The 72089-nt window shown below is 36.5% G+C and overlaps 2 protein-coding genes and 1 non-coding gene across 3 annotated transcripts; 1 reads left to right on the top strand and 2 right to left on the bottom strand.

Moving 5' to 3' along the window:
* Nucleotides 1–31253: 31253 nt before the first annotated feature.
* TRNAT-UGU (transfer RNA threonine (anticodon UGU)) lies at nucleotides 31254–31326 on the bottom strand. Its single transcript has one exon. It is a non-coding gene; the product is annotated as a tRNA-Thr (tRNA).
* A 957-nt stretch (nucleotides 31327–32283) lies between these two features.
* On the top strand, nucleotides 32284–35283 carry LOC143631260 (phosphoinositide phospholipase C 6-like). Its single transcript, XM_077100077.1, has 8 exons — nucleotides 32284–32351; nucleotides 32431–32569; nucleotides 32657–32812; nucleotides 33524–33765; nucleotides 33947–34064; nucleotides 34146–34280; nucleotides 34359–34445; nucleotides 34939–35283. Exons 1-8 carry the CDS (start codon nucleotides 32284–32286, stop codon nucleotides 35248–35250), a joined length of 1257 nt encoding a protein of 418 aa, XP_076956192.1. The 3' UTR covers nucleotides 35251–35283.
* A 374-nt stretch (nucleotides 35284–35657) lies between these two features.
* Nucleotides 35658–40543, bottom strand: LOC143631285 (omega-3 fatty acid desaturase, endoplasmic reticulum-like). Its single transcript, XM_077100094.1, has 8 exons — nucleotides 40263–40543; nucleotides 39938–40027; nucleotides 39811–39877; nucleotides 37010–37102; nucleotides 36738–36923; nucleotides 36257–36337; nucleotides 36043–36180; nucleotides 35658–35973 (listed from the first exon to the last, which is right to left on the bottom strand). The coding sequence occupies exons 1-8, from the start codon at nucleotides 40541–40543 to the stop codon at nucleotides 35860–35862; spliced, it is 1050 nt and encodes a 349-aa protein (XP_076956209.1). The 3' UTR covers nucleotides 35658–35859.
* Nucleotides 40544–72089: the final 31546 nt, after the last annotated feature.

A 72089-nucleotide genomic window follows, 5' to 3' on the forward strand; every position in this document is an offset into this window, starting at 1 on the left:
TCAAGCGGTTTAAATACGTAGTTTGTAAAACAGTGATATGAAAATAACCAAACTCCAGGGTTCGGGTTTCGAAGCACGTTAGAAAGTTGATACATTTCTTTGGACGATTTCTTGTTAAAATATGTAAACAAAAGTCTTAACGATTGGCTATGTTGAACGTCAGAACTGAATCCGAACAATTGACACAACTTAATGAAAATCAGATTATCGGCTTTAAGTTTTGAAACACAATATCAATAATATGGTTAATGATAAACGGGTCAATGACGAAAGAACTTAATCCTAATTGTTGATGACCACAAATTGATTAACTGACAAAAGATTAAGCAATCACTTACTATAGAACCATTTAAGCACACAAACAAGCATGAATAATTGATCAACCAAATGATTAACCAAGTCCAAATCCAAAGTTAAAGTATAAAGTATCAAAAACCTAACATACAACTCAACATTACGCCCGAAGATGGTTATGAAGCCTTTATCCTTGCATCTCGATCTTCATTCTTTTGATTATGATGTTAGAGAAGCATTACATGAATGAATCTTATGATTAGAAGGTGTTATGGTGATGAAAAGTAGCCTCCAAGATGCCCCAAACCTGATGGATCCTGAATGCATTCGACCTTAGGGTTTTTTTCTTAAATATGGAAGAAAATCAACAAATATTGCATTTCCATTAGACCTGGCCATAAGATACGGCCAGGCCGCCGTAGCCTACGGCCAAACGGTCGTAGCCTACGGCTCCTTCTGTCTGCCTTTCGCCATACATCAGGTCGTAGGCTACGACTTGGGCGGTGTAGCCTACGGCTTACCCTGCTCCAGATTTCCGTTTTCTCATTTATTTTGATTCTTGATCGTTGATGTATATAAAATTATACATCTTTTAAGCATCAAATAATCTCTAAAAACTGCAACTTGTATCAAATAATATAGCACGGAAGGCTACTTATCTTAATAAACCCAAGCCTCAAACGAAGAAACAAGCGAAAATACGAAGAAAAACGGAAGAAAACATAATAAAAACAACAAACACGCCCCCATGCCTCAAGAAACACGCCCCCATGCTTCTAGAAACAAGAAAAGACAAAAATCTACAAGAATTTAAGCACATGTCAATAAAAACACGAGCGGTGCCTCTTTGGCCACGGGGCCGTGGTCACCTCCAGATAAAGATAAAAAGAATTGAAGCACACGTCAAAAAAAGCACGGGGGCGTGCCTCTGAAAGAACTCCCCCGTGGTGAGTCATCATGTATGATCTAACAACATGCAACTGGGATACGTGGACACGGGGCCGTGCTTAATAAAGCACGGGGCCGTGCTTCTACCTCCAGACAGCCTATAAATAGAGGCTCTTGTGGCATTTGAGAAGTGTGCTTGAAGTAGAGTTCTATACGGTTTTCACTTATGAAAACACCCACATTACGCTCATATTGAAGATCTGGTGAGAAGTTTGAAGGCTTGGAGGTTATCATCATCATCAACACCATCATAACCCATCATTAAGAAGGAAGGTCATCCACATTTGGTTAGATTGTTCTAGTTTAATCATGTGTTTGTTATCATCATCTCTTATTATGTTCATAATAATGCTCATTATGAGCTAAACTCCATTTACCATATATAATCTATGGAGAAGCTTTGTTTTACTTGATGATTATATGAAACATGTGGTTTAGTTTGATGTACTACATGGTTATATTGCAATTATCCATTGATGAAGAAACGTTTTATCACTTTAATTCAATACATAAAGGTTGATGATTTATAATCATTCATGGTAATTCATGTTCTTGGAAACTAGAAATGATAAAAAGAATACTTTGATACTTTATTCAAGATAAAACATGGATCCTTTTGTTGTACTTAGAAATGATGAGATATAAGCTATGATCTATTTCTCTAGTTTTGATAATTCTGAAATAACATTGTTAACACGATTGCTTAGGTTATCATACTAGTTAAAGAAATCACATGTTAATGAATGTGTACTTATAATCTAATTAAATCAACCAAGGGGAGGTTGTGTGAGTTAACTACAACCACTCGAAGTTGTTAGGAATGGTATTTGAGAAATCGAAGTCAATCTTAATCGTTCTACTATACCAAACTGCTTGTCTACTTAAATTGACATTCTCGTGGTAGCAAGACATTAGGAAAGGATGGACTTTAAATGCGCATGTTACTTTCTTTTATGCCATAGAATATGTTCACTTAGAAATGAGGAACTATTCTATCATATATTATTATGACAAGTCTATCATGTTAATTTTATAATCATCAAGGAATAATGGAGTGGATCCTTGATATTAGATGGTAAACCTTCATATAATTGAATTACTCACTTAGAAACTCTCTTCTTGTCACCTATATATTATATATAAGTATTTATATTTTATAAAAAGTTTACAAACCAACCCCAAAATGATTAAAACCTCTGATTAAAGTAAAAAACAAAGATTCATTATTAGAAACATTTGTGTCCACGAATCGATACTTGGTTCTTACCAATACTATTCTACATATACGATAGGTACACTTGCCTATTTTGTGTGTGTTTAGTCTTAGTATAAATCACTTTTATAAATTTAAAACACGATCTTGTGCAAAAGCTAAAACTCCATTCTCTTATATTTTAACTGCAACGCACACATCACATCAAGATTATGGCGTCGTTGCCGGGGACACGGTACGTTTCTAAGAACGTTCCAAGTTCATTGTTTATAATTGTATAAATTTTTAACTTTTCTTTTATTTTATTTACTTTTTACTAACTATTAAACTATATAATTTTATGGCTAGCCTAATTTTAACCTTTATTTACCTAACCTTTACCTTTACTTAATTAACTTATACCTTAGAATAGCTTAGACTAACTTTTAGTTTAACTTTAGCCTAACCTTTAGTTTAATCTAAATAGTTTAAATTTTGATTTAACCCCATGTATGTCCTCTACATTTGGACCTGAGCTTGTTTCTCCAATTTCTGAACCGGAAGGACTCTTTCGTTGACGAACACGTAAACGGACTGCAGAAACCGCCAAAACAATAAAAGACGAGTTAGTAGACGCCACGACATTAGGAGAAAATCAAACCGAAGAAATTGTGGCAGCCCAAAACAATGAACCAAACATGAGCCAGTATGCCAAGCCAACTCTCGAAGGCGACGACAATGGAGTGGCTCCACCCGATATCACCTAACATTTCGAAATAAAATCAAGAACCATTCATGTGGTGGAAAATTCAGTTCAATTTCATGGTCTCCTCGACGAAGACCCTCTTTCTCATATATCTCGACTCTTATGAATCTGCAGAACCTTTAAAATCCAAAACTGTTCAGAAGATCAGATCAAATTCAAACTCTTCCCTTTCTCCCTAAGGGGACAAGCCCTGGAATGGATGGAATCTCTTTCCTCTGGTTCCATCACCACTTGGGACCAGATGGTTCAACAATTTCTACTCAAATATTTTCCGCCTGATAAAACTGCCAAATACCGAGCCAGCATTACCGGATTCCGGACCAATGATGATGAGTCATTACAAACAGCATGGGAGAGATACAAAAGTATTTTGAGAAGATTCCCACATCACAGACTGAGCGTATGGTTACAAGTACAAACTTTCTTTGACGCACAGCCCAGTCAAAACAAACAGGCCATCGACCAAATCGTCGGTGGAGACCTGGGATCCAAATCACCTAATGAAGCATTTGAAGTCTTGGAGAAGGCAGAAAGAAAAGTTTCGCTTACAACCCACCAAGATCTACACCAACCCATAAAGGAATACACCACGTCGATTCCAACACTCTTGTCTCCGCGCTGCTTGAAGCCCTTTCTAAGAAATTCGAACAACTTCAAGCCGAATAATTTAAAACCAAGATCACCTATGACACCTGTGGAGGAACTCATAAGACAAGTGACTGAAAACAAGTCATTATGGCCATGGAAGAAGTTGACTTCATCGCTCGGCAAAACAACGCTTTCAGCAACAACTACAATCTAGGATGGAGAAACCACCTGAATTTCAGTAGGAAGGACGGAGGTAACACTCAACCCCTACCCAGATTCGAAAAAAGACCGATGAATCAAACCTTTCAGCCTAAACCACAATTTCAAGATCAAAGTTCCAGTAGCCATCAAAATCCAAGCTACTCAAAAATTGAAGAAATGTTAATCCAAATAATGACCAAAACAAATGAAGCAGCAAAGAAGGCCGACTCAAGAGCTGTTGATATCAGTGGAGTATTGTTGAAACATAAAGCTAACCTAAAAAGTCAACAAGCATCACTACAGAATCTAGAAACTCAGATCGGACAAATTGCCCGACAATTATCCGAAAGACCACCCGAAACTCTTCCAAGCAACACAATCACCAACCCGAATGCGACAGCTAACGCTGTTACACTCAGAAGCGGTACAACCACTGTTGCCTCACCAACCTCATAACCAGTTATCTAGAAGGAATCCCCTTACAAAACACAAGAAAGACTGATCCCAATAGGCACCGTACAACCTAAGGAACCAGTCCGAACTTATGTTCCACCTATTCCATACCTTGGACGGCTGAAGCAGGAAAGATTAGAAGCTCAGTACGGGAAGTTTTTAGAACTCTTCAAAAACTCCACATCAGCATCCCTTTTATCGAAGCCGTTGCTCAAATGCCAAAATATGCTAATTTTCTCAAAGAAGTGCTGACAAACAAGAGGAAGCTGGAGGAGCTATCACATGTCACTCTGAGGGAAGAATGTTCAGCTGTCCTCCAAAACAAGCTGCCATAAAAAATGATCGATCCAGGGAGCTTTACTATCCCTTGTCTCATAGAAAATTTGTCTGTTAGCAATGCACTGGCCGACCTAAGAGCTAGTATTAATTTAATTCCTTATGTGGTTTTTTGAAAAACTAGGGATAGGAGAACCAAGGCCCACCCGCATGACCGATCCGTTAAGTATCCTCGGGGCATTGTTGAAAACATGCTTGTCAAAATTGACAAATTTTTTCCCAATAGATTTTGTAATTCGAGACATGGAGGAAGGCAAAAGTGTACCCCTGATTTTAGGAAGACCCTTCTTAGCCACTTCAAAGGTTATCATTGATGTTTGCACCGGCAAACTCACTCTCAGGGTCAATGACGAGGCTATCACTTTTGACATAGGAAAATCTATGCAACATCCGCAACATCACGATGACACATTGTATTGTGTCGACATCATCGATTCTATCGTGAGTTGCTATGTGCGAAAATCTTCTATCAACACACCATTAGAAACATAAATCTTAACTGATACAGACACTAAACTCATTTTAGAAAACGAAAATCTTAATGCTAATGACAACAATCAAGAAGCATCAGAAGTAGTATGTGAGATCACCGAATGTAATGAAAAATCGAAACCATCAATTGAAGAACCACCAGCCTTTGAGTTAAAAGAACTCCCGAACCATCTCGAATATGCCTTTCTAGAAAAAGACTCTCAACTTCCAGTAGTTATTTCATCTCACCTATCTAAAGAATAGAAAGATGAACTTCTTAAGGTTCTTAAAAATCATAAGAAAGCTACCGCATGGAAGATCATGGATATCAAGGACATCAGTCCCTCCTTTTGTATTCACAAAATCCTCATGGAAGAAAAATACAAGCCTGTGGTCCAACATTAAAGACGTCTCAATCCCAACATGCAAGATGTGGTGAAGAAGGAATTCATCAAACTACTTGATGCCGGATTAATCTACTCAATCTCATATCCACCTTGGGTTAGTCCAGTTCAAGTAGTATCCAAGAAGGGAGGAATGACAGTTGTAATGAACGAGAAGGATGAGCTAATACCGATGAGAACCATCACAGGCTGACGAGTTTGCATTGACTACCGAAAGCTTAATGACGCAACAAGAAAAGATCATTTTCCACTTCCTTTTATCTATCAAATGCTTGAACGTTTATCTGGAAAAATGTTCTACTGTTTTGTTGATGGATTCTCCGGATACTTTCAAATTCCCGTAGCTCCTGAAGATCAGGAGAAAACCACTTTTACATGCTCGTATGGAACATTCGCCTACCGAAGAATGCCATTTGGACTATGTAATGCTCCAACCACCTTCCAACATTGCATGGTGGCCATCTTTCATGAAATGATCAAAAATTCTATGGAAGTATTCATGGACGACTTCGCAGTCTTTGGAGACTCCTTCAATCCTTGTTTAAAAAACCTAGACAAAATGTTGACTATGTGTGAAGAAGTGAATTTAATACTTAACTGGGAAAAATGCCACTTTATGGTTAAAGAGGGCATTGTTCTCTGTCACAAGATATCTCAAGAAGGATTAGAAGTTGATAAGGCAAAAATAGAAACCATCTCTAAACATCCGCCACCAACTTCAGTCAAATCCATTAGAAGTTTTCTAGGTCACGCAGGAGTCTATCGCCGTTTCATAAAAGACTTCTCCAAAATTCCTAGACCTATGACCAAACTTCTAGAAAAAGACAAACCATTCGTTTTCTCTAATGAATGTGCTGAATCATTCAATATATTAAAAGACAAGCTTGTTAACGCACCAATCATGATTACACCAAATTGGACCCTTTCATTCGAAATCATGTGCGATGCAAGTGACTTTGCAGTTGGAGCCGTACTCGGACAACGCAAAGAGAAACATTTTCACCCAATTTACTATGCTAGTAAAACTCTAGAATGATGCACAAGAAAATTAAACCACAACGGAAAAAGAGTTATTAGCAGTAGTGTTCGCCTTTGAAAAGTTTAGATCGTACCTAGTTCTTTCCAAAACCAAAGTTTACACCGACCATGCAACCATTCGATACCTCTTCAACAAGCAGGATGCCAAACCTAGACTTATTCGATGGATTCTCTTACTCCTAGAATTCGACATAGAAGTCAAGGACAAGAAAGGAGCAGAAAATATAGCCGCAGACCATCTCTCTCGCTTAGAATGCCCAGCTTCAGAAGAACATCATGAGGAAATTATCAATGATAATTTTCCACATGAAGTTAACATGCATATCCAAGCAGTCATACAAGAGGAAGATGAGAGTCCTTGGTTTGCCGATTTCGCAAACTATTTTGATTGTAAAAATCTTAAGAAAAGGGCTAACTCATTAGCAGCGGAAGAAATTCTTTTCGGACTTTAAGTTCTACTTCTGGGAAGATCCATACTTGCTTAGAATAGGATCCGATCAGGTTGTTCGTATGTGTGTTTCAGGAAAAGAAGCCCTGAATATCCTCAAACATTGCCATGAAGGACCAACTGGCGGACACCGCAGTACCTCCACTATGGTCAGAAAAGTGTTTGATGCAGGATTCTTCTGGCCCACTATATGTAAAGAAACACATACTTTGATCCAAGCATGCGATGCTTGTCAAAGAGCCGGGAACATCTCAGCCAAAAATGAGATGGCTCAAAAAGGCATTCAAATTTGTGAAGTCTTTGATGTATGGGGAATAGATTTCATGGGCTCATTTCCTAACTCAATCGGAAACAAATACATCCTTGTAGCAGTCGACTACGTGTCCAAATGGGTAGAAGCACAAGATCTTCCCACTAATGATGCTCGAGTAGTTGTACGATTTCTAAAAAAGTTATTTTCACGATTCGGTACCCCAAAATCCTTAATCAGCGACAGAGGAACTCACTTCTGTAACGCTTTAATGGACAAGGTCTTAGCACGATATGGAGTTCACCACCGACTAGCAACACCATATCACCCTCAGACCAGTGGGCATGTAGAAGTCTCGAATCAAGGAATTAAAGGATTTTAGAAAGAACCGTAGGGATGAATCACAAAAATTGGGCAGAAAAATTAGATGATGCTTTGTGGGCCCTTAGGACAGCCTACAAAACCCCCATAGGAACAACACCTTTCAAACTCGTTTATGAAAAAAACATGTCATCTACCTGTAGAACTTAAGCACAAAGCCTACTAGGCTCTAAGAGCGGTAAACTTTGATCAAATGTCCGCCGGCAAAAACCGGGAAGATCAAATTCACAAACTCGAAGAGCTAAGAACATTAGCATATGAAAACTCTTGGTCTTACAAAGAGAAGACTAAACGTCTACACGACGCCCATTTAAAAGGAAAAAAAAAGTTTCAAGTAGGCGATCAATACTGTTATGCAACACACGTTTACGTCTTTTCCCAGGAAAACTGAAATCTCGCTGGACAGGTCCATACATAATTGAATCAGTTTTTGATTATGGAACGGTAGATATTTCAAATTCTAATGGCCACAAGTTCAAAGTTAATGGGCATCGATTAAAACCATATATCGATAGGCCATTTGGAAATGTCTCAGAGGTAATAGTCCTCCAACCAACTAAAAAAACATACCAGGAACAAGGTATGGCCAAGACCTTCTAAAACTAGGCCTTGCAAATAGTTTAAAAAAAAAATTTACTAAAACACGGGGGCTTTCTTTTAAAAGCACGGACCCGTGCCACAAAGTGCAAGCCAGAATCTTCGCTGCAAAAATCTCAGTCATACTGGTTTGTAACAGAATTGTCAGACCAAAAACACGAGGGTGTGCTTCCAAAAGCATGGGGTCGTGCTTGGCAACTGGTTGGCTATAAAAGGCATCCTTTGCTTATGCATTTCTTGCACCAACCCAATCCAAAAGCACTCTCTTCTGAGATTAAAACATGCCTAATAAGATGAGTGAAGCAATCCCAGTTCCTCGACAACCGAGAAACGAAACCAGACACGTATCCAAAACCGAGCTTCTTTTGAAACTTCAAAAATTCGTCAAAGAACTCACCTAAATGAATCTCCTCGCAGAATTGCGTCTCGTTCAACTCACCGAATCGGTGGAGAACATGAAAATGTAACTTCAAGATATTAACGAACAACTCCAGTTTCAAGTTCTCGGTTTCACGTACTTTCCACCACCAGGACCATTCGGCGGAGGAGAACACTTCGGAGAAATTTAGGAATTTTAAGTTTTCTACTTTCATGTGTAAAACAAGTGCACCAAGCACATCGTTATAGGATCTTCAGGCTTAACCCGAGTAATTTTACATTTCTAGGAAAACCGGGCTTATCCCATATTTGTTTTAGGACTTTTAATTTTAATGAAAAATAATTTTTAGGATGATCAAACTCTTGAAATAACATACTAAACATCATTTTAAAATTTCCGGCTCTCGTGTTTGGCTGAAAAATCAAACAAAATTTCAGTGACAAAGAGCACGGGGTCGTGCTTCTTGAAGCACAAGGTCGTGGTCACCTAAGAATCTTCCATATGATACGCACTGACTCCGTACAATTCTCTGAAGCAGAAACATTTATTCCCCTAGCAGCACGGGGCCGTGCTCGACTTTCCAGTCTCTATATAATGCATGCAAAAACTCACTATTTCATTCACACCAAACACAAGTTTACTGAAATGGAAAGTAAGAAAGTTGAATGGAGACCAGTGAGGAAGGGCAAGCAATGTGATTCTTCCTCAAACCTTGAGGAAGAAATCATGAGGCTCCAATACATTATGAGAGAACAAGTTGAAAGTAACATCCAAACTGAGGCTCGCTTAATCGAGCTGATCAACAAAGTCGAACTACTGCGGTTTGAGAATTTCCATGTTGTGGATAGCCACAACAAGGATGTGGCTTTCAAGCTCAACTATCTTAACCGGGAGACCGCAAAGCTCGATAAAATCTTTCTGAGCTCTTGGAAGCTAAACAAGCCCCACCACACATTCAAGACCTGTTCGGGAATGGTGGTTGTTGAAGCGTTGACTTTGTCGTGTTAAGAAGTTACTCTTGCTAGTGTTATGTTTCGTGATTCGGGATTGTTGTTGTACTTTTCTTTTTACTATGTTTAACAATGTTTTATGTTTTAATAAAATTAGGACTCTTAATTTCTATCTTAACTTTAATCCTCAAAGAAAACCAGTTAAAAAAACGAATCAGCCCGACAAATAAACAACAAAACAAAAGAATATGTCTGCCTCATGCAGAACGGGACCGTGCTTCCATAGTACGGGTCCATGCTTTTGTGTCCAGTACAGTTACGAGTTTTATATTAATAAAAATAACTTTTTCCATTTGCCCACTTCATTCTAACACCGAAAACCGCCAACAATACACCCATTCTGCAAGTCTCTTTCTAAAATCAACCAATTCCAACCAAAGGTATGTTAAATTAACAAATCTATTGTTCGATTTCATCTTTCTAGGTCTAAATTAACCCCCAAATCTCACCAATTGATTGAATTAGGTTTAAACCCGAAAATTAGATGAGTTATTCGGTTAGATCTAAGATAATGATTTGTTAGATAGGTTTTATGCTAAGATTGGTTGGAAGAAATCATTCGGGTTCGGATCTTGGGTAAAGTATTTAACAAATCAAAACCCAATGGATATATAACCGGGTAGAAACACAAGTTCGAGTATTGATTGGTTTAAAATTAGGATTAAAAACACGGACTGTGCTTTAATTAACACGAGTCATGGTCAAACAAAAGTCAACGAAAGACAAAATTGGTAAAACTGACAAACATCAGCAGCACGGCGCCGTGCCTTTGAAAGCACAACACCGTGGTTTTGTCTATGTTCTAGCATTTTAAGAATTTTCGTAAGATTTTAACCAATTTGGATACAAATTGAAGATGGCCGAGTATGGGGATGACGTACATGCATTCCTAGTCTTTCCATGACGCGATGCAAGGGACCGAAGATCTCAAGCTAGAATGACCTACCTTAACCGACGCCTGCCAGAACCAACCTTTTATGCTTGCAGGGATACGTTAAGGCAAGTTAATCAGTGGAATAGGTACAAGTCCATTGTGAAAGGACCATGGAAACGAGTTTTTAATCAGAGAGGGGAAGATATCACAGAATTAACAAAGGAATTCCTAGCCTCTTTCTCTTTTAAGGCAAAGAATTTAGACGTGTGGGATGAAAAAGCAGTCGAGTTTAGATGTGGGGGTGAGTGGTATACAACATCGATCACCCAAATGGAGATGATGATCCTGAGGACCCGGCACAGATGATGATCCAGGACGTGCCCAACAGGGGAGGAGGATCACCGCCCAGACAGACCCGCCGCCGCACCTACCATCAGCAGGGAGGCCCATCTTCATCAGGGTCGGCCCTAGCTCGTCACATGATAGCCGATATTCATTTGAGGGCCTATACGACCTCACTGACCAATTCTCAGCAAACACTACCGCCTCATTTAACAGGATCACAGGACAGATTGCTGCCTCCGACGCACAGCGGGCAGCTGAATATGCAGAAACGAGGCGAAAGATTGACCATCTAGGATATCGCATGGACAGGCAGTGGGGACCGTTTGACCCGGACACGGGCAACTGACGAGCAGCGGCAATGGTAGTTCGGGTATGGGCATGGATGGGCTGGTAGTATTTTCATGACATTATTATTATGCTTGTTTAAAACAATTTACATTATGGCCGTGGGTGCCAAGACATTCTAGCAGGTACTTAATTAGCCAGTGTGGGCAGGGTATGGATGATTCCATACCCAATTTTCAGCAAAATTATGCTTGGTTGTTTGTGGTTGTTTGCCGTTTAACATTATACAGGTACAAAACAGGAAAATGGAAGAAAAACAGGGGACGCTCTGTCGAAATTTCGTTAAACCATAGGGAGGTACCTCTCCATTTTAACCCACCATACTTAATTAGAATTATAATCTTTTTACGAATCTTTTAACATTGAGGATAATGTGAGATTCACGTGTGGGGAGAGGAATTACTTGACCAATTGTTGCGCAACTAATTATAAAATTCTCTAAATAACAAATTTTTTGTAACACCACGTCTTTAACCCTATAAAATTTTAGCTATATTTGTTAACTTATAAAATATAGGGACCAAATTTGAGTATTCTGAAAACTTCACCCATCGCGATACGCGACGGGGCAAACATAAGCCCATCGCGTAGCGATGGCCTTGCACACAGACCCAGAAATGGGCAGCGTAGCGATCCGCTACGGCCCAACCACTACGGTCATCGCGTATCGAGATGACCATGCTGAGTCATTGGATAAGTGTCCAACCACGTGTCAACATGTGGCACGATATGACAAGCCACGTTTCACGACTAGATAAGGCAGTGTCAAAATGCGGCATCGCGATACGCGACGGGTGTGAGAAAACCCATCGCGTATCGCGATGGGTTCCAAAAATCGCCTATAAATGGGGGTAACGGGTTTAGAGCTCTTCTCATCCCAAAGTACCTCCACATTCATATTGCTGTGTCAAGCCGACGTGTCATTTTCTCGAAGTTCGTGAAAGCTTTGAAGTCATAATTAAGTAGCAATCACATAAGCGAGTAGATCAAGATCTTGCCTTTTCGTATTATCATTCTAAGTATCCGTACCAATGTATGAGTTATGTTTAAGTTATTTGAATTATAGGTTAGACAATCAATCAAGGCTATGGTCTTTAATCTTGAAAGTATTTTGTAAACGTTCACTTTCATAAACGAGTTTTCATTAACGTTATTTCATAGCAAAGTAATGTTAACCAAATATATATTTTGACGGGCACGTAATAAACTGTAAGGGTGATATTACTAGTAGTAAGTTTCTTGCCTAAGTAAAAGTAATTCGTACAAATCCCAATCAACCGAGGGACCCGTTTACTTACATGGAGGAACTTACCAACATGTTATAACCTATTAAGTCAAAGCATGCTACATCAAACGTCACATAAAAGCTAAGTGTTTTCATTCACAATCAAGAGAGAAACGATTTCAAGGTTAAGCTTAGCAATCATAGCTTAATCAAAACACCATTCAGGTATTTTTACGAACCTATTATGTATAGGTTAAATATCATTCTCAATCAATCAGTCAAGGTTTCCAACACCGACGGTACAGGTGAATATGTTAACCTTTTCAATCAATCAAAACATATTTATACTCGATAAGATGAACGGGTGTTTGTCTTAACGAGTCAGACAACGTTACGTCAGATTATGTGATCTCTAAAACATTATAATACAAAGTAGAGAAAAAAATCAACTCAGACCGAATACACATGTGTCTGGATCCAAACATAATTGTTCAGCCTAATCAGTCAAAGGCTACGTGGCCGCGGGCTAACGGTCATAACTAGTTTCCCAATAAGGGCTACGTGGCTCGGAAATAATTGTGTGTGTAGGGCAATGGTACATAGACCGGAAGTAGAAATGCTTCCGCTGAGCTTGTTGAGAAAACTATATTTGTATTGTAATGTCATTCAAATGTTTTATTGAGTCATACGTGTTCACCAGCAAATAGCTGACGTATTTTTCCAACCCATTGCAGGTAATTAAGCATAAGTAGCATTAGCAAGGATTGGAGTCTTAATGAAGATAGAAGCGCGTACGAGATGGCTCCGTTTTTGCTAAATAAAATCCTTGTAATATGAAACATATATTTTGTAAATTAATACTTGGGTACTTAATTCCTGAGTAAATTTTCAATGTAAATTAATATTATATTCAAACCTAAAGTCTTCCACTAAAATTAACCCATAACTCTGATATATTTACAAAACAGGTACCAACTTGTGGTCACACGCCTAGGCTCTAAGTCGGGGTGTGACAGATTGGTATCAGAGCCATCGGTTTCAGCGAATTAGGCATTGAACATTAGTGCCTAAGTTTTAACTTTAAAGTTATTATCATTATTATTATCGTAGGGATAAGATAGGATTGGTAAATTTCTTATCCCTAAATATTAACTAAGTGCTGATGTCTTACGTTAACTATCTTGGTCATAGACGCCGAGTAGCTATCCAAACAAAACCGACAATCATTCACGAACCATCTGATATGGAAAGTACCAATAGTTATTATACTAGCTTTTTCAATCACAACCGATCATTCCGACCATACCCTATGGGAGCCAACCCGTGTATCTCCTGGGGAGTCAACAATGCCCTATCGAAATCTCCGACAACACTTCCGGCAACATTCCCCGGTACTATCCATCTGAAATTCCAACTTACCATCCTTCTGAGGAGCATGAAGTGCAGAGTAAGATCAAACAAGAAACTGATTCGTCAAGCTGGATGGATTGTCATTCTGACCAAAGCAAATGGCATTTTGGATCGCCACCACCAGACTACACATATCAAGTTTCACAAGCTATTACCGAACCAAGTCGTAAACCAAGGATGAGGGTTATCTTTCCCTACACAATAAGATTAGTTCAGTCACCAATCAAGAATCCTTATGAATCAGAGGTAGAACCCGAGGAAGAGGAGAATCTCGAGGAAGAAAATGAGGAGAGAATGAGAATCCTTATTTTTCTCCGAATGTTGGACCAAGGCCATCAATATCAAAACAAGCTAATGAGATCCGCGAGAAAGAAAATCTCATCGAGGAATTCTAAACTACTAATATTCCCGATGAAGAAATGCATGCATACCTTGCAAACCCACATCTCTATCCAAGGGAGAACGCTTATCTCTTCCTAGCTGCATCCGAACCAACGGGATATCCTAACCCACCAAATTCAGTGATGGATGAGCTGAGGAACGAGAAAGTGGACAAAAAGAGAATAGGAAAGAATATAGTAAAGAAATGTGACAAGATGAAAAATCTTGTTAAAAAGTGGATTAAGGATTAGGAATCGTTGTTATGTACAGACTGTTATGTACTCTTTCTTATAAATAAATAATGTATTATAAAGAAAGTTTGCCTTTCCCTGAATCTTGTCTTATTCATGTAATAGCATTTCAGGACAAGATAAAGTTAACAGTAACCTCGATGTACAAGTAAACAACAATAAAGAAAAGACTGTGGCAGAGAACATTCAAGCGATACCGAAGGATTACGTCTCGGTATTCGAGATCTAATAAAAGAAGTTGTAGCTCCACTCTATGATTTAATGAAAAATGATCCAAGTCGAACCGCCTCTCATTCTAATAAAAGGGCGAGTCAAAGCAAAAGTGAAACCGCCAATTCAAAGAAAGAATCTAAAAGAGAAACATAAAAGAAAGAGAGTACGAAAAAGGAAAGTGAGAAAAAGAAAGAAGCAAGTGATGAAAGTTCGACTGCTGAAAATGACCTACTTGATAAAACCAAGAAATTAAAAATACACGAGGGTTGTGATTTTAAAGTATTCAAGGTTTATAATCCCAAAGAGTTCCATGGAGATAAGGGAGCGATAGTTACCCTTCGATGGTTGGAGGAAATGGATTTGATCGTGCTGATTAGTAAGTGCATGGAGAAAGAGAAGGTTCAATACACCTCTCAAATGTTTAAAGGAGAGGCACTCGAATGGTGGAATACCCTAATCAGAATCAAGGGTAGAGAGAACCTGTATAATCTAGATTGGGCAACGTTTAAAGACATGATATTAAAGAAGTTTTGCCCGATTAATGAAATGGATCAAATACAAACAAAGCTTTGGAATCACAAAGTTGTGGGAACATACCTCAAGGAATACAACACCAAGTTCCTTGAATACTACAGAATTGTCCCTCACTTTGTCATTCCTGAAATCAATAAAGTAACACGATATATTTACGGATTACCAATCGAAATCTGTAACTTAGTTCGTTCACATATGCCGTCCACAACGGAATTTGCTATGGAGTTGTTTGGGTATTTGTTGGATGGGATGATTAGAAATCGGGGTGAGAAAAGGAGAGATGATGGAAAGACGCCAATTGGGGGGAAATGAAGAAAGTTGAGAATAAGAGGGAAGGGGCGTTTGTGTATAGTCGCCCTGTTTGCAAATCTTGCGGAAAGAGACATTTCGGTAGATGTCTTCGACCTGCTAATACTATCACATGTAATTTATGCAAGAGACCAGGCCATATTGAAGCCGAATGCTAGAGGAAAGCAGTGATATGTTTTGAATGTAGTGAGAAGGGGCATCTTAGCAACGAATGTCCAAAGAAGAAGCCGACAACTGTGACGGCTTGTGCAAGTGGCAGCGGTGCCAAGACCGATGCCAAGAAAGAAAATGCAAGGGTCTTCATGCTGGATACACAGAAGGCAGCTGATATACAGGATGTGATCACCGGTACGTTTCCTATTAATAATGTTTATGTTAGAGTTTTATTTGACTCAGGTGCGAACCAAAGTTTTATAGATTATAAATTATGTAGTCTATTAAATGAACTCTTAGTTAAATTAGATAAACATAATGAAGTCGAAACTGCTGATGGAAATGTGAGTAGAATAACTGAAGCTTTAAATAATGCCACAATTTTGTTAGCCGATCACATCATACCTGTGCGACTGTTACCTATGACGTTAGCATGTTTTGATGTAGTTCTAGGTATGGACTGGTTATCCTCTAATCAAGCCCGTATCTTATGTAATGATAGAGCCATTGACATTCGAACGTCTAACAATAAAATCATTCATATCACCGGAGATAAAGAAGCAGGAAAAGTAGGAATAATTTCTAAGATCAGAGTAAGTAGTTGCTTGGGTAAAGGATGCCTTGCATTCATGGCCTATGTAACTAAAGAACCCGAACCCAAGAAAATGGAAGAAGTGCAAATCGTATCCAAATTCCAAGATGTATTTCCTGATGAGTTATCAGGAGCCCCGCCAGATAGAGAGGTAGAATTTAGAATCGATCTTGTACCAGTAACTTCACCAATAGCTAAGTCTCCCAATAGACTAGCACCCACAGAGATGAAAGAATTAAAGAAGCAGTTAGATGAGCTTTTAGAAAAAGGATTTATAAGACCGAGTTCGTCACCATGGGGAGTTCCAATTTTGTTCGTAAAGAAGAAGGACAGATCGATGAGAATGTGTATAGATTATAGAGAACTTAATAAGGTTACGATCAAGAACAAGTATCCACTTCCAAGAATCGATGATTTGTTCGACCGGCTTCAAGGAGCAAGTTGTTTTTCAAAGATTGATCTTAGATTGGGTTACCATCAGTTGAAAGTACAAAAAGAAGATATACCAAATACAGCCTTCAGAACCTGATACGGACATTATGAGTTCACCGTTATGACTTTTGGACTTACTAATGCTCCGACAGCTTTCAAGGACATGATGAATCGAATTTGCAAGCCATATCTTGACAAGTTTGTTATCGTCTTCATAGATGACATTCTTTTTTACTCAAAATCCAAAGACGATCATCAAGTTCATCTCAAGATCATACTCGAAACCCTAAGGAACGAGAAATTGTACGCCAAATTCTCTAAATGTGAATTTTGGTTATCCGAAGTTCAATTTCTTGGTCATGTTATAAACGAAAAAGGTATTCAAGTAGACCCAGCAAAGATAGAAGCTATAACCAAATGGGAGAAACCGAAAACACCGACTCAAGTCCGAAGTTTTCTCGGCTTAGCCGAATATTACCGAAGGTTTATTCAAGACTTCTCCAGAATAGCTGTTCCATTAACTTCACTCACAAGAAATACAATTAAGTTGGAATGGGGACCGAAGCAAGAAGAAGCATTCGAAACACTCAAACAAAAGTTAACCAATGCACCTATCCTGGCTTTGCCAAAAGGACTAGAAAACTTTATCATTTACTGTGATGCTTTGCACACGGGAATGGGATGTGTTTTGATGCAAGGAAAGAAAGTAATTGCTTATGCTTCAAGACAATTAAAGATTCATGAAAAGAATTACACCACACACGATCTTGAATTAGGCGCTATAATTTTCGCGTTGAAGTTATGACGACATTACTTGTATGGTGTAAAACTCATAGTATACACCGATCACAAAAGTTTGAAGCATATATTTGATCAAAAATAATTGAACATGAGGCAAAGGCGTTGGATGGAAACGCTTAATGACTATGACTGTGAGATCATATACCATGAAGGAAAGGCGAATGTTGTGGCTGACGCCTTAAGTAGGAAGGAACATGAGAAACCAAAGAGAGTCCGAGCTCTTAGATTGGAACTTAAAATTGATTTGGCAAGTCAAATCAAGAAAGCTCAGAAGTTAGCACTGGAAGAAGGAAACATTAATTCCGAGAAGGAGAACGACACCATTGATCAACTAGTCAAATGAAGTGATGAATTACTTAGACTCGGTACAAGGATTTGGGTACCGATGGTCAGAAATTTGAGAGACGAAATTTTAGAAGAAGCATACAAGTCAAAATATATGATGCATCCTGGTAGTGACAAGATGTATCACAATCTAAAGAATGACTAATGGTGGATTGGTATGAAGAAAGATATTGCTTGGTATGTAGCCAAATGCCTAACTTGTTCTAAAGTAAAAGCCGAACACCAAAAGCCGTTAGGATTGTTACAACAACCAGAAATCCCAATATGGAAATGGGATATGATAACTATGGATTTCATCATGAAGTTACCCAAAACTTCTCGCCAAAATGATGCGATCTGGGTTATTGTTGATAGACTTAATAAGTCTGCCCATTTCATTCCAATTCAAGAAACGTTTAGTATGGATAAGTTAGCACACTTATACGTCGAAAACATAGTATCCTTACACGGTGTGCCGCTATCCATTATTTTTGATAGAGATAGACGTTTCACTTCAAATTTTTGGTCAAGCTTTCAAAAAGCTAGGGGACTCGATTAAACTTAAGCACTGCTTATCATCCCCAAACTGATGGCCAATGTGAACGTACAATTCAAACCTTAGAAGACATGATCCGTGCCTGTGTTATCGATCTAGGAGGAAGCTGGGATACCCATCTTGCTCTAATGGAATTCTCGTACAACAACAGTTATCATACGAGCATACAAATGGCACTGTTTGAAGCATTGTATGGACGTAAGTGTAGGACACCTGTATGTTGGTCTAAAATAGGTTACAGTCAATCGTCAGGACCCAAAATTGTCCAAAAGACAACCGATCAAGTTATACAAATCCGTGAACGATTGAAAGCGGCAAGAGATAGACAAAAGAGCTATGCGGATATTCGCCGCAAACCGTTGGAGTTCAAAGAAGGAGATAAAGTATTACTGAAAGTGTCACCTTGGAAAGGTGTAGTAAGGTTTGGGAAGAAAGGAAAACTGAGTCCACGATTTGTTGGACCATTTAAGATACTTGATAGAATCGGACTAGTTGCTTATCGGCTAGAATTACCCGAAGAAATGAAAGGAACTCACAACGTATTTCACATATCTAATCTACGCAAATGTTTAGCCGACGAAACTCTTGCCATGCCATAAAAGATGTTAAGAAAAACGAGAAACTTAAGTTTGTAGAACAACCAATTCAAATAGAAGATAGCATGATCAAGTTCCTCAAGCATAAGCGTCTCAAACTCGTAAAAGTCAAATGGGATTCAAGACGAGGACCCGAGTATACGTGGGAGCTCGAGTCAGAAATGAAGAAGAAGTATCCCTATCTATTCCAATAAATATCGAGGACGAGATCATTCAAAAGGTGGGGAGGATGTAACACCGTGTCTTTAACCCTATAAAATTTTAGCTAGATTTGTTAACTTATAATATATAAGGACCAAATTTGAATATTCTGAAAACTTCACCCATCGCGATACGCGACGGGGCAAACATAAGCCCATCGCGTAGCGCGGTGTCCTTACACACAGACCCAGAAATGGGCGGCGTAGCGATACTCTACGGCCCAACCACAACGGTCATCGCATATCGCGATGACCATGCTGAGTCACTGGACACGTGGCACGATATGACAGGCCACGTGTCACGACCAGATAAGGCGGCATCAAAATGCGGCGTCGCGATACGCGACGGGTGTAAGAAAACCGATCGCGTATCGCTATGGGTTCCAAAAATCGCCTATAAAAGGGGGTGACGGGTTTAGAGCTCTTCTCATCCCAAAACACCTCCACATTCACATACTTAACCTAGAAAGGCGTGCCCTATTTCCGTGTCAAGCCGACGTGTCATTTTCTCGAAGTTCGTGAAAGCTTTGAAGTCATAATTAAGTAGCAATCACATAAGCGAGTAGATCAAGATCTTGCCTTTTCGTATTATCATTCTAAGTATCCGTACCAAGGTATGAGTTATGTTTAAGTTATTTGAATTATAGGTTAGACAATCAATCAAGGCTATGGTCTTTAATCTTGAAAGTATTTTGTAAACGTTCACATTCATAAACGAGTTTTCATTAACGTTATTTCATAGCAAAGTAATGTTAACCAAATATATATTTTGACGGGCACGTAATAAACTGTAAGGGTGATATTACTAGTAGTAAGTTTCTTGCCTAAGTAAAAGTAATTCGTACAAATCCCAATCAACCGAGGGACCCGTTTACTTACATGGAGGAACTTACCAACATGTTATAACCTATTAAGTCAAAGCATGCTACATCAAACGTCACATAAAAGCTAAGTGTTTTCATTCACAATCAAGAGAGAAACGATTTCAAGGTTAAGCTTAGCAATCATAGCTTAATCAAAACACCATTTAGGTATTTTTACGAACCTATTATGTATAAGTTAAATATCATTCTCAATCAATCAGTCAAGGTTTCCAACACCGACGGTACAGGTGAATATGTTAACCTTTTCAATCAATCAAAACATATTTATACTCGATAAGATGAACGGGTGTTTGTCTTAACGAGTCAGACAACGTTACGTCAGATTATGTGATCTCTAAAACATTATAATACAAAGTAGAGAATAAAATCAACTCAGACCGAATACACATGTGTCTGGATCCAAACATAATTGTTCAGCCTAATCAGTCAAAGGCTACGTGGCCGCGGGCTAACGGTCATAACTAGTTTCCCAATAAGGGCTACGTGGCTCGGAAATAATTGTGTGTGTAAGGCAATGGTACATAGACCGGAAGTAGAAATGCTTCCGCTGAGCTTGTCGAGAAAACTATATTTGTATTGTAATGTCATTCAAATGTTTTATAGAGTCATACGTGTTCACCAGCAAATAGCTGACGTATTTTTCCAACCCATTGCAGGTAATTAAGCATAAGTAGCACTAGCAAGGATTGGAGTCTTAATGAAGATAGAAGTGCGTACAAGATGGCTCCGTTTTTTATAACTAAAATCCTTGTATTATGAAACATATATTTGGCAAACTAATACTTGGGTATTTAATTCCCGTGTAAATTTTCAATGTAAATTAATATTATATTCAAACCTAAAGTCATCCGCTAAAATTAACCCATAACTCTGATATATTTACAAAACAGGTACCAACTTGTGGTCACACGCCTAGGCCCTAAGTCGGGGTGTGACATTTTTGTAGCAAATAAAGACTATTTTTATAACCAAACCAAAATAAAATCCAAGAATTTTTTTGTAAATAACCAACTACAAATCTATTATAACCAAAAAATGAAAAGTAAAAAGAAGTTTTGTAATACTGAGAACAAATATATGCAAAATATGGCGTTTATACCCAATTCCTCTGTTACTGTGAGATAAACCTCATGCCATATAAATATTTTTTCGAAAGCTTTGAGTGAGTCGTATGTTTCTTGTGATTTATAACTTGTCGCAATTATTCATTTCAAGATCGCACGAAGCGTTGTATAAGGAAGAAGGTAATATCACTACAAACCTCTTAAACCATTCTCCAAATCACAAAACCCAACAAAACCTTACCACTTTACCCCTCACAAACCGGTAAATACAACACTGTTCTTTTACCGGCAGACCCGAAAGAACTGGAAATGCATTCTTTCGATTTCAATTTCCTTTGCTGCATACATTTCGCAAAACCTTGGTTGCCTCCAGAACTTAGGGAGAAAATCTTTCTCTTTAGCAATGAGGTGAGGAAAAAGTGGCGCCAAGACGAACAAAGGCCACCATTTTGTGGAGTTTCCAAAAGCGCAATGAAAAGAAGAGAAAAAAGATACGAACAATGCTTAGATTGCGGAAACTGGTCTCACGAAGGAAGATGTAGAAAAAGTCAAACTCAGTCTCAGCATGAATATACCGAACTAATGAGGGTGGGGGCTATTAGGCTCAAAGCCGAACGATCCATTAGAGTTGGGAGTTATGTTCAGAACTGGATAGAGGAAGAACTTATCCACATCCTTGACAAAACTGGTTTTGACGATCTGACCTTAAAAGATTCACTAGGTTTGTTTTAAAATATATATATATATATACACACACACACACACATATATAACCGGGAAACAATGAGCTAAACATCGAAGACATCTTAAGATTCTCGAAAATCAGCAGAATTTGTATTTACCATCCTATCTTCATTAACCAAAACCCTTGAACCATCACAAAATACCAAATCCCTACAAAACCAACCCATATTACCTTCAAATCTATGCAACCCTTCACAAAGGTGGAGGTTTGAAATTGTTACAAGCTTATTTTTCACAGGTTGCATTTTGACTAAGAGTGTTCACATACATACATCACAGGTATGATCAGATATAAAACCGAGTGTGAGTGAACATTGTGAGAACGTGACGTTTTTCATAAACGGAAGCTCATGAAAACAAATCATCCTTTTTATATCACTACAAATATTCCTATGATTTAAAATTGGTTATTTTGTTCCCATTTTCTTGGAACTCTTTTGGGGATGATTAAGCTATGGTCCTAACTTGCTATTTTTAGAGAATATTTATAAGTAGCTTGCTTGAGGACAAGCAAGGTTCAAGTGTGAGGATGTTTGATGTATATAAAATTATTCATCTTTTAAGCATCAAATAATCTCTAAATATTGCAACATCTATCAAATAATATAGCACGGAAGGCTACTTATCTTAATAAAATGTAATTTCGGGTAAACCCAAGCCTCAAACGAAGAATAAGCGAAAAGACGACGAAAAACGGAAGAAAACACAATAAAAACAAGAAACACGTCTTCCTCAAGAAACACGCCCCCATGCTTCTGGAAACAAGAAAAGACAAAAATCTACAAGAATTTAAGCACGTGTCAATAAAAGCACGGGCCGTGCCTCTTTGGCCACGGGGCTGTAGTCACCTCCAGATAAAGACAAAAAGAATTGAAGCACATGTCAATAAAAGCACGGGGGCGTGCCTCTGAAAGCACACCCTCGTGGTGAGTCATCATGTACGATCTGACAACATGCAACTGGGACACGTGGACATGGCCCTGTGCTTAATAAAGCACGAGGCCGTGCTTCTACCTCCAAACAGCCTATAAATAGAGGCTCTTGTGGCATTTGAGAAGTGTGCTTGAAGTAGAGTTCTAGACGGTTTTCACTTTTAAAACACACCCACATTACACTCATATTGAAGATCTAGTGAGAAGTTTGAAGGCTTGGAGGTTATCATCATCATCCATCATCATCAACACCATCATAACCCATCATTAAGAAGAGAGGTTCATCCACATTTGGTTAGATTGTTCTAGTTTAATCATGTGTTTGTTATCATCATCTCTTTTTATGTTCATAATAATTCTCATTATGAGCTAAACTCCATTGACCATCTATAATATATGGAGAAGCTTTGTTTTACTTGATGATTATATGAAACATGTGGTTTAGTTTGGTATAGTACATGGTTATATTGCAATTATCCATTGATGAAGAAATGTTTTATCACTTTAATTCAATACATCAAGATTGATGATTTATAATCATTCATGGTAATTCATGTTCTTGGAAACTAGAAATGGTAAAAAGAATACTTTGATACTTTATTCAAGGTAAAACATGGATCCTTTTGTTGTACTTAGAAATGATGAGATATAAGCTATGATCTATTTCTCTAGTTTTGATAATTCTGAAATAACATTGTTAACACGATTATTTAGGTTATCATACTAGTTAAAGAAATCATATCTTAATGGAATGTGTACTTATAATCTAATTAAATCAACCAAGGGGAGGTTGTGTGAGTTAACTACAACCACTCGAAGTTGTTAGGAATGGTATTTGAGAAATCGAAGTCAATCCTAATCGTTCTACTATACCAAACTGCTTGTCTACTTAAATTGACATTCTCGTGGTAGCATGACATTAGGAAAGGATGGACTTTAAAATGCACATGTTACTTTCTTTTATGTCATAGAATATGTTCACTTAGAAATGAGGGACTATTCTATCATATATTATTAGGACAAGTCTATCACATGTTCATTTAATAATCATCAAGGAATAATGGAGTGGATCCTTGATATTAGATGGTAAACCTTCATATAATTGAATTACTCACTTAGAAACTCTCTTCGTGTCACCTATATATATTATATATAAGTATTTATATTTTATAAAAAGTTTAAAAATCAACCCCAAAATGATTAATACCTCCGATTAAAGTAAAAACAACGATTCATTATTAGAAACATTTGTGTCCACGGATCGATACTTGGTTCTTACCAATACTATTCTACATATACGATAGGTACACTTGCCTATTTTGTGTGTGTTTAGTCTTAGTATAAATCACTTTTATAAATTAAAACACGATCTTGTGCAAAGGCTAAAACTCCATTCTCTTATATTTTAACCGCAACGCACACGCCGCATCAATCGCCCAGTTAAGCTCCCGATCACCTCTCCTCATATAATCTCGATTCCTCCATCCTTAAACACTCCAAATTAGTTCCAAATAAGCTCCGTTAAGCTCTGCACACATGTAAACACGAAAACACTCAAAGTACTCGTGTTCGATATTAACCAACTAAAACATGCGAGATTACACACCATAAACACGTGTTTTTACCCACACATCAGTTATATGTGGCATAGTCGCTTTTAGGTATAAGAGACCACCAACCATTCTTCGATATTGACTTATCTTAACCTTTGATTCTTCTTCTCATATATCTTATTTGAGATTTCGCTCCATTAGAACACACTAAGGTGACATCTCAACATACCTATATCTTCAAGGATGTTCAAGTTGTACATTTGTTGGCTTAGCATGGGGATCCATGGTCTTTAATGTTGAATTTCTTACCAAACAACAAATAATAACCCATTTCACTCCCACGAGGTAACCAAAATTAGGCATAAAATTTCAATTTCATTTCATCATCCATTATATTATACTTTACCAAACAGGCCATTATGTTGTTAGGGGTATGGATTATGAGGATTGATAAGGGAATGATGAATTAAATTTACCATTAACGATTGATAACCTAAAGTTTAAAAACTTATAGAGATTAAAAAGTGGTGTATGGAGATTAATAAGGGAAGAAATAGAAAAATAATATTTTTTAATAACAAAAAAAAAAGAAAAGAAAATGATCTAATTAGTCAAGGCCCCACATATCTTTCCCTCTCTTCTCGCTTCACATGCATTGTTTCTTATGAAGATTCTTTATGAAGGGAGGTTGGTTGTAGTGTACTCGATTGGGTTCATGCTACCCAATGTGAAGATGAGCAACGAGGAACGGCCCGATCATGCTTAGGTTAGTCGTTGTGGAGAAGGGTTTGCTAGTTAGTTAAAGACTTAAAGTGCCACGAAGGTAACGAAGGCTTTAACTAATTCACCATTTAACTTAGGGACGGTACTAGTTCACAACTAGGGGTAACTCAACTTTTCGTCGGCAATGCAAAAAAGTTTTTTTTATCAGTTTTCGTATTTCGCTACTCTTGAAAAAACATTACCTTACCCATGTTTGTTTAAAGCCCAACCAATTTAAAATTTCATATCAATTAAAACCCAAAGCAAATAAAACCCATTAACCATTTTTTTGCTTTTGTTTGTGAAAAAGAAACATCAAACAGAAACAGGTTCAACAGGCGCTTTAACAATCTGTTTAAATGAAAAAGAAAAGAAAATTGATGATATCGATCCAACACCAAGTTCAAATATTTTTTATGATATGCAAAAAAATGAAGATATCGGTCCACTTTCAAATATTGAGAATGATATGCAAGAAAATGATGATATTGGTGTAAATATTCATTCGGCTCAAGCCCTTCGATACGAAATACAATCGATTTGAATGATCTTCCTTCAGATTCCTCTGATAGACCACTTATTGTTAGCTATTATCTTAATCAAATAGACGACAACCACGAGGTTATGACTTTAAATATACAGATTATTATAGTGGCCGAAGACGTTTTACTTGTATAATGGCTTGATAAACACGTTGGTTGAAGTATAGCACTAAACAAGAAAAGGCATATTGCTTATGCTATTACTTGTTTAATAATGAAAGTGTTGGTAATCAAGGTGGAATGGAGACTTTTGTAAGTTGAGGCTTTTGTAATTGGAGTAAACCGAGTGCCTTAAAAGACTATGTTGAGGAAGTTAATAGTGTTCATAATAAGACGGCTAAAAAATGTAACAATCTCTTGAATCAAAAGCGATCCTATGAGATGAATGTCACTAAGCGTACTATGGAAAAAAAAGGTTGCAAATTGATATCGATTATTGGGTTCTATTCATAGTTATAGATTTGTGATCATAATGAATAGTTTATTATTAGTTAGAAAATAGTTTATTATTTCGTGGTCATAATGAATCTGAAGACTCTTTTTCTAAAGGTCTCTTTCTTGCGGTATTAAAGTTGATTTGTGAGAACTCACATATTGGTAAGTATAGAATGAAAAAAATAATAATAACAAGTTAAAGAAGATGATGTCGTGTATGTTTGGCAAAACTAGCTAATGGTTGGAAGCTGGTAGCTGTAGCTTTTTAAATATTTTTAAGTGTTTGGCAGACTAGTAGAAGCTTTTAATAAAACTAGTTGGGTGCCCATGTGGTGCGACGGAATGGGCACACAACCTACCATCAACCGCATAATCAGTGTCGGTACATGATTCACCTGATGACAGTGCATACATAACCCGAATGTAGACGTGTAATTCATGGAAATGTCGTAAGCGTGTAACTGATGTCGAAAAGAAACAGAGCTGAAATATACAGTAATTTCAAATAGATATTTTTTTAAACCAACCTATTTTGATTTGAATCCATTTCTAAACAGACACTGTTCCAAACTGAAACATGTTCTGACCTGACCCCTTTCGACTCAAAAGCATACCGACACGAACCGAACTAATTTATCCCTTTTTGTATCGACTCGTTCTGACCCTAATTTGGTCTTACACATGACTCGAGCTCACCTGATCGACTTGTTACCAATCCTAACCGATAATCACATAGTATGTTAGTTTTTTAAATTTAAAGAAGTATTATCATACTCAAATTAAAGAGAATAAAATGCTCGTTTTTATGATGTAATTTGTTTATAAAAGTATTAACGTGTGAAAAGTTACGGCTCTTAAAAAATTCGTGGGGGTAGTTAGTTTTGAATAAGGGATTAATGTGTAGCCATTATATAAATTAACAAAAGTTGATAGAAGTTCAAGTACCAAACTTGTAAATTCAAATGTAAAAGCTTGTAGCTAGCTTTTTCTCAAACGCTAGTAATAGTAGCGTTCAAATATGGAGCTTTTTCTATCAACATAAAAGCTTCAAGCTAATTTAACCAAACAAAGCTTTTTATTGAATATATGAGTTTTTTCTTAAAAGCTTGAAGCTAAAAGCTCCTTGTCAAACATATCCGTAATTGTTTGATTTCAAGATTTTAAAAAACATAAAGGAGAAACATGCACCCTATGTTTTAAAATATATTGATTATTATGTATCTACTTTTGTTTCGTTTACATAGTGTGAAGTATGATAAAAAAAATATGTTTTGAACGTTACCCTTGAGTCTACGTCAAAATTCATCACTGATTTAACTCGCACATTGCGGTTTAACTAGACATTAAATAAAAGAAAAAAACATAAATTAAAAAAAAATTGATTATTGGTTATTGGTGATAACGCCCGTTTCACAGCCACACAACAACCTAAGACCACCCGTACTCGCAACGTTATGGAGCATAACGCCAAACACCCCCCCCCCCCCCCCGCACGGAGTTTTTGGGGGTTTTTTTAAGCGTTTTATGTAAGACATACTTGTGGCACAATTTTCAAAAAAAAACTAGCTGTTATTTATGGACCAAACTAGCCATTTGGATTAAAAAAATCTTTTTGAAATTTAACACAAATATACTATAAAAACAAACCCAAACCTCAATTTTTATACACACTTCTACTAATTCTCAATAAAACACTCATATATATTCAAGAACATCAACCAAAATGTTTCCGTTTAACAACCAAACGCTCGGTTTTTTCCGCATACGCCTGATAAGGCAACGCAAACAATCCCGACCCAAATAATCCACAACTGAACCCATCTACCATTCCGATGCCAACAGTCCCTATCCCTCAAACCCTGTATCCGTTCGACGCGCAAATGGCCTCGTACATACAATATTTAAGTTCCGGAGCCCCTAACCCAAATACGGTGCCCGGTTTCCAAAACCCAACCACAAACATGATGGCCGGTTCGGTTCCCAACCCGACTACGAGACGGTGCCGGAGACACGAATCAACCGGGAGCCACAACCCATCCCGGAGACTCGTGGCGGTTCGAGCCAACGTAGACGTGGGAGAAAACACATAAAGAAACCCGTCGACAAAGCTCGGGCTAAAAAGAACATTATACCGTAGAGTATCGACGAGTGTGAACTAGTTGCTCGTGCTTGATGCGCGATATCGAAAGATCCCCTGTGCGGTAAGTTTTAAAAAATATATACCATTTGTTTAAATTTTTTATAACAAACATTGAACTTGTAATATTTTTATTTTTTTTAGCGAACTATCAATCATCGACCGTATTTTGGAACAAAATTAAAGATTTGTTCCACGAACTTGGCGGAGACTCGGTTCGGGAAAAAGATTCGGTAATCTCCAAATGGATCGATATAAACACCAAATGCACGGCTTACCATGCGGTTCACTCTCGGATGACTCGAACGTGGCGTAGCGGTGTCTTTGACGCGGAAATCATGGAAAGGGCGTTGACAGAGTATCAACGGAACTCGGGGAACTTCAATTACTTTGGCTGTTGGAAAAATCACCTGAGGTTTCACCCTAAATGGGCCTTGGTTATGGAGGCCGACACCGAAAGTGTTAGTCCTAACAAAAGGTCTAAAACATCGTCATCGGTTGATCCACAAACGCCAAGTTCCGACGCTCGAAACTTCAACTTAAGCAATAATGAAGACGAGAATCCCTATGCGGATGTTGTCGAGATCCCTCGACCGGGGGTAGAAGAACCAAGGGAAGGGGAAAAGGGGTCGCTTCGTCGTCAACAATGGGTTCAAATGCCGAAATGGAAAGTCATTTCAAAGAAATGAACATTCGACTCAAAGGTATACAAGGACTTGGAACTCAACGTCTTCAAGTAAATTTGCACGTCGTCGAAGTACTTAAAAGGAATGAATTGGACCACGACATCGAGGTTTTAACAAAGAAGTTATCTGAACACGACCCGAGAGTCCAATCTCTAAAAACATTTCGGCAAGCGAAAAGTTTTGAAAAATACAACATTTAGTCTTATTATTATTGTTGTATTTTTTTAATCTAATGTATTTTTTTATTTTAATGTAGTTTTTATTTTTAAATTTAATGTATTTTTTAATTTTAATGTAGTTTTTTAATTTTATATTTAATTATTTAATAAATTATTATTTTAAAAAACAAAAAAAAAATAGTGACTGAACGCGACGTGACACGTAATGCTCTGGGGTGAAATTATTACTACATCGTCTTTTTGTAGAAACAAAGTAAACTAAATAAAGCACATACTTTTTGTAGAAAGTGTCCAAAGATAATAGTTTAGTTAATCTTTTATCCCTGAAACATTTCAGGTTGGTATTGCTGGAGCATCTGTTGATAAAGTTATGAAAAGGACCAAAACTAAGATGGACAACTGGGCACCTGTTTGGAATGAAGAGTTTACATTTTCATTAGCAGTTCCCGAATTAGCTTTACTTAGAATTGAAGTATATCATTACAAAAGGTTTGAGAAAAACACTTTTGCTGGCCAAATATGTTTGCCTGTTTCAGAGTTGAGGCCAGGAATCCGTGCGGTCCCACTCTGTAACCGCAAAGGTGAACAGTACACAGCAGCAAGGTTACTCATGCGGTTCGAGTTCGCCTAAAGTATGTATTATTAATCTAGACTAACCCGCTATTATTTTTGGGAGTTGGTGTCTATAATTATCATCTTTTGTTGTTGTACAGGTTCTATTCTTTCAATTTTGTGATAAAACATTTGTATGCATATTTAAAAAAGAAATTCATTCGTTTTTGTGCAGTTTAATTTGTTGTTCTCAATGGTTGGAATTTATTTAGCAAATATAAAAATTAGTATTCAAATGAAGATAGACACATGTAGTTTGTATGGTCCATACCTATATATGTTACATCTCATGTTCTTTCCGTTTCATTTTATTTTTTACTTCTCAAGTATAATATACTGTTCTATAAGTTTTATTGCTTGCCGTAAATATTCTTGGGACAGACAAAGAAGAAAAAGAAGAGAATCTGGATTATTAGGTTGCATAAATCCTACTTTCCAAATGAGCAATGTTAATGAAGTTAGAATATTTAAAGTTTTGTTCCTTTTTTGACACCCATTCTTTTTTAATCAGTAGAAGCAATCTCTTCCGTATGTTTAATGTTCCATGCATATATTCAACTTAGAAGATAATTAGTAGAATCGTTGTGTTTTGTGTAATTCACTTATTTCTCTTGTGTAGATTATGGAAACTTTTGAAGTATTTGGTTGTTTCACAAGACAATTTAGGCCAAAACGAGAAGTACTTCCCGAGGATATCAAACGAGTGTTTGAAAACTACACGAAAAATGGTATAATGGATTTTAAAAATCTTCAGGATTTCTTGAAAAACATTCAAGAACAATCTGATGAAGATGCTAATACTATATATGAAAAGTCAAAGCATCACAATCTTCTGCAAGACAAAGGCCTGCGTCTGATGAAGTTTCTCTTTAGTGATGATCTCAATCATCCTCTTAGTGTAATATTCTTCTGTTAGCATTATTATTACACCTTTTGTGTCTTCTTAAATATTTTATTTTTTTTGCCCTCAGGCGATCCTTGATGACATGAAATCTCCAATTTCTCATTATTATATATATACCAGCCACAATACTTACTTAACCGGTAACCAGTTTACAAGTGACAGCAGTGTTAGGACTATCATAAGGGATTTAAAGAATGGTGTAAGAGGTATTGAACTGGATCTATGGCCCAATTCAACCAACACTGATGTAAATGTTTCCATCTATTTTATTTGACTGATGCGGCCAACAAAAAATTCATTATAACAAATAAAAAAAGATCTAAAACAATCTAAATCATAACTAAAATAAAGAGAAGGTCTGATCTTCTATTCGAAACGTCTAGTGATCTTCAACCAATTATGAGCTTCAATATAATTACCAGGAGTAAGTGCTATAGCCTGTTTCCAATACTTAGCGGCTTGGTCGAACCAAGCCTCCGCATCATGTATCATGTAAAACATCGAATACAACAAATAGAGAAAAGCCGACTATCGGAATCGAACCGATGACCATCGCATTACAAATGCGATGCTCTAACCTCTGAGCTAAGCAGGCTCACATAACATAAATTCAACATGCATAGGAATTCAAGAAACTCTTAGTATTAACTATTTGAATTCTTGGCTCTTCCATCCATATACTTAGAATATATTAAAGAATATAATATAGAATAAAAAATAACTGTTAAATATTATATTATAGTAAATATTATAGAACATAACGATTAATTTAGCGATATAGAATTTTTTTATCACGATTAATGATTCTAAAAAAAAAAAAGAATCAATCGTTCAAGTATTTGAAATTTCAGGGTAAAATCAGTAGAAGAGAGACAGAAATACAAGGTATGTATCCACCTATATTGAATTGCGGATACAGAAATGATAAAATCTTTTTTGATTGGCTCGAATATGAGCCTCCTATAGAAGATGAAAGAAGATAGACAAGAAATCAAAGACAAAGCTTTTTCGAGACAGGAATCAGCATCTATCTAATGAATTAAACGGTTCCGAGAAAGAAAAAAGGGAACGAGATCGCAATGAGATTTTCATATCAAAAAGGGGGATATGGCGAAATTGGTAGACGCTACGGACTTAATTGGATTGAGCCTTGGTATGGAAACTTACTAAGTGATAACTTTCAATTCAGAGAAACCCTGGAATTAAAAAAAATTGGCAATCCTGAGCCAAATCACGTTTTCCGAAAACAAACAAAGGTTCAGAAAGCGAAAATAAAAAAATGATAGGTGCAGAGATTCGATGGAAGCTGTTCTAACGAATGGAGTTGATTGTCTTACATTGGTAGAGAAATCCTTCTATCGAAACTTCAGAAAAGATGAAGGATAAACCTGTATACGTAGAAGAATTGATGTGAATCGATTCCATATTGAAGAAAGAATCAAATATTCATTGATCAAAGCATTCACGCATAATCTGATAGATCTTTTGAAGAACTGATTAATTGGACGAGAATAAAGATAGAGTCCAGTTCTACATGTCAATACCGGCAACAATGAAATTTATAGTAAGAGGAAAATCCGTCGACTTAAAAAATCATGAGGTGGGGTTCAAGCATGGAAGGTATGCAGTTGATTAATTTTTTTTAAGGATAATTGCTTCATAATTTTTTCAATGATAGTTGTTTCTTCTTTCTGTAAAGGACTCTGACTTCCTCTGTTAAACGGAGGAGATGTTTGAAAGTTATCAAGGAATTTGCATTCTCTTCTTCTGACTATCCAGTTATTATCACTTTTGAAGATCATCTCAAATACGCAAGTCTACGCGTCAAAGTGGCTATTGTGTGTAAAACCATGCACGTTCATGTTTTTTGATGATGGATTTTGAATATTGCTAACCTGTTTCTGAAAACACAACTCATGATGTAGATGGTAAAACAAACATTCGGGGATATGCTGGTTCAACCAAAGAAAGATTATGAACTTACTGAGCTCTCTTCGCCTGCTGATTTAAAACGAAAGATTATCATTTCAACAAAACCACCAAATGAGTCGTCGGACTTAGAGACTAGTGCACCTCAAAAGGTATATTAATATTAAAAGAAATATTGTTGACTTCTTGTTGAATAAGCTTACAAGAATTCTATGTTTATAAAGTTGAAATGCTAAGATATTAATAGCATGATTAATACTCAAAAACAGACCTTAGATGCTAAGAGAATAACTATATAATATATTATTATGTAGAGGTAGCAACATGGGTTGGTTGGACTGGTCAAAACGGGTCGGGTTGTATGTTTATTACACTAATATCTAAATCTTCGAATAAAACTAGGATTGTTTAAAAGCTCGTGGCTCGTGACCTGCTTGAAAAGGCTTGCTCAACGTTGGTTCGTTTTGCTGGCTCGTTGGCTTGTTTAAGATAAAGCCTGAGTTCTAATATATATAAAAAGTATAACCCAAGTTTTAACATGTATAAATTATAAGTTTTGTAGTTCATTATGCATTTATGTGTATGTTAAAACTATTATTTTTTTCTTTATAATATATATCAATATGTGTACATTTATAATCAAATTTTTTTTTTCAAAAATAAACGAACTGGCTCGAGTTCAACATTTCAGCTCGTTTACATTAACGAGCCGAGCCCCAACCCAAAACTTATAATTTATACAACATTTCAGCAATATCTGGTTATGTTGTGCAAGCAATAAAAGAAGACCAGATCGTCCCATTCATAAGTAAATTGTACGTATAGTGTGGTAATTTGATTAATTGATTCATTTTTTGCAACAGTCTGGTACAGTTTTTGACTGCTTTCAAAGCAAAGATGATTCTGATGAAAACAGTAAGCATCAGGAGATAGAAATGGAGGATGAAGTCCCTGAATACAAGGATTTAATTGCCATCCATGCGGTCAAACATAAAGGAGATGTGCGTGAATCATTAAACGTTGAGGTGAATACAGTCAAACGTCTCAGCATGAGCGAACAAGAGCTTCTAGATGCTAGTAAAGAACATGGAGCGTCGATTGTTAGGTACTTTAGATAAAGGTGTATGAGTTTTGAGCATATCTTTCTTGAATCAAATAAACTTCCTTTCAAATTATTACAAAAAAAAAAATATATATATATTATTACAAATTTTAAAACTGGAAATTGTCAACCGAGTGTTAATGAATAAAGATTGACATGGTTGCGTTATTGTTGATTCATCTAGATTTACGCAGCGTAATATATTGAGGGTGTATCCTAAGGGGACGCGAGTTGATTCATCTAATTACAATCCTTATGATGGTTGGAACCATGGCGCACAAATGGTCGCATTCAATATGCAGGTAGCTGTTTCTGTATGTTTTCTTAATGTGAAAAAAAAGTTGAAAAGTTTTCCACTAACACACACGATCTCGTGCTTGCAGGGATATGCAAAGAATCTATGGTTAATGCAAGGTCTGTTCAGAGCCAATAATGGTTGTGGCTATGTAAAGAAACCTAAGTTTTTATGTGAGGGTGACCCGACATTTCGTCCTACTGATGTCAAGAAAATTTTGAAGGTTGATTGAGTATTTAAAAGTACAAAAATAATATCAAGTTTGCATTTTTATGCCCAGGATATATGTGTTTCTGGACAGGTTAACATTTACATGGGAGAAGGATGGCATTTGGAGTTTCATCATGCTCACTTTGATTATTGTTCTCCACCAGACTTCTATGCAAAAGTGAGCACAATTAAGCCTAATAAATGGGCAAGTCAGGTTGGGTAACAGGTCAAAATGAGTTAGGGTCAAATGTGTTCGTCAAACCAGGTGTTCTCAGAAAGTAACAGTTTTTTAGGCTCAAAAAGGGTTTTCACCAAAATGGTCAAAATGTGTTCGAGCCAAAAAGGGTTCTCACCAAAATGGTCTACCTGGATAATGGGCCGTCTTAAAAAGAAAAAAGGAAATCATCAAAATGGGTTCTGGTCAAAAAGGGTTCTCACCAAAATGGTCCACCTTTAAATAGGTCAAAATGAGTTCAGGTCAAAACAGGTTGTTCTAAAAAAACATGAACTTGTTTCGGGTCAAAAAGGGTTCTCACCAAATTGGTCCACCTCCAAATGGGTTGTGGTCCTTTTCATCAAAATGGGTTCAATTTGTGACAAGATAATAAAATGTAAAAAAGATTCATTTTACAATTAAAAAAGATTTCACACATGACAATTTAAAACTGTAGGTGGGAATTGCTGGATATGAAGGTGATAAAAGTCAAAGAATGTATAAAACTAAGACACTTGAGGATGATTGGTGGCCCATCTGGGATGAGGTGGTTGAATTTCCAATCAGGGTCCCAGAATTGGCTTTGTTAAGGATTGAAGTTAAAGACACTGATACTACAAAGAAAAATGAGTTTGGAGGACAAACTTGCCTACCTGTTTCCGAGTTAAGATCTGGCATTCGTTGCGTCCCATTATACAACAAAAAGGGCGAAAAGTACAAGTTCATAAAGCTTCTCATGCGCTTTGAATTCATAGTTCCCATCAGTTAGTTTATCTATGCATGTTCTATTATATTATAGCTTGTGCAAATTCAAGCTTGTATCTAGATATTGACAATTATATTATAGCTTAACCGATTCAAGTACGAACCGATCAACAATGTGCAATTCAATAGTCTACCAATCAATCTCTTCAAGATTTTCACTTTTCATCAGACCACCAATTGATTTAAACCTTTTTGAGGTTCAATATTCATGTGGATTTTAGCCTTTTAGGAGTGGTTTTGTTAACATGTTTTTACAAATTTTCTATATTTTTAACAGAAAACTCCCACGTCTCCCCTCCTATGACAACTTTTCCTTATTTAATTTTTGTTTTGGTCAATATATTTGAAATAGTTTTAGTTTTGGTTAATACATTAAAACTATTATATATAGGAGTTCAAAGAACCTTTCGGGTGCCACAAGCGAGTACTAAAAAATGACTTACATATAATTTTTTGTCTTGTTTAGAGACGGAATTGATCAAAATATATTTCAATTGTAATAATTCTGTCTACAGCATCCTCAAAAATAACTCACAAAAATTATGGTTTTCATTCTCTCTTTTTTCCCGCCATATCATGGTCTGTTTGATAGTAGACTATATCACCAACATCACTAACAAAATGGTCTTGCTGGATGCTTCTGGTCATTTATCAAATGTACCGGTATTAATCCTGACTTTTTAGGCTCTCGATAGTACTTCCCGAGCACTGGCTTAGCTGCCTTTGTCTGCACACACCCATGCACACGATGTCATGACCCGACAATAATATATGAACATATGATATAAATGCTTACAGCTTCTATTAAATGGTAATGTGGGATTTGAGGGAAGAGGTGATGGATGACATGAGTTCCAATGTCATGGTGAATGTTGTTGATTAATCCATAATCGCGGTCTACTGTTGTAAGCCCTCCCCTTAAATAACTCCATTCCTGAGTGGCAACGCATATTTACAAGGCTGGTTGTTTTAACAAAATTCATATGTTTCAATCAAACAGTTGTTGGTACCTTGCCGCGGTACCAAGGAAGCTTCTTCTCATAACCATGATGATGCAAATATGTTACTGTATCCAACCATGCAACAAAAATGTGTAGACACAAATGTCTGAATGATTTAAATCTTATTTTTTTCATAATAAAGTTTTAAAATTTTCTCAAAATGATCACATATTTGAGCCAATATGAAGTAATCATTTTGAAGGATTGAGACACTCATACGAACCGACATTGTATGTTTGCTTTGCTCACATGGAGCTCATGATTTTTTTTATCTGTTGTCCAAATGGAAACTTTCAAGTAGGTTACACATCCTAGTACTACTTTCACTTTAGCACTTTTAACTGAGCGTTCTCCTCTCATCCACTGTCATTAAAACATGTTGACTATATATGAGGTCGTCATTCCTTACGAACCTAAATGTGTAGGATTTGCCTATGGTGTTACAGTATTAACATTAGATATTCAGATACATAAAAATAAAAAAACTCACCAAGTAAGGAATGCCATAGAGGTTTAACAAGAGGAGTGGCCCTACAAGATTGGCCAAATAGAAAAGCAAAGCAACCATTAGTCCCCGACATATGGTAGATGTCACAGTGTAATGTCTCTCATCCACTGAGAATAAATCGCTATACGGGTTGAAATGTGACCCACTCTTCCCCGGGCTCCTCTTCATCTGCATAAATATACCCAAAATTTGTTAATAAGCAGTTATCAGCTCGACTCGAGAATATAATACAATACAAATGTGTGTCTTCTCACCAAGTATAATGGATACGCGAATATTGGAAAAGGGATTTTGAATCTAAAGAACTTTGTCTTAGCATCTAGCTCCTTATAAGTCTTCTCGGGAATCTAAAAATTATAAAAATATTAATAAGTTCTCAACTATGTGTTAAGTGTGTTATATGCAAGTTGCTCATTAAATATGTAAGGCCCCGTCACCGGTAACCCTACTTTCGTGTTGGATTTACTCATAAACGCAGTTCTAAATATCAGAGTTAATTAAAAACTTTACGCGGAATATAAAACTTTCATAAAACATTACATCTCAATTCATAATCATGTCTTAAAACATTCCTCTTGTCTTTCAAAATCAAAACATAACTTATAAAAAATATCAGATCTTCAGATGCCAGGCTTTAGTCTTCTGCCATGTGTCCTCCACTCAAGCCAGCTGTCTCATCCTACTCACCTGCGTGCATACTAAAAGTCAGCTACGCTGAGTGAGTTCTAGTTAATCATACAATACCTTATTACATACATACGTACTTAACCTCATAACTTTCTTTCATACACCCATAAGTACTCATACCTTCATTCTTACTTACATACTTTCTTTCTTACTTACATACTTTCTTTTCATTCATAATCATACGTTTTAAAGAGCCTTTCGCCCTATAACCTCACAGATATTATAAGGGTCTGGTCCCTAACATCACAGATATTATAAGGGTCTGGTCCCTAACATCACAGATATTATGAGGGTCTGGTCCCTAACATCACAGATATTATAAGGGTCTGGTCCCTAACATCACAGATATTATGAGGGTCTGGTCCCTAACATCACAGATATTATTAGGGTCTGGTCCCTAACATCACAGATATTATTAGGGTCTGGTCCCTTGTTTTCGAATATTAGTAGGGTTCGATTCCCTCTTCGTTCCCATACAACCATACATCATACCTCGAGTATTATTAGGGCTCGGTACCCTTTTCGTAACCATACAACCATACAACCGTCATTTCCTTCTTTTATTAACTTTATTACGTTCATACACATAAACATACATATCATACTTGCCATATTTATAACGTTACAACCTGACAGTACGTGCAATATCCGAAGATCGTTCACGAACCATCAAGCAATCATTCATACATATCACATATATCACATATGGCTTTATAACGTTACGACCTGACAGTACGTGCAATATCCGAAGATCGTTCACGAACCATCAAGCAATCATTCATACATATCACATATATCACATATGGCTTTATAACGTTACAACCTGACAGTACGTGCAATATCCGAAGATCGTTCACGAACCGTCAAGCAATCATTCATACATATCACATATATCACATATAGCATACACTTATCACCTAGGATAAATGTATTAACAACACATCAAGTATGCACACAGCCCCGAAAACATAACAAGGAATGGGGCTAGAAACTCACCTGGATCCTGTTACGCTCGCCGTTGATCGTAATTCCTTTCTTTAACTGGGCTCGGCTAACTGTATAATATTTACACATATCAATTAACTACTACTACTCGTTTTGTATTTCTATCTATATATGACCCACAACGAACGGGGGTCCGGGGGCAGCGCCCCTGGCAGCGGGGTTCTAGGGGCGGCAGCCCCTAGCGGGGTCCAAGGGGCAGAGCCCCTGGCTGGGGTTAAGCTGCCAGGTCAGCTTGGAAAAATTTTATTTTCGATAACTGCCTTAACACATTTTCCATTAGGTTTTTAATTTTGTTTTATAAACGAACTTCACTTCAGGCGAAGTTAAACCTTAGGCGAACTTGGCTTCAGACGAAGTTATACCTTAGGCGAACTTGGCTTCAGGCGAAGTTAAACCTTAGGCGAACTTGGCTTCAGGCGAAGTTATACCTTAGGCGAACTTGGCTTCAGGCGAAGTTATACCTTAGGCGAACTTGGCTTCAGGCGAAGTTATACCTTAGGCGAACTTGGCTTCAGGCGAAGTTAAACCTTAGGCGAACTTGGCTTCAGGCGAAGTTATACCTTAGGCGAACTTGGCTTCAGGCGAAGTTAAACCTTAGGCGAACTTGGCTTCAGGCGAAGTTATACCTTAGGCGAACTTGGCTTCAGGCGAAGTTATACCTTAGGCGAACTTGGCCGTAGGCGAAGTTATACCTTAGGCGAAGTTACGCTTGAAGGCGAAGTTCATCAGGCGAACTTGATCTTGCAGGCGAAGTTATCGCGCTGCAGATCTGTTTGCCCATAAATCCTTCGTTTCTTAGCCAAATAACTCGATTTTGCTACCCACGGAATCGTATGATCGGCGCCTACAAATCCCAACCATCAAATCGGCCTAAAATCGACGTTTTAGGGGTCCGATTTGGGCAGTTTGGGTTTCGGGTCCGGTTAACCCATCAAATCCTAACCATTTTCAGTACTATAAGCTTTGGTGGATTTGTTCTTACCTTACCAACTCAGATCTATCAACAAAATCTCGGGTCTCGGCTTCGAATCTTGATCGGTTAGTATGTGTGTGTTTTGAGGAGTGTGTGGAGTGTGTGTGGAGTTTGGTGAGAAATGAGATATTTTGGGATTTTGGGGGTATTTATATCTCTGAAATCCCATTCTCATTTATCCTATCTCAATTAATCCAAGTCCATGACCCGCTCCTACTCGATATTAATAATTAAAACGCGAAATCACTAACATAACTTTCTTTATTCAACATTATAAATTTTAGGATGTTACAAAATAATATCCTTTTGCTTCATTTTTCTTTTCAATTGTTTCATAATAGTCCTTGATATTGCAAAACATCGCGTTTATATAGTATAGTACGAAATTACCGGAACCCAAGATTCGTCGTTCTCCACATGCCCATGATTCTGGTGGTGAGTCCTATGACTTATTCTCCTGTAAAGAGTTGTATATTATGCTTTGAAGACAAGGGTCAAGGTGTAATTTTGAAGTTACCAGCCGTGATAAGGTACAAGAATCGAAGAATGCAAAAAATGTCCCACAATATTATTAAGTGTTGAGCGGTTGGAAAAACTTCCATGGCCACTGTCACAAAAAACACATGCGTAAAAACATGAGTACTACTGTACCAGCTCCTTCACTAATTTAAAAAATATATTTCTTTTCACTGGCACTAGCAATTTATATGTGACAATGTTTTTAAACGAGACAATTTCGAGCAAGGTGTGAGCTAAGAGCTCTTTTGATGGCATTAGCAAATGTATATATGTTATCTTTAATATAACTAAAAAAAATACTAAAATGGAAAGCCAATTTGTACCAATCATAACCAAGAACAAAGAATGCCCAAAACATTGTGCCTTGAGCAACCCAATAAAGGGGCCAGAAAACCCAAGTAAGGTTCTTCAAGTAGATAGCAACAACAACCAAAGAGGAAATGACCAAAATGTCCCTGAGGACATATGCAAGTGACCTCCATGAGTTCTTGACCCAACAATGTTTAGGAATGGCAGCTCTTATCTCAGCCACCCTGAAAGGAGGGGCAGAAGGGTCAAATGCCTCTTCTTGAATCTTTTTCCCATTTGTGGATGGAATAGCCATTGTTACACTTGTCTTTTGTTTCTTTGGAGCTCTGTTTGCATATAAGGGTATTTTAGGAAATACACACCTTCATTCTAAGTTTATAGATATTTTAATATATCATATACTATTTTTTATCCCCGTATTACCAGGTTGTTTTATATTGTTCTAATATTTATTTATTTTTTTAATTTATATTTTTTTTATTGTATGAAAGTTAATAATATACTTATGGTTTGATGATAAATTGTTTCACAAATAAATGAGATGTTATAACCCAGTTTAAAAGCTATATGGTTTTGATGAGACCCAAGACCCGTTTATTTTTTTACTATGAAATTGGTTTTTTAATTATAAATAATATTTATGAAAGTTAATAATATACTTATGGTTTGATAAGACCCAAAACCCGTTTATTTTTTTTATTATCAAATTGGTTTTTTAATTTAAATAATATATAAAACTTTTTTAAAATAAATAAGATATTATTTTTTTATTATATCCTATTTTATAGGATTTTTACATAAATAATTTGGTGAGAATAATTTTTAATTTAATGAGATGTTATAACCCGTTTAAGGAATATATTGGTTTGATAAGACCCATACCCATGAATTCGGGTCAAATGCATGAGAAGCCTCCATTTAAAAATCAAGCAAATCTGATGACTCCAAAAAAATGGGAAGCGACCACATCGCGACACGTAAGATTTTTATGTCTTCGTTTATATATATTATAGATTTATGAAAATAAGAGATTCTTACGGGAAAGAATAAGGGAAGTGTTGTAGAAATCATTGTGTTTGTTAATATTGTTAATTAAATATTTTGATGAATAAATATATTATGTTCACTATCATTGTGTCAAAACAAATCATCATCTCCCAAAGATAAAATAGTAATAAGATAACTTTGGTGCAATTTTTTCATTGAATTAAAATCTTGTTTATATAAACTTATTTTAAAAACTTATGTGGGATAGTAGCATGTAAATGTTAAGGAAAATGATTCAAAAAATATATATTAGAAATTGGGTTTTAATAATTCAAACTTTAATCAATTAAATTATAAAAATTTATGCTTACAAATTTAACAAATAACACTTGTAACTTTCACTTTAGTAATTCATGATTGTTATAAGAGTGAGATTATCATGAAAAAGTTCAAAGTTAAGAGTGATAATGTTTAATTGCCAATATAGACTATTATTAGTCTGTTATTCATAGTTTGGATTATTAAAATTCAATTCATGATAAATGTAAAACAAATTGTTATTACTATTTGTTTAAGAAAATGAGTCACTCATCAACATCAAGACAATGTGATCGAATAAAAACGACAACCAAATATATGAACACGAATACTTCGATAATAGTTAAGCAATAAGGTGAAAAACATAAAAGAATAGATAGCATACTAACTATTCTAGGCGTCTTTCACGGTGTCTGAAACTAGTTTGTTGTTATGGGAGTAACATTATACCTAACGAAAGCAAAAACCGAACCATGAGAAATCATACTAATAAAGTTAAGAAATTCTAAACAAAAACAATGATCTTACCTCTTAGCAAAAGACGAAGAGAATAGTGTTAGAACATTATATATAAATAAAAAAATAAGTAAAATATAAAAAATGAGTAAAATCAGTTAAAACAAGGTATATTGTATATTGTATATAAAAGTTCTCCATCAAAAGAGGAGATGGACATGTTTTTAAGAGGAAGAAATTATTTGTCGGAGATCTAACTACCTTAAAGGAGACAGTAGTTACTAAATAAAGAAAAGTACGTATAAATATTATATTTTCAAATTAGCAATAATTAAATGGTGTTATGGTGGTGGTAATTAAAACTCAACTTGTTCAATCGGTTTTTACATGAATGTATGATGAAAATAAGATAGTCTTTCGTGTATTTTCGTGTATGAAAAGTTGAAAACTTTATTCTTTTAATATATTTTATTTGAATTAATTTGATTTTATAAGGACATATATTAATTTGAAATGAAAAATATTGGCATATAATTGTAAGACAGTGTATCGTTATAAATGGCGGTAATTAAAACTCGACTTGTTCAATTTAAGTTTTATAGGAATATATGAAGAAATCAAAACATGGCTTATCCGTGTCTTTTTTGTAACGGCGATTTTTTTAGTTCTTGTCGTTTATGGGACTTGAATTCAAACTTTACAAATTTATCTAACATAAGGTGTTTAAAGACTTTGTCCTTACCGATGGATCACCAACCCATTGGTACATAGTCTTTCGTACATGAAACTATTTTCTTTTAGTATATTTTGTTTTAAATGAATTTGATTTCACAAGGATGTATATAAATATTTTCAATTTTAAAAGTAGAATTTAGTTTGGAAATAAATATTGGCAAATAATTGTAAGTTTTGTGAAATTGCGGTGATATAACGTGTGTTTATCAGTTGATATAAAATATTTTATATAATTTTCTTGACAGTGTATTTAGAAATGAATTGCTTTTTTAGGAATGTGATATCTTCGTTTTAATGATTTTTAATTTTAAATAAGTAGAATAGAGGGGTTTAATTTATATTTTTTTGTTTTTTTAATGGCTAAATGTTACCGTCTATAATGGACAGAAAACATAAAATGCAGTATTGTTTTTCTTGATAAATTATACAAATACGTATATCTGGGACCTATAAAGTTTATTTAAATCGTTTTTTGTTTGATTTTTTATAAATATAAGATATATAATAATTTTTTTTTTGAGATTGGGTTTGAGATTTCTTTCCATGTCTCTTCTTTTATTGAATTAAATTCAACTAAATATCAAGCGTTTACATCAAGACAGAATGCAAACGGATATAAGTATATTTGATTAAACGATTAACTTTGGAAAAACTCTTCAACTCTAACTAAGAAAATAACTAAAAACTTAATTATAGCCTTATCATGATTCGATATATATATAGCTAAATATAAATTCGTTTAGACTATAACTAGGATTAATAAAATAAATTAAAAACTAATACAAACTTGATGGCCTATAAACTATAGTTCAACTTCCAATCGCTTACTTAACAAGTTTACCATTAGAGAACCATATGTCGTTAGTTTATAATTAAAAATGTCACACTTCGCCTTAGGGTCTAGAATTGTGACCCACACGCGTTTTGAAATATATTAGAGTATTGGTTGCAAAGCGGAAGTGTTTTCGTTAAAATAATAATATATTCAAAATATCGATATTTAAACACTCGATAGTGTTTTATGAAAGATTAGCTGATAAAACAATAATTTATATCTTTTACATAAAATCAAAATATGTGAGCCATCATATCATCTAATGGCTAACACCACCATCCTATATCTCCTATTCCTGATTATTTGTAAAATAGTTTATAAAATATGTTAACAACACATGATGGTGAACAAGTTGACTCTAAAACATTTTATATACTTAATTATTCTCTACGGGTATTTTGTGACCCAGCCTGTCATGTCAAAGGAAACAATCAAGTTCTGAAATGCTGAAACACTATAATAAACTCAAGCTCAACTCGAAATCGCTCAGCAAACACCACAACGTTAGAGTACTTTGCAACTACCAATATATACAAGACCATTTCCCACGCGGGTATAGCTTGGACGTGACCTATCATGGTGGAGGAATGACCAAGAGTTGTGCAGTTTGCTCATCGACTGCCCACATATGTAAGGATCCAGACAAACGTATACGATAGCCTGAGGACTAGCGACTACCATTATTTATAAAGTTTTAGGGATTCTTGGTCCCATGCAAACTCTTAATGACTCGGTTTAAAGAGATATAAAAGTTTGAGCGTTTTCACCTTTGTTATGATTAGTGTGTCTCACTGATTTATGTTTGTGCACATTACCTCGAACCTGTAGTTACGAGAATAACTTGTATAAATATCTAGATCAAATTATCTTTCTTTATACCTTTAGTCTAACTTGTATAGCTTTCCACCTTATAACATGTTTAAATAGAACATTTAGACATGTAGTATTCCTATTTATTTACCAATTACGTGTTACGTTTCTTCTTCACAAAGAAATTTCTTATTTATGTTTCTTCTTCAAAAAGAAACGTCAATTTGATTATAACCCTTGTTTACGAAAAGTTTAAATACAAATTTAAATTGTTCAAGGTTTAGGCTATACCTCTGACTAGGGTCTAAGCCAAAAAATAATATAACTTACGCGAAACCATTACCTAATCACGAATACTTGGAGTGATAAACTTAAGATCAATTGGACAATACTTCTACTCTACATCGTGTATTGGGATCAAACTGTGACATTCGACAAAATTTGTATTTATATTTGAATTCGTTTACCTGATTCATTTTGTAATTCAGATCTTTGTTTGTCAAAAAAAGTGGAGTATATATTGATTTTTATGTATGTATGTATGTATGTGTAACATTCGTTAATTTTCGGACCAAAAAACCCGACTCGTTTAAAATTTTCGATGTGATTCAGTTAATTATACATATACCCATATGTTAAATATTTCATACGTAATAGTTTTTCTTTCCTCAAGTTATTTAATAATATTAATTATTACTAGTATGTATATAAATAAAAATTATAACACTCATGATTTTTTTCTTTATTCAAATATCACATAAATAACATTATTGATGCATCACAAAAAACATCATTTTAATCTAGTTAGTCACATTTATTTTTGTCACATATATTTTTACCTAAAGTTATTTATTTTTAAAAGATGAAAAATATCTTCCTACACCATTCAAATTTGGTCAAACCTCCTCCCCCAAATCACTCTCCTAATCAATTTTATCATTAAAACATTCTAAATAATAACCTCCTTATTTTAGTATAAATAAGAACTCACTCCCACCCCTTTCATTCTTACACCACCTTTGACAAGTTCAAGAGATTATTTTTTTTTTCATTTCAAATGTAGGGTTTTAATTATTCAAGTCTTCTTCATTTTATATCTATTTATTTTAAATTCTTGTTTGTACTAGTTAATCAAATGGTCATATGACCATAACACAATCATGTCTAAGAATCCACATAGTCCATACACCATGGTGTATAGGGTGGATGAGACAAAGAACACAAGGAGATGATCGATTACACGAAGGTCACACTTGAAACGTTTTTACATCTTTATTTTCTGTTTTGAATCATTAATTTTTTGTTCAAAGGACCCAAGGATTTTTGATGATATATGCTAATAAATGTTACATAATCATATCTAAAAAAGTTCATAATTTTATTTCATCAAAATTGTTTTCGAAATCGTTAGAATATTGCTTTTAGCAATATTTCAGTTTTGACATTAAATATAGCTGTCAAAGAAAGAGGCATATCTTGTTTATAACAAACTGAAAAAGTGCAACACCAAATTCTATGATATACTTCAATTAAATAAGGTTCTAAAAACTATTTTTACGCATTTTAATTCATTCGTATGAATTCACAATAAATATTTTAAAAAACAGTGCGCAGATTCATACCCTCTGATTTAAATGGCTGTTTTGGCCTATTTAGTTTATGAATTTGCAAAAAGTTTCTAAATAAAGTTTTTCAAAACATTCTAATTTAGTAGACTGGAAAGTCTTGATTTATAATAAAATTGATATTTTAAATACCTTAATCAAAACAGAACAGTTTGATGTCCAAAAACTGATTTTGTATTTCATCTTCCTTTTTGATATTTTCCTTGTTTTTATCTTAATATTTATACATTAGATTTAGTATTCTTTAAACTTTACAATTCCATTAGTTACTCTTTAATTATTATATTTTGTTTATTTATAGTTCGTGAGGTTCGATCGTTCATTTTCTTTAACGTGCTTTCGGTTGTCATTTCAAGTTTGGCTTTAATCTCAAAGGTGAATTTACATATCTCCCTTTTTCATCTTTTAAATTTTGGGGGTAGCATGTATACCCTATTTAAATTACTCATTTTTATTTACTTATCTATTCATAACACAATTCAATATATGTTTATGTGTGATTATTGCATGCTCTATGATAATGCTCTATGTGCTTAATTGTTTATTTTATGTTTGGTGGTTGGTATTTCATCCTCATCTATCCTCATCTAGTATGATCATACATTTACCCAAGTACTTTGCGTGTTAATAAGAACGGGTCCACATCTATTTAATTGTTTATATTTTCATAGGAATTGTAATACTCATCATTTACATATGAATTGTGATTTATATATATATATATATATATATATAACTAAAACTTATGCATTCTCACCAACATTCGTGTTGACAAACTCTATTTTCATACATGTTACATGTACAAGTAGTTGATATTACTCAAGTTGGAAGACATAGTTTGACCTTAGGATATTATTCAACATATAAGAATATGATGTAATTGTTATAATTATTGAATTTGTGTACGTGTTTAATGTTAATGAAATTAAATATTCATTGTCGCTTTAATTAGTGTCTTTTGAGCTACTGTCCAATCAATACGTTACACCCTGGTATGTTCCACCACCTTTGGTCGGGGTGTGACAGATTGGTATCTGATCCGAAAGCTATAAGATAGGTGGTTAGATATAACGGCCTAGTAGCATGCTTAGGGTCCCTATACGTGATATGTCTTTACGTGTTTGCACCCTGAATTATATTATTTATTGCAGTAGCTTAAATACTATTTAATGATTTAATATTATTCTTGTACACAAAAGCACACAATTTATCCGAGGCTATGCCTCACGCTCAAAATTGTTTTCAAACTTTAGAAAAAAAGGGAAATTCCTTAAGAAATCCCGCCTTTTCACTCCCCTCTCCTTAAGGAAGATTCGTGTGATGGATATGTAGTAAACTGTAAGAGTGACACACTTGTTTACCAAACACTTGACACCAAGGCTTGTGAGCCTAAGGAAATGCAATGCGCATAAATCTCAATCAACTGTGAGACCCGGTTACCTTCCTGGAGTGTTTAGTAAGGGTGTGGAACTTATTAAGCCAAAGCATATCACACCAAACGAAACCGAATCTACTACCCTCATTGTATCAAATGTGGTCATGTGACGATCACACTCTTAAATCAACGATGAGGTTTTTGTCTAAATTTTTTATTTTGTTAAGAATGAATATTTTCTCAAATTATCAATTTCATCAATACTCTAAGGGGGTGTTTGTTTTTTTTCTGAAAAGCTCTTCCTGACCACTTCTCTCTGCACCGCGCAGACCACGCATAGACATTGGATTCTGCAGGGTGTTTGTTTTACCGAAGAAGTTTCATTAAAAAACGTCTGCGCGCCCACTTCCTGATGCAGACATGGTCCAACCACTTCTACCCTCTTCTCACAAATATTATTCATCATTCATTCATCAGACTTCTCTCAAAACCTAACCTCCTCTCCTCTATTCTCCTCTATCAAATCCAGCCACCTCCACCACCTCCCATACATGCCGCCTCCACCACTTCCCATGCCCGCCGCCGCCGCCTCATCCACCTACCACAGCCGACCGCCTCCTCCAGCAATTGTGACATCATCATCATCTTCCAGATCTCCATGGAAGACTGTTGTAAGTGTGCTTGTCAAGAACTTTGGGTTGTTGGTTAATGTATTGGGTTTCATTCAGATGGTACAGAAACTAGGGTTTACACAGATTGGGGGTTTGGATTTGGATTCGGGTTACAAACGGCGGATTGCGGAGGTGGAGAAGTTGTTGACGACTACCACGAAGTTGATGTAGTTCCAGATCGACGGATTGGTTATCGAAAGACGAGTTTGATCGGTTTGTGGAGGAGTTTAAGGGGGGAACGGGGAATTGAAGTTGGATGAGATTCGGGTTTTGGCTAAGGAGATTGTTGAGAGGGAGATTGGGAAGCATGCTGCGAATGGGCTCGGTAGAGTTGATTATGCTGTGGCGGTGGGTGATGCAGTGACGGTGAAGCATTCGTAGGCTTTTAGTAGTGGAAGACGAGGTGATGCGTGGTTTAGTGGGAATGTGAGGAGTGATGCGGGGAAGTTGCTGCAATCGAGTTTTGGTCAACCGGGTGAACGTTTTCCTTTGAAAGGAGATAATGGGTCTGTTGAGATTAAGCTTAGGAGTGTGATGGCAATGTGTTACGGAATGTGTTACTGCTGTTGTATCCGAAAACACAGTTAACCAATGTAAGAAGCAATTTGCATTGCTCAAGGAGAGATTTTAGAAAGTTTAGGTTTGCTAAATTATTGTTATTAGATTGTAGTTGAAAAAAGTTCGTAGAAAGTTTAGGTTTGATGAATATTGTTATTCGTTTGTAGTTGAAAAAAGATTGTAGTTTTTTTGTTAATCGTTTAAGTTTTTTGTTAAATTTCATTTTATTTAAATTTTAGTTTATTTTAGCAGTTTGCAGACGTTAAAAAACAAACATTCTTCTTGTTGCAGACTGCAGAGGTTTGGTCCACCTCTTCTGCCACAGATGTTTGCAGATGTGGTCCGCAGACTGCAAACATTTAACCTCTGAAAAAAAAACAGCACCTAAGTTAAGGTTATTAAAATTTTCTCTTGTATTCTCATGAATTTTCACAAAACTAGAAATTTCACATAGTTATACAATTTTTTTATTTTTCCAAAACATAATAAAATTTTCACGTGTCGTCATTGTAGCATGTCTTCTTCCCGCCTTATCAACCGTAACCGTCGCACTGGCAACTCGGGCCGTAGCATGTCATCCCGCATCGCTAAGGGAATCGTGGAAGCCCTCCCAACAATAATCTCTTAACTCCAAACTGTGAATGCCCCTACATCATCCAAAACTCCGAACCCAATTGCTTGCTCCATCAAACAATTCAAGAGTGCCAACCCGCCTGAATACTTCGGTATCGACGGTGCTACTATTCTCCTCCAATGGTTCGAAGAAATGGAGAGCGTGTTCCTCCATTGTGAATGTCCCGAGGACAAGAAAACCACTTATGCCTCTAGCGTACTCAAGAAGAATGCCCTCAATTGGTGGAACGTTGAGAAGCGCACGCTTGGCGCTGAGGTTGCCATGGCCTTGCCATGGGATGAGCTCAAGAAACTCATGCTCAAGAAGTTTTGCCCGAAACTTGAGCTTTGGAAATTGGAAGAGGAGTTTTGGAATTTGAAACAAGAAAGTGGTAATGACACCATCTACAACGATCGTTTCCATGAACTGAGCCTTCTCATCCCCCACATGGTCACTCCCCTTGAACGTTCAATCGACAAGTACATCTCGGGGTTGCCTATGCAAATCCGAGATTCTTTCCTAAGTCGTGACCTTCAGACCCTCCATGATGCCATCACCTTAGCCGGTACCCTAATCGAAAACCACGTTAAGGCCGGGACCTTGACGCGGAAAAGTTTCAAGAAGCCCAATGATAAGCCTGCATCCGAGCCCACCGAAGAACCTAAGCCCAAATCTTCTAAACCCGAGTCTTCTAATCCCGAATCCTTCAAGCACAACTACTCCCCCAATACTGCAACAATAAAAGAAAGTCCAATTCCCAAAACTATGTCTTGGCCCAATCGCAAGCCCAACCCACCAAGAAGCCCTACACAGGACCCATCCATTATGTGATACGTGTAACTTTCACCATTTGCCTAACCTCAAGTGTCGACAATGCACCCACTGCAATCGATTTGGTCACCTCTTTACCACATGTCGTGAACGCAACCAACTTTCATGCAACCATTTACTTCACCTCTTACCCTATGCTCAACCGTTTACTCAATCACCCTCAATATTAGAGCTTGCTACAATTGTGGAGACCCTAACAATTATCGCAATTCATGCCCAAGACTCGCACACATGAACCAAATTCAATCCTAGCCGACCCAAACCGCTCAATATCAAGCTTACCAAGCCCAACTAAATCAACTTCAACCCATCCAAGCAATTCAAGCCCAACCCATTCAACCAATTCAAGTCAACCAAATCCCAATAAACCAACCAACCTCAAGTGACCAACCTACTCAAGGACAAGTGTGTTACATCAACGTTCCCAAGTCTAAGCCTAACCCATTATGAAGACATGCTACGCAAAAGACATTTCTTTTATTTAGTTCTTTTCATTTAAATCTAATGTATTGACATCATTAAATCTTCAGTTTTGTTATGAACGAGAATTATGGTTATTTATAATGGTGTTCAATCACTCATTTATTCATATTTTGTCGTTTTGTGCACTATTTATTATTACACAATTTATTATCATGATTTAAGTGGTCTATGACCGGTTAATTACCGGGACTATGTGCACGGTGATGTGCATAGTTATCTAACAGTACCGTATTTGTATCGTAAACTACATATGACCGATTTCCTACAAACGTGTTGGAAATTGGGACTATGAACATGTGTTGTACATAGTTATCTAATAGGAGTCACATGTACAAATTTTATTTCGATATTTTAATACATGGCTACCTAAACCCTCCAAGCTCACCTCATCTTCATGGTACTCTTACCTCATCTCATCGATTTTATAATCTTGGTTTCAAACCTTATCTATTATTATACTCATAAGTCATGTGATTTGTTTGTTGTGTGAACCTATTTATTATTACGTGAATTTTCTCGTCATCTCAAGTATTTTCTCTACATCATATGTGTAAGTTACTTATATAATTTCAAAATTTTCCTCTGTCTGTTTATTTCATTTTGTTGTTATTACTCTCGATGGTTAACTTCAACAATTTCGTCATTTTTTAATTATTTTACTAGTTAGTTATGTTCATCAATTTTCATTCAATTTTAGTTCATTGCTCTTGATCAAATGATATCAATTTAAAAAAAAGTATTCTTTTACCTTTGTTTTCAAACCGCACAACGGGACGAACCATGTGCATCATGCGACGACCAAATAATTATGAGTGCACGCATAATTATCGAAATCTTTACATGGAACTCATAGTGAATACGGTTGTGTGTCATAACTGTGAACCGAGGGTGATTTTGGGTAACGATACAAATGTCGTTGTGATAAAGGTATGTTGGATACGTCGCCGGTACATCCTATATATAAGTGTCCTTATCATAATTTTCCATTTGTAGCGTTATTTGGGTCATTCGATGGTCTGCGTTATATTTTAAAAAAAAGTTCTTTCTTAGACTCTTACTTTCTTTCTTTATGTTATGGTTTTTCTATAATTTTGAGGCGAAATTTTCAAAAACTTGTGAATATTGTAACATTCGTTAATTTTTGGACCAGAAAACCTGACTCGTTTAAAATTTTCAATGTGATTCAGTTAATTATACATATACCCATATGTTACATTTTTCATAGGTAATAGTTTTTCTTTCCTAAAGTTATTTAATAATATTAATCATTACTGATATGTATATAAATAAAAATTATAACACTCATGATTTTTTTCTTTATTCAAATATCACATAAATAATATTATTGATGCATAGCCAAAGTACATCATTTTAATCTAGTTATGTCACATTTATTTTTACCTAAAGTTATTTATTTTTAAAAAGATGAAAAATATTTTCCTATACCATTCAAATTTTGGTCAAACCTCCTCCCCTAAATCACTCTCCTAATCAATTGTATCATTAAAACATTATAAATAATAACCTTCTTATTTTAATATAAATAAGAACTCACTCCCACCTCTTTCATTCTTACACCACTCTTTGACAAGTTCAAGAGATTATTTTTTTTTTCATTTCAAATGTAGGGTTTTAATTATTCAACTCTTCTTCATCTTATTTCTATTTATTTTAAATTCTTGTTCGTACTAGTTAATCAAATGGTCATATGACCATAAAACAATCATGTCTAAGAATCCACATAATCCATACACCATGGTGTATAGGGTGGATGAGACAAAGAACACAAGGAGATGATCGATTACACGAAGGTCACACTTGAAACATTCTTACATCTTTATTTTTCTGGTTTCAATCATTATTTTTTTGTTCAAAAGACCCAAGGATTTTTTATGATATATGCTAATAAATTTTATATAATCATATCTAAAAAATCCATAATTTTATTTCATCAAAATCCTTTTCGAAATCGTTAGAATATTGCTTTTAACAATATTTTAGTTTTGACATTAGATATAACTGTTAAAGAAAGAGGCATATCTTATTTATAACAAACTGAAAAAGTGCAAGACCAAATTCTATGATATACTTCAATGAAATACGGTTCTAAAAACTATTTTTACACATTTTAATTCATTCCTATGAATTCGCAATAAATATTTTAAAAACAGTGCGCAGATTCGTACCCTCTGATTTACATGGCTGTTTTGGCCTATTTAGGTTACGAATTTGCAAAACATTTCTAAATGAAAGTTGTTCAAAACATTCTAATTTAGTATAATGGATAGTATTCATTTATAATAAAATTGTTTGATATTTTAAATACCTTAATCAAAACAGAACAGTTTGCTGTCCAAAAACTAATTTTGTATTTCATCTTTCTTTTTGATCTTTTCCTTGTTTTTATCTTAATATTTATACATTAGATTTAGTATTCTTTAAACTTTCCAATCCCATTAGTTAGTCTTTAATTATTATATGTTTTTTATTTATAGTTTGTGAGGTTCGATCGTTCATTTTCTTTAACGTGCTTTCGATTGTCATTTCAAGTTTGGCTTTTATCTCAAAGGTGAGTTTATATATCCCCCTTTTTCATCTTTTAAATTTTTGGGGTGACATGTTTACCCTATTTAAATTACTCATTTTTATTTACTTATCGATTCATAACCCAATTCAATATATGTTTATGTATGATTATTGCATGTTCTATGATAATGCTCTATGTGCTTAATTGTTTATTTTATGTTTGGTGGTTGGTATCTTATGTACATAAAATTATGCATCTTTTTAGCATCAAATAATCTTTAAAAACTGCAATTTCTATCAAATAACATAGCACAGAAGGCTACTTATCATAATAAAATACAATTTCAGGTGAAACCAAGTACCAAACGAAGAAACAAGCGAAAAGACGAAGAAAAACCGAAGAAAACACAAGAAAAGGAAGAAACACGCCCCCATGCCTCAAGAAACACGCCCCCGTGCTTTTGAACACCAGAAACGACAAAAAACTAAAAGAAAAGACAAAAACTGGAAACAAAAGCACGAGGTCGTGCCCCTTGCCCACGGGGCCGTGGTCATACATGAGAAACGACAAAACAAATCTGGCACATGTCATAACAAAACACGGAGGCATGCCTATGTAAGCACGGGGTCGTGCTTCTCACTCCAGATTGCCTATAAATAGTGGCTCATGTTGCACTCATTTGGTGTGCCTTGAAGAGGGTTTTATTCGGTTTTCACTTATAAAAACACCCACTAACACTCATATTGAAGATATAGTGAAGAGTTTGAAGGCTTGGAGACCATCATCATCAACCATCATCATCATCCATCATCATCATCATTAAGAAGGAAGATTCATCCACATTTGGTTAGATTGTTCTAGTTTCATCATGTGTTTGTTATCATCATCCATTCTAATGTTCATAACTACGCTCATTATGAGCTAAACTCCATTTACCATCTAAATCTATGAAGAAGCTTTGTTTTAGTTGATAATTATATAACACATGTGGTTTAGTCTAGTAAAGTACATGGTTATCTTGCAATTATCTTTTGATGAGAAATGTTTCACCATCTTAATCAACAATTCAAAGTTGGTGATTGTCAATTCTATTGGCAATCATTCATGATCGATTCATGTTCTTGAAAGATAGAAATACTTTGATAAATTATCGAAACATGGTTCCTTATATTGTATTTAGAAATGATGAGATATAAGTTATGATCTATTTCTCTAAGTCTTGGTAATCCGAAAATGGCTTTGCTTAGGATATCATGTTAGTTAAAGAAATCATATGTTAATGGAATGTGTAAGTATAACCTACTTAAATCAACCAAGGGGAGGTTGTGTGAGTTAACTACAACCACCCGAAGTTGTTAGAATTGGTATTTGAGAAATCGGAGTCAATCCTAATCTTTCTTTACGAAACTACTTGCCAACTTAAATTGACATTCTCGAGGTAGCATGACAATAGGAAAGGGTCAACTTTAAAATTCGCATGCTACTCCCTTTTTGTCATAGATGCTTGCTTAGAAATGAGGAGCTATCTATCATATATTATTACGGCAAGTTTTACCACATGTTTACATATTAATTATCAATGATAAAATAGATTAGATTCTTGATCTTAGATGGTAACCTTCATATAATTAAATTACTTGTTTAGAATATCTCGTCTTGGTCACCTATATATTATAATTAAGTATTTATATTTTATAAAAGTTCAAAAATTAACCTCAAAATGATTAAAACCTCCGATTAAAGTAAAACGACGATTCATTATTAGAAACATTTGTGTCCACGGATCGATACTTGGTTCTTACTAATACTATTATACATATACGATAGGTACACTTGCCTATTTTGTGTGTGTTTAGTCTTCGTAGAAATCACTTTTATGAATTTAAAACACGATCTTGTGCAAAAGCTAAATATCCAACTTCTTATATTTTAAGCACTCACACGCACGCACATCAAAGTTTTTGGCGCCGTTGCCGGGGATACGGTACGTTTCTAAGAACGATCCAAGTTTTAATTTAATCATTGTCTATAAATGTACAAATTTTTCTTAACCTTTATTTTATTTCATTTTTACTAACTATTAAACTATATAATTTTACGGCTAGCTTAGTTTTAACATGTATTTACCTAATATTTACCTTAGCTTAATTAACTTAGACCTTAGTTTAGTTTAGCTTAGCCTAACTTTAGCGTAACTTTAACTAATTGGTACTCTAGTTTTAATGTTGATTTAGTCCCATGTATGTCATCTACTTTTGAGCCTGAGCTTGTTTCTACAATTTCTTATCCGGAATGACTCTTTCGTCGACGAGCACGTAAACGGACTGCAGAAACCGCCGAAGCAATCAAGGACGAGTCAGTAGACGTCACCACATCAGGAGAAAATCAAACAGAAGAAATGATGGCGGCCCAGAACAATGAGCCGAACATGAGCCAATATGCCAAGCCAACTCTCGAAGGCTATGGCAATGGAGTGGCTCCACCCGATATCACCGAGCATTTCGAAATAAAATCAAGCACCATTCATATGGTGGAATATTCAGTTCAATTTCATGGTCTCCTCGACGAAGACCCTCTTTCTCATATATCTCGATTCTTACGAATTTGCGGAACCTTTAAAATTCAAAATTGTTCAGAAGATTAGATCAAACTCAAACTCTTACCTTTCTCTCAAAGGGGTCAAGCCTTAAAATGGATAGAATCTCTTTCCTCTGGTTCCATCACTACCTGGGACCAGATGGTTGAACAGTTTCTCCTCAAATATTTTTCGCCTGATAAAACTGCCAAATACTGAGCCAGCATTACCGGATTCCGGACCGATGATGATGAATCGTTACACGCAGCATGGGAGAGGTACAAGAGTCTTCTGATAAGATGCCCACATCATGGACTGAGCGTATGGTTGCAAGTACAAACTTTCTTTGACGCACAATCCAGTCAAAACAAACATGCCATCGACCAAATCGCTGGTGGAGACCTGGGATCCAAATCACCTAACAAAGCATTTGAAGTCCTGGAGAAAGCTGCAACGAAGAGTTTCGCCTACAACTCACCAAGACCTACACCTACACATAAAAGAATACACCACGTCGATTCCAACACTCTTGTCACTACACAGCTTGAAGCCCTTTCTAAAAAATTGGAACAACTTCAAGCCGAGCTATCAAAAACCAGACTCACCTGTGACACTTGTGGAGGAAGTCATAAAGAAAGTGACTGTAAACAAGTCATTATGGCCATGGAAGAAGTCGATTTCATTGCTCGACAGAACAACGCTTTCAGCAATAACTACAATCCAGGATGGAGAAACCACCCGAATTTCAGTTGGAAAGACGGAGGTAACACACAAACCCTACCCGGATTAGAAAAGAAACTGATGAATCAACCCTTCCAACCAAATCCTCAATTTCAAGATCAAAGTTCCAGTAGCCATCAGAATCCGAGCTACTCGAAAATCGAAGAAATGTTGATCTAAATTATGACCAAAACAAATGAAGTAGAGAAGAAGGCCGACTCAAGAGCTGTTGATATCAGCGGAGTATTGTTAAAACATGAAGCCGAAATAAAAATTCAACAAGCATCATTACATAATCTAGAAACTCAGATCGGGACAAATTGCCCGACAGTTATCCGAAATACCACTTGGCGCTCTTCCAAGCAACACAATCACCAACCCGAATGCGACAGCTAACGGTGTTACACTCAGAAGCGGTACAACCACTGTTGCCTCACCCACTTCAGAACCAGTTACGGAAAAGGAATCCCATGATAAAACGCAGGAAAGACTGATTCCAACAGGCACCGTACAACCCAAGGAGCCAGTCCGAACTTATATTCCACCTATTCCTTACCCCGGACGGCTGAAGCATGAAAGATTGGAAGCTTAGTACGGGAAGTTTTTAGAACTCTTCAAACAACTCCATATCAACATCCCTTTTATCGAAGCCATTTCTAAAATGCCAAAATATGCCAAGTTTCTCAAACAAGTGCTAACCAACAAAAGGAAGCTGGAGGAGCTCTCGCATGTCACCCTGAGTGAAGAATGTTCAGCAGTCCTCCAAAACAAGCTGCCACCAAACTTTACCGGTCCAGGGAGCTTTACTATTCCTTGTCTTATAGGAAATTTGTCTGTTAGCAATGCCCTAGCTGACCTAGGAGCTAGTATTAATTTAACGCCTTATGCGGTCTTTGCAAAACTAGGGACAGGGGAACCAAAGACCACCCGCATGAGTATTCAGTTAGCTGACCGATCTGTTAAATATCCTCGGGGCATTGTTGAAAACATGCTCGTCAAGATTGACAAAATTTTTTTCCCGGTAGATTTTATAATTCTAGACATGGAGGAAGACAAAGGTGTACCTCTGATTCTAGGAAGACCCTTCTTAGCCACTGCAAAAGCTATTATTGACGTTTGCACCCGCAAAATCACTCTCAGGGTCAATGATGAGGCAATCACTTTTGACATAGGAAAATCTATGCAATATCCGCAACATCATGATGACACGTTATATTGTGTCGACATAATATATTCCATCGTGAGTTGCTATATGCGAGATTCCTCCATCGATAAACCACTAGAAACACAAGTCTTAGACAAAACACTCAACATACCCATTTTAGAAACGAAAATATCAATGATGACTATCAGGAAGCATCAGAAGTAATATATAAAAATCACTAAATGTAATGAAAAATCAAAACCATTAATCAAAGAACCACTAGCCTTAGAGTTAAAAGAACTACCAAACCATCTCGAATACGCCTTTCTAGAAAAAGACTCTCAATTCCCAGTAATTGTTTCATCTCACCTTTCGAAAGAAGAGAAAGACGAACTCCTTCATAAGAAGGCCATCGCATGGAAGATCATGGATATCAAGGGCATCTCCTTCGTTTTGTACTCACAAAATTCTCATGGAGAAAGAATACAAACCCGTGGTCCAACATCAAAGACGTCTCAATCCCAACATGCAAGATGTGGTGAAGAAAAAAGTAATCAAACTCCTTGATGTCGGATTAATCTACCCAATCTCAGATTCACCTTGGGTTAGTCCCGTTCAGATAGTACCCAAGAAGGGAGGAATGACAGTTGTAATGAACGAGAAGGACGAGCTAATACCAATAAGGACCATCACAGGCTGGCGAGTTTGCATTGACTACCAGAAACTTAATGACACCACAAGAAAATATCATTTTCCACTCCCCTTCATCGATCAAATGCTTGAACGATTATCTGGAAAAATGTTCTACTGTTTTCTTGATGGATTTTCCGGGTATTTCCAAATTCCCATTTCTCCTAATGATCAGGAGAAAACCACTTTTACATGTCCGTACGGAACCTTCGCCTACCGAAGAATGCCATTTGGACTATGTAATGCTCCAGCCACCTTCCAGCGATGCATGGTGGTCATCTTTCACGAAATGATCGAACACACTATGGAAGTATTCATGGATGACTTCTCAGTCTTTGGAGATTCTTTCGATCATTGCTTGAAGAACCTTGACAAAATGTTAGCCAGGTGTGAGGAAGTAAATCTAGTGCTCAACTGGGAGAAATGTCACTTTATGGTTAAAGAAGGCATCGTTCTCGGCCACAAAATTTCTCAAAAGGGATTAGAGGTCGATAAAGAAAAAATAGAAACTATCTCTAAACTTCCGCACCCAACCTCAGTAAAAGCCATTAGAAGTTTTCTAGGTCACGCAGGATTTTACCGCCGCTTCATAAAAGACTTTTTCAAAATAGCTAGACCTATGACCAAACTTCTGGAGAAAGACGCACCCTTCGTCTTTTCTGAAGAATGTGTTGAATCATTCAACATATTGAAAGACAAACTTGTCAACGCACCAATCATGACTACACCCGATTGGACCCTTACATTCGAGATCATGTGCGATGCAAGTGACTTTGCAGTTGGTGCCGTACTCGGACAACGCAAGGAAAAACACTTTCACCCAATTTACTATGCTAGTAAAACTCTTAATGATGCACAAGAAAATTACACCACAACAGAAAGGAAACCTTAGATATTCTCAAACACTGCCATGAAGGACCTACTGGGAGACACCAAGGTACCACCACTACGGGCAGTAAGGTGTTTGATGCAGGATTTTTCTGGCCCACCATATACAAAGATACACATGCTTTGATCCAAGTATGCGATTCATGTCAAAGAGCCGGAAACATATCAGCTAAAAATGAGATGGCTCAGAAAGGCATTCAAATTTGTGAAGTCTTTGATGTATGGGGAATAGATTTCATGTGCCCATTTCCTAACTCATTCGGAAATAAATACATCCTTGTAGCAGCAACTACGTATCTAAATGGGTAGAAGCACAAGCTCTTCCCACAAACGATGCTCGAGTAGTTGTACGATTTCTGAAAAAGTTATTTTCACGATTTGGTACTCTAAAAGCCCTAATCAGTGACAGAGGTATCCACTTATCTAATGCTTTAATGGACAAAGTCTTAGCGCGATATGGAGTTCAACACCGACTAGAAACACCATACCACCTTCAGACCAGTGGACAGGTAGAGGTCTCAAATCGAGGAATTAAAAGTTTCCTAGAAAGAACCATAGGGATGAATCGTAAAAATTGAGCAGAAAAGTTAGATGACGCTTTGTGGGCCCTTAGGACAGCCTACAAAACCCCATAGGAACAACATCCCTCAAACTAGTTTATGGGAAAGCATGTCATCTGCCAGTAGAATTAAAACACAAAGCCTATTGGGCTCTCATAGCAGTGAACTTCGATATAATGTCCGCCGGCATAATCCGGGAAGATCAAATTCACGAACTCGAAGAACTAAGAACGCTGGCCTATGAAAATTCCTTGTCTTACAAAGAAAAGACTAAACGTCTGCACGATGCCCATTTAAAAGGAAACAAGAAATTCCAAGTTGGCGATCGTTTACTGTTATATAACACAAGTTTACGTCTTTTCCCAGGAAAATTGAAATCACGATGGACAGGCCCATACATAGTTGAGTCAGTCTCTGACTATGGGACAGTTGAGATTTCAAATTCAAACGGCCAAAAGTTTAAAGTCAATGGACATCGATTAAAACCATATATCGATGGACTATTTGAAGAAGTTTCGGAGGAAGTGACCCTCCAGCTCCCTAAATAGAAAATTAAGGAAACAAGGTCTGGCCAAGACCTTCACAAACTAGGCCTTGAAAATATTTGTTAAAAAAAATAAATAAATAAATAAAACTAAAACACGGGGGCATACTTAAGAAAGCACGGCGCCGTGCCGGAATATGCGGGCCGGAATCTTCGCTGCAAAAATCTCAGTCAGACCGGTTCGTAATAGAATTGTCAGAGTAAGAACACGAGCCGTGCTTTTAACAGCACGGGGCCGTGCTTGGGTACCTTGTTGGCTATAAAAGGCACCTCTTGCCAATGCATTCTTGCACCAACCAAAACCAACACACTCCTCTCTGAAAATTTCATCATGCCTACTGAAATGAGTGAAGCAATTCCCGTTCCTCGACAACCAAGAAAAGATGTCCGCCATGTTTCCAAAACGAGCTTCTTTGAAACTTCAAGAACTCGTCAAGGAACTCACCGAAATGAATCTCCTTGCTGAGATGCGTATCGTTCAACTCACCGAATCAGTGGAAAACATGAAAATGGAACTTCGAGACATTAACGAACAACTCCAGTTTCAAGTTCTCGGATTCACGTACTTTCCACCACCGGGGCCATTCGGAGGAGGAGAACCTTTCGGGGAAACCTAGGAAACTTAATTTTCTGTTTTCATGTGTAAACAAGTGCATTACGCACATTGTGTTAGGAATTTCGGGCTTAACCCGAATATTTCATATCTTTAGGAAAACCGGGCTTATCCCATATTTGTTTTAGGACCTTTAACTTAATGGAAAGTAATTTTTAGGATGACCAAACTCTTAAAATAACATGCTAAACATCATTCTAAAAATTCCGGTTCTCGCATCTTGCTGAAAAATAAAAGAAAATCTCAATAAATAAAAGCATGGGTCGTGCTTCTAAAAGCATGAGGCCGTGGTCACCCCAGAATCTTCAGCATGATACGCGCTGACTCCATACAATTCTCTGACTTGGAAACATTTATACTTCTAGCAGCACGGGGTCGTGCTTTCAAGAGCACAGGGCCGTGTTCTGTCACACCCCGACCAAAGGTGAAACATGCCGGGGCATAACGTAATGATTGGACAGTAGCTCTGAAGACACTAATTAAAGCGACAATAATTATTTATTTTCCTTAACATTAAACAAGTACACAAATTCAATATTTAGAATAAATACATTATACTTTTTGGGTTTAGAAATATCCTAAGGTAAAAATTAATATCTTCAATCTTGATCAATGTAAATTTCTTGTACCTGTAGCATGTATAAAAATAGAGTTTGTCAACACGAATGTTAGTGAGAATACATGAGTTTTAGTTTTATATAGATAAATCACAATTCATATGTAAATGATGAGTATTGCAATTCTTATGAAAATGTAAACAACTAAATAGATGTGGACCCGTTCTTATTGATAAGAAATCAACGTACTTGGGTAAATGTATGATCATACTTGATGAAGATAGATGAGGATGAGATACCAACCACCAAGCATAAAATAAACAATTAAGCATATATAGCATTATCTTAGAGCATGCAATGATCACACATAAACATATATTGAATTGTGTTTTGAATAGATGTAAAATAAAAATGAGTAAAATAAAGTATACATGCTACACCCAAAATATAAAAGATGGAAAAAGGGGGATATGTAAACTCACCTTGGATTTGATAGACGATGACGTAACGGTGGTAACAGGTAGGCGGTTAAAGCGAACACGTTAGTTAGTTCCACGAGAAGTCTCGATGTTATGTTCTAATTTTTAAAGTTACAAAAATAAATGATCTAACGATAAACCGAACAAGACTCGTTGACAAGGGTTTATAACGGATTTGGGGATTGATAACTATATTTTATATTTTACGAGAGTTAAAATAAACGCGTAAATGATTAGTCTAAAATATTTCAATAATAAGATTAGATTATATTTATTAATGGAGTTTTTTTTACGGTTTATAATAGAGCCGTTTAGACAAGTAAAACTTTTTTTAGTTTAATTATCTCTTTTCAAATATATATATATATATATATATATATATATATATATATATATATACATATACACTAGGTATTTTTCTTAAATCGATACGATATAAATTTATTAATGATATATAATTACAAAGAAAAAAAATCCCTTTAAGAGTTTAAAGGGGGTTCGGTTCGTTAAAACCAGTGTAAAACTATTAGTTTTTATTATATCTATATCTTAAAATAATAAAATTTAACTAAAACAAAATCAATCAAAAAAAGAGAGTAAAATTGTGCTGCGGAGGATCGAACCCGGGTCCTCCACCCTACAACATAAGTTTCTAACCAGCTGGGCTAACCAACAACTTGAAACATAAACCAAAACTAAATTAATATAAACAGACAACAAAATCAACAGATTGATTAAGAACCCTAACTGTCACACCCCGACCAAATGTGGCGGAACATGTCGGGGTGCAACGTGATTGGACAACTACACAAGACACTACTTACAGTGACAATATTTATTCAACTCATTTTATTTCAACGAATCAATAAACAACACATCTCGTCCACACAAACAAGTTGAATACAAGTAACATTTATATTGTTCGTTTTACTAATACCCTAATGGTCTTGGTAACGTTTTTCGTCAAACCCTCTAGTCAGCAAAAGTCAAACTTGTAACATTTCATAAAATAAAGTTTGTCAACACAAATGTTGGTGAGCAATTCATAAGATTGAGCATATAAATATATAGTAATAAAAATCCATAAAACTTGTATACAAAACAATAAATAAAAGCTATAAACTTGGATAAAATAGTTATCGTTAAATAAGTTAGCGACACCTAGCTATAAGGGGATGCCAAATAGTCTAGGATTTTATTGACAATTGCTAAACACATTAGCACCACCTAGCTACAAGGGGTTGCCAAGTAGTCTAGGATTTTATAGTTATTGTTAATTGCATTACGTTAACGACACCTTGCCATAAGGGGTTGCCAACTGGTCTAGGATTTATAGTTCCACCATCCAAAAGCGGTAAACACGTAAGCATATAAGCATGTAAGCATAGAACACCCAATCGAGCAATTATTTAAGTAAAGTATACAATCACATTTGTGGGTTTAAGATTCAAGTAAATAAAGCATTTAGTTTGATAGGTATGAAATGTCACCCCAAAACGAAAGATGGAAAAAGGGGTATGAAAGTACTCACCTCGATTGATGAACCGAGAAATAAATAGATAAATAAATGAAGCTCGAACGATAAACGAACATATCTGACTTCAAACGATAAACACCTTAGCTAAAATAAATAATGTAATATATATTAATGAACTTGAAACCATAATGAAACTATATTGGAAACATTAAATGAGAAGGTTCGGTTGTTAATTGGGTTACCGGTTATTTGTTATTGATTAGGGACTCGTACTTAATTGGTAATTTAAAATAAAATAATATTATTAATAATAAGGATAGTTATGATAATAATAACTTTAGAACATGTTATATATATATGTGTGTGTGTGTATATATATATATAATATACTATTCATCGAGAATTTGTTGTTAAAATTAATAATAGTAGTAGTAATAATAATCATAATAATTATTACTTTATTGTTGAAAACATTATTAATAGGTTTATAAGTTTTAATGATAATAATAATAATTATTATAATAATTATATGTGCTATATTAATAATAACTAATACTTATAACATTTTAATAATAGCAGTATTAGTGATAAAAGATATAACTCGAGTGACGATGACGTTAAATGGTAACTAAGTCCGACATGGGTTTCAGTTTAACAAAACAAGTAGATAATATTAACAATACTAGATTGTAATAATATTCCTTAATAATCATAACAATAAAGATAATAATAATCATAATAATAATAATCTATTATTATGAAAATAAGGATATTAATAATTGTTTTGTTAAAACATAATAATAACAATGTTAATAATACAATAATAATAATATTAATCTTGTTAAAAATAATAATGATAATATAATAATAATTATCTTGTTAATGATAAGAATAATTATTATCTTGTTAGTAATAATAAGATAATAATAATTATTATTTTGTTAATAATAATAATAATAATAATAATAATCTTGTTAGTAATAATAATGATAATAATAATTATTTTGTTAATAATAATACTCTTGTTAGTAATAATAATGAGAATAATAATTATTATCTTGTTAATAATAATAATAATTACCTTATTAATAATAATAATAATATAAATTAGATAATATACATGGGTTGCCGGAGTTGATTTTCGGCCGCCGGAGGCGCGCCGGAAAATAGAAACAGAGAGAGAAAAGAGAGAGAGAGAGAGAGGGAGAGGTAGCGAGAGAGAGATAGGGAGATAGAGAGAGAACGGCGAGGAGAGAGGGAGAGCCGGAGAGGGTGAGTTAGAGAGAGAGAGGGGTGAAGCACGGTTTTGAGGCAACGGCGGTCGGAATTCCGTTCGCCAGAAAAAAGAAAACCGAGGGGAAAGGCTACGGGCTGCCGGAACAGGGAGGGAAAGAGAGCCATAGAGTAGAGAGATGGAGGCGGTACACCGGTGGCTGGTTTTCCGGTCACCGGAAAAACGATAGGCGGCCGAAGAGAGAGAAAAACAACGCCGGAAGTGGAGGTGGGGTTGGAGGTCGGGTTTCCGGTGGTGGTGTGTGTCACCGGAGGTCGCCGGAGACGGGAAACGGGTGGCCGGAGGCTCGGGCTCGCCGGAGATGGAGGCCCGCCGGAAAACGGCTACAAAGGTGGGTGGCGGCTGGTAGTTTGTTTGTGATGTTAATGTTAGTTTTAGGGTTTTTGCTTTTATATATGCATAACACATTTTCACAAATGGTCCCTCAAGTTTGGTATTTAGTTTATAATGATTTTAAAACTAGTATAACTTAAAGAAATCCATTTTAGTCCCTAACGTTTACTTAACCAGCTATAAATTATAAATAACCGTGTTTAACAAATCCCACACACGCTAGAGTTATAACATCAATAATTTGAAAAAATGCCGGTTCAGGTTTACAAACTTAACCACAACTACGAAGTATAACTTATTTAAAATAAACGCGAAAGAAATCGACATGTTACAAAATGATTACAAAAATGAATATAAAACGAGACTCAAATTTGACGAATGTCACAGTATTCCCAACTTTTTAGAAATTTCGTCCCGAAATTAAAATAAACTTAAAGAAAAAGCAATTATTAACGAATATTGTCTTTAGAAAGATAATTGCATAAACAAAAATTTAAGCAAAGAATAACGTCAAATCCTTGCATGACTCGAAAAACGCTACAAATGAGAAACATGATAAAAACACTTATATATAGGATGTACCAGCGGCGTATCCACCGTGCCTTTATCACGATTCGCATTTCCATCATTTTTCTGCCATCATCCTCGGGTCTGAGTTATTGCATACAAGTGTACTTACTATGGCTTCCATACGGGGATTTCGATAATTAAGTGTGCACCCATGATTATTTAGATCGTCGTATGGTCCACATGGTTCACCCCATTGTGTGGTTTAAAAAGACAATTTATATATTATTATTTTTTTTATTATTATTTATTATTTTTTTTCGAAATCTTAAACATTTAAAATGTGCCTAAATCTGTTAAATTTTAATAATGAGGACTCTGATAGAAGGAAACGAGAATCCGATAGGTGTAAATGAGAAACCCAAAAGTGAGTACATAAGGTCGGCGTAAACAACGTTACAATTAACAATTATATCGTACAATGATGTAACATCCTAAAATTTTAATGTTGAATAAAGGAAGTTATGTTTAGTGATTTCGCGTGATTAATTAATATCGGGTAAGGAGCGGACCATGGGCTTGGATTAATTGAGATGGGTTAAACGAGAATAAGCCTTAGATCCATGGGATTTCAGGGATATAAATATCCCCTAAACCCAAAAATATCTTCCATTTCCACCTATTCCAAACACACTCCAAAAACACACTACACCACAACTTCGCCGGCGGCCGGAACCGGGCAGATCCGAGGAGAGGAACGGGCAGATCCGAGAGAGAGAGAGAGCGATTAGTTGTGTTAACAAGTTAAACGAGATCCAAACAAGCTCAAAAAGGTATGATTCTTGATCTTTGAAGTTTAAAGATCTAAGTTTTATATTGTAGATACGACCGAAAATGGTCGGGAACGTAGTGGGTGATGTCGAACCATAGCAAGAGTGTTAAAATCGCTCAAAAATGCTGGACAGAAACCGAACAGCGGCTGATCTGGGCAACTTCGCCTTCAAAGCGATGAACTTCGCCTGCAAGCTAAGTTCGCCTGATGAACTTCGCCTGCAAGCTAAGTTCGCCTGATGGCAACTTCGCTGTAAAGTTAAGTTCGCCTAACTGGTAACTTCGCCTGAGGCCAAGTTCGCCTGATGACAACTTCGCCTGAAGCCAAGTTCGCCTGCTGGCAACTTCGCTGTAAAGCTAAGTTCGCCTAGCTGGTAACTTCGCCTAAAGCTAAGTTCGCCTAAGGTTTAACTTCGCCTGCAAGCTAAGTTCGCCTGATGGCAACTTCGCTGTAAATCTAAGTTCGCCTAGCTGGTAACTTCGCCTAAAGCTAAGTTCGCCTAAAGTTTAACTTCGCCTAAAGCCGAGTTCGATTAGGAAATAAATTAAAAGCGATAAGTAAAAGTAAGCTAATACTAGGCCACCAGATTAGATCAGGCGAGTATTGATACGTGTAACTTGTACAGTCCGCCGAGCTCAGTTAAAGAAGGGATTTACAGCTATCAGAAGAAAGAAGCAGAGTTCAGGTGAGTTTCTAGCCCCATTCCTTGTTATGTTTTCGGGGCTGTGTGCATACTCGATGTGTTGTTAATACATTTATCCTAAGTGATAAGTGTATGTCATATGTGATATGTGTGATAGATATGAATGATTGTTTGTCGGTACGCGAACGATCTTCGGATATTGCGCGTACCGTCAGGTTAAAAATAAAGGTACGAATATTATATATCGAAGATGTATGAATATTTCAAATGAATACTTGTCGGGGCATGAACGATCTTCGGATATTGCACGTAACGACAAGGGGTATGGTTGTTAAATGAATGAGGTAAAGAATGCCTAGAGTGTTCTTATGTTATAATGTAAGTATGTGTATATAGGTACACGAATGGCATGTGAGTTCTACGTTCGACATAGTAAGTTAGGATGACAAATCCCTCTAGCTTCTGTCGGACATAGACTCGGCTGGTGATGGCGTAGTTAAGGACTGCGAGCCTTATACGTGAAGTAGATGATATATGTAAACGTAGATAAGGACTGCGAACCTTATACGTAATGTAGATAGGCGTCAGCATAGGAAAGGACTGTGAACCTTATACGTGCTGTATTTGTAGCATAGGGGAGGACTGCGAACCTCGTACGTGCTATGAATTAGGTTGCAACACAGGGAAGGACTGCGAACCTTGTACGTGTTGTGGATGTATTTCAGCATAGGAAAGGACTGTGAACCTTATACGTGCTGATTTTGTAGCATAGGGGAGGACTGCGAACCTCGTACGTGCTATGAATTAGGTTGCAACATAGGGAAGGACTGCGAACCTTGTACGTGTTGTGGATGTATTTCAGCATAAGAAAGGACTGTGAACCTTATACGTGCTGATTTTGTAGCATAGGGGAGGACTGCGAACCTCGTACGTGCTATGAATTAGGTTGCAACATAGGGAAGGACTGCGAACCTTGTACGTGTTGTGGATGTACTATGGTATAGGGAAGGACCGCGATCCTTGTACGTACCATAAATGGTGAACATAGGTAAGGACTGCGAACCTTGTACGTGTTCACGACCTTGAGTACAGGTATAGACGGTGAACTATGAACGTACTCTCGGTAGACTGAGGTTAGTGATTGTAGATATGTATGTATGTATGGTAGCAAGTATGTATGTAGAACAGAAGGGTAACTAGTGAAGTATGGATATGTATCTACGGATATGTGTGTATGTGTATGTATTGTATGGCGTTCGATTAACTAGAACTCACTCAGCGTAGCTGACTTTTAGTATGCACGCAGGTGAGCTGATTATAGAGTTAGCATGAGGATGACACACGGCATGGATTGAACGGCTGGCATCAGAAGAAAGAAGTAAAGATGTTTTAAATATAAAGTTTTGTGTTATGGTATCAAAGAAAAGATTTAATGTTTTGTAACAAATGATTGATGTTTTATATTCCGCGAAAAGTTTTAATAAACTCTGATTTGAAGAACTGTGTTTATGAGTAAATCCGACGCTAAAGTAGGGTCACCGGGTTCGGGGCCTTACAAGTTGGTATCAGAGCAAAGTTCGAGAGATTTAAGCATCCTACATGCTTAGACTCGAACAGAGTATGGGATTTAAGTAAGAAAGGGAAGAAGATGCCAGTTCGAGAATGCCATGTGTTGCTCAAGTAAGATCAGTAAAGGTAAAGTGTATGATTAAATGATATATGTTAATGAGAAAGGAAAGATATGTGAACGATAAGGATAGAAATAATTGATTGTTTGATTTGACTAACTGCTTAAGTAGAACCAGCACAAAGAGACTCATAAAGGGAAGTGTATAGGACACGGAAAGCAATGTGATCAGCTAGTCACAGCTGGCCACTGTTATTACCTGTTAGCCTTGTTATCCTTGTACTATATAGTTCCTTGAGTGATGATGTTTGTGTTTTCCCTTTTAGAATACTGATGGCTGGAGCTGGAGAATTTGTGGAAACTGGGGGTCGCACTGGACGTCGTGGCAGGCCTCGTCTTGTCCGGCAACCCTCGGTAGAAGAAGCTTCCCACACCGAAGATGAAGGAAGCGCAGCTGGAGGAGACCAGAACAACAACGAAGAGGTTCAACTTAGCCCTGCAGTTCAAGCAGCCATCGTTCAAGCTGTAGTTGCTGCTGTGAAGGACCTGAATCCCGAAAGATCTGCTGGAAGTCGTGAACGAGCTGCTGAAGGGGCGGGTGGTGATGGTAGGAAGGATGGGGAAGGAGAAAGAGAGGCCTCGAGTGAGGACAAGTCTGTGAAGGTCGATGACAGGAAAAGAGGCCAAGGTGGGTGCAACTATAAGTCCTTCAAGGGATGCGACCCGCCAAAGCTGACTGGGTTGGGAGACGCAATCGCTACTCTCCAATGGATAACCGCTATGGACAAGGTTATCCGCATTAGCGAATGCCGTCCTGACCAAGCTGTGGGTTATGCTACTCAGTCATTTGAGGAAGAAGCTATGTATTGGTGGGAAGGTGTGGAGCAGAGAAAGACTAGGGATGAGATCAAGGCGTTGAGAGGGGACGATCTGAAGGAGTTGGTGATGAAGAAGTTCTGCGCAGATGCCGAGGTTGAAAGGACGGAGATGAAGTTTCTGAATTTAAAGGCCGGTATAATGACGCATCGTGAGTATACTACTGAATTCAACCGACTATCTAGGTTGGTGCCTGATATGGTTGACACTGAGGTCAAAAGAATCAGATGTTATGTGAGGGGATTGCCACAAAAAGTCCGCATGTTTGTCAGGGCAAATAAACCTGCTACTTTTGACTCTGCTGTTGAACTTGCAGAAGTGGTTTATGCTGACCTGACTGAGAACGATGTGGTGGTGGGGGGAAAGAAGGAGAAGAAATGAGCTACCTCTGCTAAGCGGTCTGGCGAGGTGGTGACAACAACTGATGAGAGGAAGGCCAAGGTTGGGAACAAGGATGCGTGTAAGACGTGTGGGCGAGTGCACCCGGGGGAATGCAGGATTGGGACAGACAGGTGCTATCGATGCGGAAAGGGTGGGCATTACTCTCGAGACTGCCCTGATCGTCCAAAGTGCTACAAATGCGGAAAAGCTGACCACATGGCTAGGGATTGCAAGGAATCAGGGGCGGGAGGTGCGGAAAGATAAAGACTTGGGGAAACTACAGAGAGGAACGCTTGATGAAGGAATAATTGTTCATGCAATGGTTTTATTAAGTTACTTTTGCTTAAGGACTTGTTGTGTGTTAAGGTTTAAAACTTATGGTTATCAGTGACGTGTAATATATTGAGTAGGTTATGAATGATTATTATGTTATGATGAAATGTTGTTTAGACAATAGTGTTAAAAGTACTAATCGGAGCCCTTGGAAGGATGAGATGAGTCTTGGTACTTCGAGGGTCTCATGGACAAGCTATCTTAAATAGCTAAAACACATGACCACCATTCGATGGCTGCAAAGTCGGGAGTAAGAAGGATAACTCAGAAAGCGAAGGCGATTCAATAAAGTGTGTAAATATAAGAAGTTTTCCTTTTACAGGGAATAAGTTTGGTTTCGGGGACGAAACCTCTTTAAGGAGGGGAAACTTGTAACATCCTAAAATTTTAATGTTGAATAAAGGAAGTTATGTTTAGTGATTTCGCGTGATTAATTAATATCGGGTAAGGAGCGGACCATGGGCTTGGATTAATTGAGATGGGTTAAACGAGAATAGGCCTTAGATCCATGGGATTTCAGGGATATAAATATCCCCTAAACCCAAAAATATCTTCCATTTCCACCTATTCCAAACACACTCCAAAAACACACTACACCACAACTTCGCCGGCGGCCGGAACCGGGCAGATCCGAGGAGAGGAACGGGCAGATCCGAGAGAGAGAGAGAGAGCGATTAGTTGTGTTAACAAGTTAAACGAGATCCAAACAAGCTCAAAAAGGTATGATTCTTGATCTTTGAAGTTTAAAGATCTAAGTTTTATATTGTAGATACGACCGAAAATGGTCGGGAACGTAGTGGGTGATGTCGAACCATAGCAAGAGTGTTAAAATCGCTCAAAAATGCTGGACAGAAACCGAACAGCGGCTGATCTGGGCAACTTCGCCTTCAAAGCGATGAACTTCGCCTGCAAGCTAAGTTCGCCTGATGAACTTCGCCTGCAAGCTAAGTTCGCCTGATGGCAACTTCGCTGTAAAGTTAAGTTCGCCTAACTGGTAACTTCGCCTGAGGCCAAGTTCGCCTGATGACAACTTCGCCTGAAGCCAAGTTCGCTTGCTTGCAACTTCGCTGTAAAGCTAAGTTCGCCTAGCTGGTAACTTCGCCTAAAGCTAAGTTCGCCTAAGGTTTAACTTCGCCTGCAAGCTAAGTTCGCCTGATGGCAACTTCGCTGTAAATCTAAGTTCGCCTAGCTGGTAACTTCGCCAAAAGCTAAGTTCACCTAAAGTTTAACTTCGCCTAAAGCCGAGTTCGATTAGGAAATAAATTAAAAGCGATAAGTAAGAGTAAGCTAATACTAGGCCACCAGATTAGATCAGGCGAGTATTGATACGTGTAACTTGTACAGTCAGCCGAGCTCAGTTAAAGAAGGGATTTACAGCTATCAGAAGAAAGAAGCAGAGTTCAGGTGAGTTTCTAGCCCCATTCCTTGTTATGTTTTCGGGGCTGTGTGCATACTCGATGTGTTGTTAATACATTTATCCTAAGTGATAAGTGTATGTCATATGTGATATGTGTGATAGATATGAATGATTGTTTGTCGGTACGCGAACGATCTTCGGATATTGCGCGTACCGTCAGGTTAAAAATAAAGGTACGAATATTATATATCGAAGATGTATGAATATTTCAAATGAATACTTGTCGGGGCATGAACGATCTTCGGATATTGCACGTAACGACAAGGGGTATGGTTGTTAAATGAATGAGGTAAAGAATGCCTAGAGTGTTCTTATGTTATAATGTAAGTATGTGTATATAGGTACACGAATGGCATGTGAGTTCTACGTTCGACATAGTAAGTTAGGATGGCAAATCCCTCTAGCTTCTGTCGGACATAGACTCGGCTGGTGATGGCGTAGTTAAGGACTGCGAGCCTTATACGTGAAGTAGATGATATATATAAACGTAGATAAGGACTGCGAACCTTATACGTAATGTAGATAGG

Source organism: Bidens hawaiensis, unplaced genomic scaffold, assembly GCF_021521415.1.
Source record: "Bidens hawaiensis isolate Kalapana, Puna unplaced genomic scaffold, B.hawaiensis_p1.1 tig00006055_1, whole genome shotgun sequence".
Lineage (NCBI taxonomy): Eukaryota > Viridiplantae > Streptophyta > Magnoliopsida > Asterales > Asteraceae > Bidens > Bidens hawaiensis.

Bases quoted from the DNA above. Each gene is read 5' to 3' on its own strand.
- LOC143631260 (XM_077100077.1), top strand. From the start codon at position 32,284: ATGAAATTTATAGTAAGAGGAAAATCCGTCGACTTAAAAAATCATGAG. The intron at 32,570-32,656 runs GTGTGTAAAACC...CTCATGATGTAG, and splicing joins TACGCGTCAAAGTGGCTATT to ATGGTAAAACAAACATTCGG. The intron at 34,281-34,358 runs GTTGATTGAGTA...GTTTCTGGACAG, and splicing joins ATGTCAAGAAAATTTTGAAG to GTTAACATTTACATGGGAGA.
- LOC143631285 (XM_077100094.1), bottom strand. From the start codon at position 40,543: ATGGCTATTCCATCCACAAATGGGAAAAAGATTCAAGAAGAGGCATTT. The intron at 40,028-40,262 runs GTACAAATTGGC...TTTTTGTGACAG, and splicing joins TTTGTTCTTGGTTATGATTG to TGGCCATGGAAGTTTTTCCA. The intron at 35,974-36,042 runs GTAAGCATTTAT...GGGTGTGTGCAG, and splicing joins ATTACCATTTAATAGAAGCT to ACAAAGGCAGCTAAGCCAGT.